This window comes from Rosa chinensis, chromosome 7, assembly GCF_002994745.2.
Source record: "Rosa chinensis cultivar Old Blush chromosome 7, RchiOBHm-V2, whole genome shotgun sequence".
In the NCBI taxonomy this organism is placed as follows: Eukaryota; Viridiplantae; Streptophyta; class Magnoliopsida; order Rosales; family Rosaceae; genus Rosa; species Rosa chinensis.
Window position 1 is genome coordinate 42,738,821 of NC_037094.1, and position 71,442 is coordinate 42,810,262.

At 38.4% G+C, this 71,442-nt stretch overlaps 4 protein-coding genes and 3 long non-coding RNA genes across 8 annotated transcripts; 2 read left to right on the forward strand and 5 right to left on the reverse strand.

Moving 5' to 3' along the window:
• Positions 1 to 4,503: 4,503 nt before the first annotated feature.
• LOC112180250 lies at positions 4,504 to 5,632 on the reverse strand. Its single transcript, XR_002928171.2, has 3 exons — positions 5,526 to 5,632; positions 5,023 to 5,099; positions 4,504 to 4,560 (listed from the first exon to the last, which is right to left on the reverse strand). It is a non-coding gene; the product is annotated as an uncharacterized LOC112180250 (long non-coding RNA).
• A 41-nt stretch (positions 5,633 to 5,673) lies between these two features.
• LOC112180249 lies at positions 5,674 to 6,318 on the reverse strand. Its single transcript, XR_002928170.2, has 3 exons — positions 6,250 to 6,318; positions 5,895 to 5,940; positions 5,674 to 5,810 (listed from the first exon to the last, which is right to left on the reverse strand). It is a non-coding gene; the product is annotated as an uncharacterized LOC112180249 (long non-coding RNA).
• Positions 6,319 to 20,467: 14,149 nt separating this feature from the next.
• LOC112180248 lies at positions 20,468 to 25,229 on the forward strand. Its single transcript, XM_024318766.2, has 7 exons — positions 20,468 to 20,837; positions 20,937 to 21,229; positions 21,403 to 21,555; positions 22,128 to 22,220; positions 23,700 to 23,758; positions 24,479 to 24,572; positions 24,875 to 25,229. The coding sequence occupies exons 1-7, from the start codon at positions 20,570 to 20,572 to the stop codon at positions 25,085 to 25,087; spliced, it is 1,173 nt and encodes a 390-aa protein (XP_024174534.1). The 5' UTR covers positions 20,468 to 20,569; the 3' UTR covers positions 25,088 to 25,229.
• A 2,674-nt stretch (positions 25,230 to 27,903) lies between these two features.
• Positions 27,904 to 31,058, reverse strand: LOC112180247 (ABC transporter G family member STR2). The gene is made up of 3 exons (XM_024318765.2): positions 30,567 to 31,058; positions 29,301 to 30,028; positions 27,904 to 29,083 (listed from the first exon to the last, which is right to left on the reverse strand). Exons 1-3 carry the CDS (start codon positions 31,056 to 31,058, stop codon positions 28,084 to 28,086), a joined length of 2,220 nt encoding a protein of 739 aa, XP_024174533.1. The 3' UTR covers positions 27,904 to 28,083.
• Positions 31,059 to 40,456: 9,398 nt separating this feature from the next.
• On the forward strand, positions 40,457 to 43,681 carry LOC112177941 (endoglucanase 5). The gene is made up of 9 exons (XM_024316177.2): positions 40,457 to 40,695; positions 40,819 to 41,031; positions 41,281 to 41,481; positions 41,605 to 41,691; positions 41,793 to 41,957; positions 42,047 to 42,170; positions 42,348 to 42,839; positions 42,940 to 43,023; positions 43,138 to 43,681. The coding sequence occupies exons 1-9, from the start codon at positions 40,477 to 40,479 to the stop codon at positions 43,428 to 43,430; spliced, it is 1,878 nt and encodes a 625-aa protein (XP_024171945.1). The 5' UTR covers positions 40,457 to 40,476; the 3' UTR covers positions 43,431 to 43,681.
• A 10,554-nt stretch (positions 43,682 to 54,235) lies between these two features.
• LOC112176550 (probable receptor-like protein kinase At1g11050) lies at positions 54,236 to 57,710 on the reverse strand. 2 transcript variants are annotated; one of them, XM_040510855.1, is made up of 2 exons: positions 55,512 to 57,710; positions 54,236 to 54,854 (listed from the first exon to the last, which is right to left on the reverse strand). In XM_040510855.1, the coding sequence occupies exons 1-2, from the start codon at positions 57,476 to 57,478 to the stop codon at positions 54,839 to 54,841; spliced, it is 1,983 nt and encodes a 660-aa protein (XP_040366789.1). In that variant the 5' UTR covers positions 57,479 to 57,710; the 3' UTR covers positions 54,236 to 54,838. The 2 variants fall into 2 exon arrangements, with proteins under 2 accessions (XP_040366789.1, XP_024170302.2); XM_024314534.2 differs by lacking the exon at positions 54,236 to 54,854 and having other exon boundaries at positions 55,225 to 57,709.
• Positions 57,711 to 66,819: 9,109 nt separating this feature from the next.
• On the reverse strand, positions 66,820 to 67,428 carry LOC112179501. Its single transcript, XR_002927780.2, has 2 exons — positions 67,219 to 67,428; positions 66,820 to 67,103 (listed from the first exon to the last, which is right to left on the reverse strand). It is a non-coding gene; the product is annotated as an uncharacterized LOC112179501 (long non-coding RNA).
• Positions 67,429 to 71,442: the final 4,014 nt, after the last annotated feature.

Genomic DNA, 71,442 nt, shown 5'->3' on the forward strand with positions numbered 1-71,442 from the left:
AGGAATCGGGGGAGAAGAGAGAGGGAGAGTTACCGGGTTTCCGAAAATGGAAACCCACAGTGGTAACTTTCCATATTTATATTTTTGTTACCATGAACAGTAACTTTCACATACAAACTCCGATTTTTACGTACCACATATGCACGCGCTCGGTTTAACGTTCTCTACAACTTTCATGAAGGAAGTTTTCTCAAATTAATAACTCATAAAAAGTCAATTTTTAACCACCCCCTAAACGTTAAATTATAACTGCGAACGGTAACCATAACGAATTTCACGTAACTCAGTAAAAAGGTATATCAAATGTGGGGTGTAACAGTAAAAGACTTTATTCACTGCCTACGACGAACGCCGTAAAAGACTGTTTTTATGACACACTTTTGCATGCCGTAAAAGAAGTAGTTGCCCAATTTTTTAAGGCCCAATTTGCACGCTGTAAAAAGCTTTTCTGTCAATTTTTATATGTCATTCACGACGCACATAACCTGCCATAAAAGTCTTTGTGGCAAAGAGGTTTCCTGGCTGCTCATAATCCAAAAATGATCAACTAATAAAATGACTTGAGCAAAAATAATATTAACCTCAAAGTACAGGTGAAACAGCATATATATCATAGATAATAGAAAGGGTTTTAACAAACTTTTTATATCCAATCTGCTACAGACCAAGTACAATTTCTAGCAAACTTGAGTTTAAACTTATGTTAAAAATATAGCATATTACAAAATATACTATATCATCTTTTGAACATTTAACCATCCAAATGCAGATTCTCTCAATTGACCATCACTTTGAGCACTTTATCATCAGTAGGGCAATGTTAATAGAAACCTCAAAAACTGGAAGTCCCTGTTATGAATGTTGACAGGACCCGCCCCGGATTTCACCTTGAAATCCAAAGTGGCCCTGCGGGGCCCACCTTAGAAGAAATTCTACCAAAAATTTGGCGGAACTCCCTCTAAAAGTGGACTACCCAAAAACCTGTAGAAAGACATTTACACTTCTAAAATAATCCACCCTTATTCTTCTGGAGCCACCCTGCTCCCCGTATCACAACGTCTCCCATTTCACAAACAATTCTAAACTTAAGAATATCAATATCCTGGGTTATCAGAGCAATCTAATGTACAGGCGTACAAGAGAATAGAATACAAGATAAAGGACTGATACTTTTATAATGCGGAAGCTATGACAGCTATGTCTCAACCCCATGTACGCTCGACCTCAAGCTAAACTGGCCTGCAAACTGGGCATTTAAAACAGAAGGGCCCAGGGGAAAACATTTAAAAACCGTTAGAGTGAGTGGACGAAAAATAAGTAATTTCGAATGAATAAGTAAAACTTAATGTCTTCCCAAGTTATTCTCTAAAACCTCGCATGCAGTAACAATATTAGAAATACTTTTAATCATCATCTTTGCTGAAATCTCTTAAAATCTCATCCTCAATCCTTTTTAAAACATCCTTTTCAAGAGGTTCGTTTGATGACTAGAAAGGACTACTGTCTAGTCATCTCATGCCATCTGGGAGGGACTGCCACCCAGATGACGCATCGGAAGGGACTGCCAACCGGAACAGGAGGCGGTGGATAGAAGGGACTGCCAACTAACCACAGGTAGTAAGAAGGGACTGCCAACTACTACCTCATGTCACCTGGGAGGGACTGCCAACCCGGTGACGCATCAAAAGGGACTGCCAACCGGACTGTAGTCTGGAAGGGACTGCCAACCAGACTATTACCTAGAAGGGACTGCCAACTAGGTAATGCATGCATGCGCTGACTGATAGTCTCCTCAATAAACTGGAAACAACCTCTTTCAATTACTTGCTTTCGGAAAGAAACTCGCTGTTACTTCAATAAAACATTAAAAATTCACCGAAAGCATAACTCAGGATTATCTCGCTAAATCAAACCTCAATATCTCAATAAATCCTCGAAAGCATAAATCAAATACTCTGTAAATCAATAAATGCTTTCGGAAAGAAAACTCAATCTAACTTCAAGGCTGATAAGTGCGGAGCTCAAAGCTCAATAAATCTCGATAATTCAATCATGCTCAAATATTCGATGAAACATTCGTACTCGTGAATCCTCATAAAAACTGATATTCGAAATCCATAATTCTCATAATATTTTCTGAATCAGTCACTTCCCGAAAATAATTTCTCAACTCAATAACTCCTGAATAACTATCTCATAAATCTACTAAAATCCCTCGGGAAAGAATTTCAATACTAATCTCGTAATTCATAAATAAATCTCGATAAATCAACGCTCAATAAACCATAAAACTCAATAATTAAAAACATAATTTAAATCTCAATTGGAAGGAAATAATAATACTGCATGCATAATTAATTTAAAAACAAATGTCCACTCACAGTACTGTTTAGGCGACCATGCATACGAGTTCCTTCGTCGAGCAATAGCTCGGTACGTCGCCTTGTACACAATTATTTTCCGTGAATAACTATTCAACAATCACATACGATTCTCAAAATCAAATCCTCATAAATCATCTTTCCACTTCTTCTCTGATTGAACCCAAATTTTACATCTAATACCAATTCGTTATCTTAAAGGTTCCAACTCAGAACCAAGAGATATCCGATGGTCGGAATCTCGTAAATCGATAATCGAAATCCTAAATTCCCAGAAATTCATAATCGATTAAAAACTTCTCCAATTCCAACCAAATTCACATATTCAACCTCTACAAAAATTATAGGATTTAACTAGCTAAAAAAAAAAAAGAATTTAAATTACTGTTTAAAGGCCACTACTGTTCACGCACCACACTATTCACGTATGATACTGTTCATGCGGCGGCCAACTCCTCCTCCGACCACCAAATTTCAACCACAGAATCATCTCAACATTCTAAGCAACTTTCATGACTGTGACCAAGTGAGAAAATACCTTGAACTGCTCCAATTTTGCCGATGAACACAAATCCAGAAATTTCCAAACCCACCAATTTGGGAATCTTTTAAATTCTCCTACCAAACGTGGAAATTTCAGCTAGAAGCCTTCATAGAAAACGATCAGTGGCTCGAGGTGCTCCTAATAGGGCCAATTTCACCTCCAGAAATGGCTGGAAAAAGGAAAATTTTGCCGGAGAAGTAAACTGCTACAGTAACAATGATTGCCGAGATTCGAGGTTTTCCGACCAAATCGCCGATACCCACTGGCACTACCGTGTAGAGGAGGAAGAGATGGTCCACGACCAATTGGAATCACGTCGATCGGACGCCGGACGGTGAAGAAATAGGAAAAAGAAGAAGGGAGGGCGACGCAGGGGAAGAGGGAGAGGAGAGAGAGTCGGGGGGTAGGTTTCTGAAACCTACCACAGTAACTTCTGATATATATATATATATATATATATATATATATATATATATATATAGAAGTTACCATGAACAGTAATTTCACATTTTAAGCCATAACTTTCTCATACGAACTCCGATTTTTACGTACCACATATGCACGCGTTCGGTTTAACGTCCTCTACAACTTTCATGAAGAACATTTTCTCAAATTTTGATCCGAACAAAAAGTCAATTTTTAGGGTCCCCTAAAATGTCAAAACGGAGCCAAAAATTAAATGTAATTGTCGTTTACCCAAAGAAAGACTCGTAAACTGGTAAATTTAAGTTCAGGACGTTACAAATGTAAAGCATAGTTAATAATAAACGAAAGCAAGTACTTAGCAAACTATCTAATAGCAGATGACCATCTGAGTTAAACATACATATGAAGATGTCAATTTTCCTGTAACAGTAGCAAGTTCAATTATCCAATACTTCACAACAACTTTTCTGAAAACAATCAATGACATAAAAACATAAAATAAACAACAAACACTAAAAGAACTCTCTGTGCTTTTCCATTCCTCCAATCACACCAAAAGTAAAACCCCCGCTCTCAACTCAGGCAAGGAAATATGAACTCTGTAAAACAGAACCTGTATATAAACCCAAAATCTAGCAAAAAAAAGTGCAGCTATTTCAGACTTTCCAACAATGCAATGAAATCTGATGCTAAATGAAAACTCAGATAATTTAATATGAAACTAAGAAGTAAGAACCAGAAAATCTCTAGATCTATTCAATTCTCTATTTCTTAATCATTCTTTATTCCGTTAATTATGTTTCAAGTAATAACACATTTCTAAATTGGTCATCAAACAGAGGAAGCAGTATTTGGCCGGCCATTTCTGCCCATATATAGTTGAGTTCTGATCATCGAACATGCAAGTCCGTAAAGATAAGGATGCTGAAATTTGGTGTACTTGGTGCTATATATCCCAATGAAAATAATCATTGCAATGCCTATATAACTATATGACAACCCAGCTGCTAAAATGGAATGCCTCCTTTACAAATCAGACTGTTGGGAACAGATATGTAGTTGTTAAATCAAATATTTACCTAATCAAAGCAAAAAAGCTACGTCTTTGAAAAATCAAACATTGTTGATGAAAAAAAAAATTACTAGCAGAGGAATTCATGCTCGCTCTATCAAATAGTAATCCACTAGATCCAGTCAAATGGTAGCTAACTGCAACAAACCATACCAAACAGAAATTAGACAAATTGAAAGTCTTCAGACCCTATAACAACCAAAGAAAAACAGAACCGAGCTTTAACATGAAAGGGGCTTATCTATCTTATATTGCAAATCTTGATTTTAAGCTACCAAATATTTTAGATTGCAGAACTGCAACTGAGCCCTAAATTACAAAACTTAAACTATATTTCTTAAACTGAGCAATCATATAGGCATTTCTAACAAATCTTTCTGCAATTCCCATGAAACAATAATTAAATACAAACCCAAATTTCATAGTCGATGAAAATGTATACTTGGCTCGAATTTTGCAAAGCTACTATGTCATTGAAATACTTTGTGCAAGCGAGTTGGAACAAATCAGTGAAGTCACTGGGATATTAGATATGTCAATGTATTTCACATGTAGCAGTACCATCAGTAAACTTAATAACCAAAGAAATAAGCACTTACTATGATTGGGTTCCTTCTACCCTGCTAAAATTCTGTTCTTTTCTTCAAAGTCCCCAAAGAAGACTAAGTTAGCCTCACTTTAAAAATGCAAAGAAAAACGATCAGCAACGAATCTAGGTCATGGAAAAGAAGTAGGGTAATCAGTTACAGAAAACTTATGGTAAAAAGGATTAAAAGCTATTATAATCTATAACATAGTCATCCAACTTGTTTTCAAAACCTAAGACTGGAACAGAGAAACCCAAAGATGAAAAAGCTTTGCTAATCAACATCAAAATTACAACAAAGCAATCAAAACTTGACCATTCAGGAAGTATCATTAACATTAAAAAGAAATAACCCTGGGAAATCTTTAGTCCCTAGTCTATACCAAAGCAGTCATCATAACCTAAAAAAAGGTTTACAAAGCTTGAACATTCAATCTTAAACATCTCTGACAATGTAAGAAAAAAGTGGTTGACAATGTAAGAAAAAAGTGGTCACCAATTGGGAAAAATAATTACCTTGCTCTGGAGGATAAGCCATCAAACAGATGTGAGCAGGTGTCAAAGATTCTAGATTGGTAGTGGTTTCTCACTCTAAACATATAGGAGTACAAATAAGAAAGGTGCTGAAAATACATATATTTAATCAGAAATATGAAAAAAGGATATGCTCAATTCATGGGAAACTTTGCAGCATGGCTAGTTTCAACATTGAATGTTTTGGAACAACTTGGAGGCCGTAGCGTTTTCCGATCACTTTCATTAGGACTCCCATCATCATCGGCATTACAATTTCCAGTATTTCTAAATAAATAAATAAAAGAGTATATCAGAATTTAAGGAAAGCAAGAGATGCAGGTAATAAATACATTACACCCTTCCTCATACCTGTTTGATGGCGTATCCTCCAGAAGCCCAAATCTTAAAACATCAACTATACAAAAAACCCAATTCTACCTATCAACAACTCATCTGAATACATTTTTGTTTTAATTATCATGATTATTTTATATTGTCCATCTTTTTTATATGGTTCAAGGCACAACAGTCAGAATTACTCAACTATTTATACAACAGTAAGAATTCTCAACTATTTCTCAAATAAGGAGCTACTTCTTGCTTTGCTTCTCATTACATTTTTCATTTTCCTCTTACCCCTACCACCCCAAATCAAAACTTTACTCAGTGGAACTTTCTCCAATCTTTCAGACTTGTTAGATGAAAGGCTGCTGCTAGCACATACCAGTTTCGCAGATAAAAAGCCGCTGCTAGTACATTCTTGTATCTTTACATTGTGCTCCAGAGCTGGTACATGCGAATAATCAATTAAAAAATTTAAACAGCTTGACCCTATTTGCAAAAGTGCAGAAAAATTTAATTTGGGGCAAAATTCAAGAAACTACTTTCAAGAAACTCAAAGTAGTTTCTTTAAGCAATTGTATTTCGATGGGTTCAATCATAGTAACCGAAAGTATTTTCTTTGTATTTTTAGCACTTGCCTATTTCCATGTATTCTTTAGCTGAAAATATATAAAATTATATTTCTTGATAGCATTAAAGTAACCGATCAAACCTACATTTTAAATTTCTAGACAGCTTCTCTTCTATTTTAGCAGGTATTTATGATAAGAATCTATGACTCTATTGATCCAAGCCCTCTATGATTAAAAGTGTTTAATATTTTTCTTATAGTCATATGGATGAAATGGTTATCTAAACAAACAACAGAGTAGAGAACGGTTCAGAAGATTTTGACAATAGAGATGGACAAAGCAACTCAATGGAGCTCAAGCTCAAGTTTGTTACCAATCTCTATGGCATTAACTAAAAATCCAAGGGATGCGAAATTACAATGAAAATGCTCAGACAAAATCTGTCATGTAAAATTTTGAAATAGCAAGACAGTAGCAAGAGCAATCTTAGTCAATGACCATTAATTCTAGAATTGTCCAATTACACATGAAAACAAACAACAAAACTTAAACACAGATTATGAAATATAATCAGAAAACAAAAACTGGAAATCAAATAATAACCTTATAGAGAATGGTCGCCTATCGGGTTGAGAATGGACTATGATTTAAAGCCGGATCATAGTCCGTATCCCAAAAGAGGCACCAAGAAGACAAAATTTGCTCCTCAAACTTTTGGCTATCTGAACAATGATATTGCTGCTCTTCATCCTCTTCTTCATCCCCTGATTATTAGGAATAGGCAAGGCCCTGGTGTATTGTCTCTAAGTCCACCACAATCTTGAACCCCTCCTCTTCTCTTTCCCACCCCAGCAACCTACGATGACATCAAATCAAAATTGAAAATCTCAAATCCGGCAAATAAGCTTAGGAAACCAAACCTGTCCTACTCGTTTTCAGTCCAACCTCTCTATCTCAGAGCCTGATCGATGCTATTAACTGCCATCAAAACCTAAATATCAAGGTTTCTGGGAGAGTTATGTCTACCTGATTTCAATTACAAACATGATTAGTAAACACAGGAAATCTTCCTGTTACAGTAAAATCATCTGAAACTCTGTGGTACCCTTTTTACTCAACGTATGATCCTGACATGCAACAGTCCAGAAGATCCAAGAACACTCACCTTCAATGATAGATAAATGGAGCATATAAAAATCCAAGTCTCAAATGTCTTCCTGAATAATAACATCAGGGTATAAAACCAAATAAGAAAACCTAGAAAAAATCAAAGTCACACCCAATAAAACAAACAAAAAATATGGATTCTTGAAATTGCTTAGCAACGAATTCGCGCTTTTTCAAAAAAATTACCAGCTGAGGAATGCTTTCACATAAAGATCAAAACTTTACCACAACCCAGATAAAAAAACTTACCTTCTTGGCTGGTCGAAGCTTCTTGATCCAAGCAAACTGGCTTTCGATTGAGGAAAGAGTTGAAAGCAAAGATCTTTGGAAGAGTAATGGGTGGCTTTCTGTAACTGAAGCTTGGTGGCCTTTTCTGTTACCCAAGATAGCAAATGAGCAAGACAAGGCCAAAGTTCTCAACTTTCTCCAAATGGGTTTCAGAAACTTCAAGACCCGGATTCCGATGGCCCGAATCTCCGAGAGCGGTGATCACTTCAATGTTCTTTAATTTGGAGCTCAATTGATCCACGGAATCTCGATGATAGGAGCAGAAAACGTGGTGGTGGTGGGAGGTGGCCGGTGACTCGGCAGTGGAGCAAATCCACTGAACGACGACTCGGCGGTGGGAAGAGACGTGGAGGGAAGGGATAGGGAAAACTGAGGTCTGTCGGGGGGAGAGAAAAGTTTTGTTTTATGAAATGAAAAAAAATAAAATTAGAAAGCGTAGAGGAAAAAGATGGAGGGAAATAAAAATTTTGGTGAAAACTTCCCGCCTTTTACTTTTATGGCACACATTAATGCATGCTGTAAAAAATCATATTAAAAACCACATTAACGGCACACATACTTGCAGGCTGTAAAAGATAATACTCTTATGGCGTGTATCTAATGCATGTCATAAAAGACCAAACAAAAATAGACATTAATGGCATGCACTAATGCATGCCATAAAAGACCAAACGAAAACAAACATTAACGGCGTGCATTAATGCATGCCATAAACGACTAAACTAAAGTAGACATTAGACATTAACGGCGTGCATTAATGCATGCCGTAAAATACCAAACTAAAATAGACATTAACGGCGTGTATTAATGCATGCCGTAAAAGACCAAACTAAAATAGATATTTAGATGCACGCCGTAAAAGACCATATCAAAAAGTGTATTAACGGCATACCGTAAAAGTGCGCCGTAAATGTATGTCTATTACGGCACGCATTGATGCACGCCATAAAATGTGCACTGTAAAAGAGTCATTTTCTTGTTTCAGTAACTTTCTAGTTTCTACTAATGTTTGATGGTTGAGGACTTGAGTCCTACTGTTGGTTTCAAGTTATTGGTTGATTTGGCTTTTTTTTTTTCCTTCATTCAAATCTAGGAGTTGTGTTATTGGTTGGTTTCAAGTTTGGAAAGTGACATTCTGGTTTCAAGTTATTGGTTGATTTTTTTTTTCATTCAAATCTGGGAGTTATGAGTTTGATAAGAAATTCAAAAGTTTGAATTTTGAATTCGTGGTTCTTATTCATGGTTAGGTGATTCTCTCTGTCTAGAATCTCTCGGAAGTAACATGCTTTGGGAAACACCATGTAGAAGCTGTGCTTGTATTCTCTTAGAAATTTTATTTAAGATGGAGGACCTGCTACTGTGTTTACCTGCTATTGTATTTGTGGGTGTTTATTTTTGGGATTGGGTTACGATTTTCTTGGAAGTTTATTTGTTATAAGGAAGATTTGGAATTTGAGATAGTTTTGTCGATTCTTGGTTGCTAGAAATTCATATTTTTACTTTCAGGGGTTATAGAAAATGCTAAGGGTTCTATGATTTCTTCCTTTTTTTGGTTGAGATGTTGTGTATTTGATAGTGGTGGTGGAATTTCCTACTTTCTTGCAATCAGTTTTGGCCTTTTTCTTATGGACTTGCAAATCCCCAAAGCAAAAATGAGTAATTGGATGTTTCTTATTTCCTTACTCTGTAACAGGTTATTAGATTCTCTTTCTGACTTGGTCTTGGTTTTATTAATGGGGCTGTGACCACTTACCCAATTTTAGCCTAAAAATTGCTCACTTACTCTACTAAGAGTTTTTTTAACCCCATTTACCCAATCCAATAGTTTTTGACAGTATTGCCCTCATACTCTTTCTCTCTCTCTCTCTCTCTCCCCTCCGCTTCCCGAGCCCGTCGCCGGAGCCCTGCATACTCGCCACCGGTGCAGGTCCTCCTCACCATCCCAGTCAGCGACGACTCTCCTCCTCTGCCGCAGTCCACGGCTCGCCCTGGATCTCAACCTCGACCACCTCCTCTCTCCCAGCGCTCCGACCTAGACAAGCACCTCTCCAATCTCCAGAAATCCTCCCAAGTCCTCGACATCATCAAGTCCGACGTAGACCACGTCCTCTCCAACGTCTCCTCCACCTGCGACCTCGCCGACCACGTCAGCGCCAAGATCCGCGACCTCTCCAATCTCCAGAAATCCTCCCAGGTCCTCGACATCATCAATTCCGACGCCGATCACGTCCTCTCCAACGTCTCCTCTACCTGCGACCTCGCCGACCATGTCAGCGCCAAGATCCGCAACCTCGCCGACCACGTCAGCACCAAGGTCTGCGAGCTCGACCTCGTCCAGTCCCGCATCAACTCCACGCTCCTCCGTTTGGATGTGATTATGGAGCACGACCTCGCCCAGTCTCGTGGTTCTGATTTTATATATATATATATATATATATTTTTTTTTTTTGTAAATTTGGTAGAAGGCTTATAAGGAAAGAAGAAAAAAGAATGAAAAAAAAAGTTTTATTGAGTAGTTATACATGTTTATTGCGGGGCAATAATATGATTATTGAGAGACAATAATATGAGTATTGGGGGCAATAATATGCATATAAATTGATCATTTGTGCCTGTAGTGTATTTATTTTGGTTTCGGAAGTTTATACAATTCACTGGAGGGCAATAATATGATTACTGGTGGGCAATAATATGGTTACTGGGTATTATTAGGGGGCAATAAATTCAGACGCCTGAATACGGCCACCAGTCCGGTAGCCGGATTTCGGATTCCGGTGACCGGTCCCCGGATTCCGGTCATAGGTCGCTGGAGTCCGGTCACCGGTCGCCGGAGATCTCGGCCGGCCACTGATCACCAGAGCACAGCAAGGTGGAGGATGACTTCTCTCTCTAAGTGAGAAAGAAGGAGAGGGCAAAAAAGTCTCAAAAATAAATAAAAAGAATAAAAAAATAATTAATTGGGTATTAGGGAAATAATCGCTTAGAGTGTTTTGGGTAAATGGGGTTAAAAAACTGTTAGTGGAGCAAGTTGACAATTTTTAAGCTGAAATTGGGTAAATGATCATTTTCTCTTTATTAAACATGCTTGATTGTATATTTATAAACTATGCATAATTAAGTTTGTATGTTTCTTCTTTTTTTTAGATGAGTATAAATGATGAGTCCCAATTTATGGAGGAAACCAGAGAAGATACAACATAAAATGTACGAGGAGATGATAAATAAGTCTTAACCGGTTCTAGTTGCTTAAAAAAATAAAAAATAAAAAATAAAAAAATAAAAAATAAAAAAATAAAATAAATAAAAAAATTTGTTAATGGGTTCCAATGGATAACCCGCAAACCCGCCGGGTTTAGCCCGCAAAACCCTTTAAGTTAACGGGTTTTTAACGGGTCAGCCCTATGATGACCTGGATTTTCGTTATGTAATTTTGGTAATTAATAATGGACCAGTTGTACGGATATTTGGTATTGTGCTTTATTTTTAAGTTGTATGTGAAATGGAATGATTTTCGTACGTATAATTATTCGAATTTCACAGTTTAGGGGGTCGTGTGAAGTTTGACTTTTTATACGTTGGGATTCTAGGAAAACTTCCTTCACGAAAGTTGTAGAGCGCATCGATACGAGTTCGTGGACATGCGGAACGCGTCAATCGGAGTTCGTATGAGAAAGTTATGGCTAGCGGAAGAAGTTTCCGTTTTAGTATAAATAGAGAAAAATCAGAAATTCTTTCATAATTCCATATTTCCATTTCCGGAAATATCTCTTTTCTCCCTCTTCTCTCTCGGCTGTACCTTCAGAATCGAAAATATCCGGCTGACCCGACCTGAACCCGGCAATCCGACCCGGCCGAAACTCTCAACTGCGGCGACCTTCGGCCGTGAAATTTGGACAACTGGTTTGCCTCCTCCATCTGGTCGTCCTTGTGGTGTCCTCTAGCGGCGATATCCACCATGTGCGGCGCAGCAAGGTAGTGCAGATTGAGGTTTTTCGACCCGACCGGAAAACGCAGCTCCGATGACGGTACAGCTTCAAGTTTCCTTCCTTGGCTTCGTGGGGGTCGTCTGAGTCGATCTATGGTGTTTGTTTGGATCGATTTACGTGGAAATCAGTTCAACTCGGATTGAGCAAAAATCCAAAGCTTGTGAGGTAGTTTTCGACCCTATATGCTTGTTTGTTGACTTCGAGCTAGTTATGAGAATTCACAAGCATGCTTAGATGAAGCTTTTTGATGTTGGGAGTTTTGTGAAATATTGAGTTTTGCCCAGCGGCGGTGCACCACCGTCTGTGGCGGCTTTCTGGCCATGTGGAGAACTGTTTTTGGTATTATATATGTTCTAGTCGTTGATACGAGCGTTTCGATATATAATATGCAAATTTTAGAGTTCGTATGAAATTGTTATGATTTTTACAGTTTCATACCGATCGATTTATTCGATCCGTAAGGATTCGAGCGTCCGATCGACTTGTGGTTTGGTCACATCGATCGTGGACGTATTCCAGAGACTTTGGCAGGTCTCGGATGTGGTTTTGCCTCGATTGGCGCCACTTTGGGGATTTTAGTTCAAAACAGGGGTTTCGAACTTAAATCAAATGTGAATCGTCACTAAGTTGGAACCGTATGTGATTAGGTACTTGACGAAGTATTCTGAACGGTTATTTTGTGGATTGGCGGCTTTGTGCTTTATTGAAGATGCAGCGGGAGTTCGAGGTGAGTAATCTCACAAGGTTCAATATGAACGGAATTACCATTATCGTTTTGGCGTTAATTAATTAACTGCAAACTATAGTTGGTATTAGTAGGCATTCCTGAGCGAATGACTACGTATATATATATTTACGTGAAATATATATATCCTTGTGGATGATTGTGATGAATAATAATATGCATGATGGTGTTCATATTATTGTTGAATGTGACTTTTCATGAAACAATATTGTGGAAAAAGATGTTTTCTATTGTTTGAAAGGTATTGAGCTTGATGTTACATTTTTGAGTCAAGCGTGACTCATTTTAGATGTATTGGTCTTGTACCAAGGGTCACAGATGGTGAGCAGGGATTGGGAAAACCGAAACTAGATGTTTGTAACGTTTTAGGTCGGATGCGACTTACTTACGTTGACTTTAAGACCAGACAGGGTCTAAGAAGATCTTATGTCACTGATGGTGATAGGTCACAGATGGTGACAGGTTGCAGAAGGTGACCTTGATGTTTGATTTCATGACCAGACGGGGTCTGAAGATCATGTGTCACAGATGCTGACAGAGCACAGATGGTGACCTTAATGTTGATTTTGAGACCCGATGGGGTTTGAAACCACATGTCACAGATGGTGACAGGTCGCAGATGGTGACCAAGGCAGGAAATAGGTAATCACGTCCGTAACCGGATGAATGGTTACCATTTCAATAGAGCTATAGTCTGTCTTCTATTATAGATTATGGGGGTAACGGTCGAGGTTGCTAGAGACTCATAAGTATGTAGTTCAAGGAGAATTCCTTGAGTATTCTTCTTTTATTGTCTAGATGAGACTTGAATTGCTTCTTGATGGTTAAGTTAGCAAATAGAACATTATCACAGCGGTGATTTATGCTGTCCTTTCGGTGGGAAGGATATGGAATGTTAGAAGGAATCATGGCTGCATGTTTTCCTTATACTGATCTGTGTGAGTTGTTGATTGATGTTCATGAGTTACTCATATGAGCTTGCAAAAGCTTACCGGGTTTGTTGTGTGGCAACCCGGTGCACCATTCAAATGGTGTAGGGGTTAATCCTGCAGGTAAGGGTAATCATGGCTGAAGTTGAGGTAGCTTGTTGGCAGCAGAACGGGTAGGAAGCAAATTTTGTTGGCTTTGCCAATGTATGACTTCCGCTATGTAGTAAGCTCTGAGGAGCATTTACATTTTATTTTGTGATGAAAATTTAATTCGTATGTTTTGTAATATATGACTTTGTGGAGCGGGTCAATATTTGAAATTGTGGGTTCAGCGCATCAATATGTATTGCTGTAAAGGGAAGATGTCTCCATGTACCTTGTATTGATGGCTGAACAATCGCGCATGTATAATTATGAGATTATATATCGATTTTCTTGCGTGTAAAATCAGGGGCGCGACAGAATGGTATCAGAGCATAAGGTACATTTTTTGTGACAATCAATACTCCTCGAGTGATGGCCCATGTGCAGCGGATCCCCATCAGATGCTCTTCGGTATTGATATAGTCATTGGGTATGTAGTGAGCGGTAAGAGGTGAGTCGTTAGGGTAGTGTCGGCTCAGGGGATGAAGTGTAGGAGCTAGATGTAGCTTCTATGAGTTAAAGACTTTTAAGGAATGATGACCTTTAGTTTTAACTCAAGATTGACGTAGGGGATGGAATTGTATCCTCTGACGTAGTGTTGTGGTTGATCGAGTCATAGCGTTGACTTATACTTGTGTTTGAGAGTTATACATGTATTAACCACATGTTGTTATGCTTCTTAGGTGATGGATTCTCAAGGAGGCAGGGGTAGAGCCCGAGGCAGGGGCAGGATTCCTCCTCCTGTTGAGGAGATGTTCGAGAATGATGTGGAGGCATCAAATGTTGAGCTGCCTGTTCCACCTGTTGTGGAGGTTGCAAATGTTGTAGATCCCACTCGTTTGTCAAAGTTGGCAAAGGAGATTTCGAGATTGGGAGGAGTCCCATTTCAGGGAGGTACAGATCACATGTTGGTAGATCAGTGGATCGAGAACATGAAGACCTACTTCAAAACGGTAGTTTGAGACAACATTGAGAAGAGGAAGATTGCCACATTTATGCTCCAAGGCAATGCACGGGTGTGGTGGAATGGCACACAAAGAGTGATGGATGTGTCCACCATGACCTGGGACGGTTTTGTGGAACTGTTCAGGAAGAAGTACTTTCCGCCTTCTGTGAGGGAGCAATTGGAAAGGGAATTTGTCTCGTTAGTCCAAGGGACTAAGAGTGTGAGAGAGTATGAGGCTGAGTTCTCAAGGTTGTATAGCTTTGTGAGGCAGATGGATGCTGAGAGCTTAGCTATGAAGTTTCAGTGGGGACTGGATGCTTCGATCCGGCGCGATGTCGTTGTTCTGGGACTGAAGACGGTGGAGCTCATTTTCATTAAGGCTATGGCCATTGAGCAGGAGAACTTGACTTTCCAGGAACATGAATCGGCTGAGAGGGATTTCCAAAAAAAAGGAAAGGCAACTGCGGGGAGCAGTAAAACATTGGGGAATCGAGGTGGATTCTGGAAGATACAGAGGACTAATCAGCAGGCTCCAGCTAGGGCTGTAGTTGTAGCTGCTAGGGTTGCACCTAATAGGTAGGTGGCAAACCCGAAGTGTTTCAATTGCAATGAGATGGGCCATGTTGCTCCAGCTTGCACGAAACCGAAGAACTTGGCATGCTTCACATGTGGCCAGACGGGGCACTTCTTAGGAGCATTTACATTTTATTTTGTGATGATAATTTAATCCGTAATTTTTGTAATATATGACTCTGTGGAGCGGGTCAATATTTGAAATTGGGGGTTCAGGGCATCAATATGTACTTGCTGTAAAGGGAAGATGTCTCCATGTACCTTGTATTGATGGCTGAACAATCGCGCATGTATAATTATGGGATTATATATCGATTTTCTTGTATGTAAAATCAGGGGCGCGACAGGCCCGTTAAGATCCTGACTTGTTGCCAGGCCTACTCTGATATCGTAGCAGTCCAAGACACAACATTCTTGCACCTCATTTTTCCAAACAATTCCTCATCAAAACAAATCTCTCCCTCTCTCATGTACCCCGCAATCAAAAACTTTTTTTCGCTTTGACCTAGCTCTGCTAGGGTTTGGGAATGAGACCTAATTCTTTAGGTTTTTGATCCCTTCATCTATTCTTCTTTGATGGAGATTTTGTCTTGGAATTGCAGTGGTATCGGCAATCCTTCCACGGTTCATGCCTTGAAAAATCTCATTGCTTAGAACCGGCCTTCTATTCTTTTCTTGTGTGTAACAAAAATTCAGTTTGATCGAGAGTTTGAAAAACTGCACCGCACGCTAGGGTTTGCACATGAAGAACATGTCTTGAGTACTGACAATTAGGCGGACTTGGATTATTCTGGACGGAGGGTCTGAACGTCCGGGTTAGTGATTCTTCTCATCGTTTTATCAATGTAGAAATTGGTGGTGGTCCAGGTGACCCAAAATGGAGATTGACGGGTTTTTATGGGCACCCTAGAAGAAGAGATCGACATCTTTCATGGCAACTTTTGAAGGATTTGGCTGATCAAGACTCTCCGCCGTGGGTCACTATTGGAGATTTTAATGAGATCCTTCATTCAGGTGAGAAGGCAGGTGGCCGGGTTCGTCCTGAAGCTCAGATGCAAGGTTTTCGTGAAGCCTTGGGATATGCAGATTTGGTTGATTTAGGGTTTACTGGTAATATACATACATGGAGCGACTCAGTGACTAAGGTCCGGCTTGACCGTGCAGTTGGCACAGCCTCTTGGTCAGATATGTTTGGGTGCTCTAAGCTTCTTCACTTGCTGCCAAGTCGTTCTGATCATATTCCTATTCTTCTAAGGGTCAGTGCAGTGCCTTTGGTTGAAAAACAGAAATTCAGGAGGTTCCGATTTGAAAGTTTTTGGTTGCAGGAGCGAGGATGTGATGCTATTGTCCAACATGAATGGGAGAATGAGTTATCTGGACAGTCTATGTTCTAGGTGGTATAGAAAATTGAGAAGACCAGTAAGGCTTTGACTGCCTGGCATAGGAATACTTTTAGTGATCATAAGTTGTGCATTCATAGACTCCGGGAGAGGTTGGAACAAATAATGGGGCTTCCAATTTCGGATGAATTGAATGAGGAGAAAGGTGTCCTTAATAAACAACTTGAGCAGCTCTTGACTCAGGAGGAATCGTATTGGGCTCAACGAGCTAAAGTTACTTGGTTGAAGGATGGAGATCGGAACACTAGCTATTTCCATCGTAAAGCTTCCAATCAAAGACGGAAGAATGAGATTCATGGGCTATTTGACTCCCATGGTGTTTGGCAGGAGGATGAGGCCGGTTTGGAATCAGTAGTGACTGAGTATTTTACTGACATGTTCACTGCAGGTGCATGTGAGGTTGATGCTTTGAATACTACTCTTAATGTTATCCAACCCCGAGTTACTAAAGCAATGAATCAGCAACTATGTGCTCCCTATTCTGTAGATGAAGTACGGATTGCGTTATTTCAAATATATCCAACAAAATCACTGGGTCAGGATGGTATGCCCTTTCTTTTTTATCAGCATTATTGGGATTCTGTTGGTTCTGCAATTACTGCAGCTGTTCAGAATTTTCTTCACTCTGGTCAGTTACTGAAACAGATTAATTTTACCCATATTTGTTTATCCCAAAGTTCAGAATCCTGTCTGCATGTCTGATCTTAGACCAATAGCTCTTTGTAATGTAATTTACAAGCTCTGTTCTAAAGTGATTGCAAATAGGTTGAAGCTATTATTATTAGAGATTATTTCTCCAAGTCAGAGTGCTTTTATTCCTGGATGGTTAATTACTGATAATGTTCTTGCTACTAATGAGGTAGCTCACTATATTCACAATAAGAGGGGTGGTCAGGATGGGGTGATGGCACTGAAACTTGATCTTAGTAAGGCGTATGATAGAATGGAGTGGATGTTTTTGCGGAAGGTGATGGAGCGTCTTGGGTTTTCACAACAGTGGATTGATATTATTATGCAGTGTATCTCTACAGTACACTACTCTTTTCTTTTTGGCGGTAAACCACGAGGCTATATGGTACCTTCTAGAGGGTTGAGACAGGGGATCCTCTCTCCCCCTACTTATTTTTATTGGGTGCTGAGGGCTTTTCTACATTGTTGCACCAGACGGCAGCGATGGAAACATTACCGGGTATAGCTATTTGTCCTAAAGCTTCTCAGATTAATCACCTGCTTTTTGCGGATGACAGTATTCTTTATGCTCAAGCCTCTGTTGCAGCTTGTAATCAGATTAAAGATGTGCTTCGAATTTATGAGATGGCGTCTGGTCAGAAGGTAAATTTTTCTAAGAGTTCTGTTACTTTTAGTAAAAATTTTACAGCAGCTTTACAGGGTGAGATTGCAGAGTTATTGAATGTGGTGGTGGTAGAGTCCCACGAAAAATATTTAGGGCTACCTACATATGTTGGGAGAGCAAAAACTGCAACCTTCCAGTATATTAAAGAACGACTTGGGAAGAAGCTGGATGGTTGGCAAGGGAAATGCTTGATTGGGGCTGGAAAGGATATTCTCATTAGGGTGGTTGCTCAATCACTCCCTAGGTATGCTATGAGTTGCTTTGAATTCACAAAGAATTTTTGTGATGATTTGCAGCAGATGTGTGCTAAATTTTGGTGGGGGAGTACAAAGGATAAAAGAAAAATTCACTGGTGCTCTTGGGATACTCTTTCTTCACCTAAGGAGGAAGGGGGCCTTGGTTTCCGCGATCTTCATGCTTTCAATAAAGCAATGTTAGCAAAGCAGGGATGGCAGGTTTTACAGACTCCAGATTCTCTTATTGCCAAAATTTACAAAGCTAGGTATTTTTCGGATTGTGATTTTTTTGAGGCACCCGATCATAGTTCTCCTTCTTTTTCTTGGCAGAGCATTGTGGGTACTAGGGATCTGCTAAAGCAAGGTATGAGGTGTCAGATTGGTAATGGTGTTGGGGTTCGAGTTTGGATGGATCCGTGGCTTCCCAAGGCCTATCCTTTTGTTCCGGGGCCTCGGGCAATTGGTGTGGATGTCACTTTGCTTGTGGAGGATCTTCTTTTAGCTCCAGGGAGGTGGGATATGACTAAGGTGCAGAAGCTCTTTGTTCCTCAAGATGTGGCACTTGTGAAGTCTTTAGTACTCTCAGAACGCAATTTGAATGATCGAAGAGTGTGGCATCTTGACCCAAAAGGCCAATTTACTGTAAAAAGTGCTTGTAAACTCTTCTTAAGACTACGACATGCAGCTAATGGTGGGGGTGCAGCAGTTATTTCAAAGGTTTGGAAAGGTGTATGGCAAGCTTGTATTCCTGGAACTGCTCGAATTTGCATATGGAAGGTGCTTCAAAACATATTGCCTACGGTTGACAGATTGGTGTCAAAGGGAGTACAAATTGAGTCCTATTTGTGTGTGCTGTGTCAGATGGGGAATGAGTCCTCGGATCATTTGTGTCATTTATGTCCTTTTATGAAGACTTTATTGGAGTCAGAGGAGGAGCTCAAGCGAGTTTGTTATGAGGTAACTGCAATTGATCTTACTTTATTTGATTGGTTGAACTTTTGTTTCAAGAAGCTTTCAAAAGAAGGGTGGTGTAAGTTATTATTTTTCATCTTGGGAGCTTGGAAGGAGAGGAATCACAGAGTTTGGGAACAGGTAGAGGCCGGGGAAGGTGATGTGCTTTTCAGCTTAAATGCTAGGCTTTCTGACTTCTAGTTCTATAGGAGGTCATTGCCTAGGATTGAGAGGGGGAGTTGTAGGTGGAAACCTCCTGCTCAAGGTTGGTTAAAGGTGAATATGGATGGGGCTTTTTCAAGCTCTAGTTCTAGTGGAGGTATAGGTATTGTTGTTAGAGATGCTGTTGGTACTTGTGTTGGGGGTTTCTGTTAGGCTCTGGAGGATGTTTATTCTGCAGAACATGTGGAGGCTCTTGCTGGTAGGGCAGCTGTGAAGTTTGTACGAGATAAAGGGTTCTCTCCAGTAGTGTTTGAGACGGATTCTTTAACTCTTGCTAATGCTACTAAGCAGGCTGTCATTCCCCATACTTCCCAATTGGGTCGTGTGTATGATGACATCATAGAAGGGTTGAATTTCATTCCAGGTTCTATGTTCAAGCATGCTTATCGTCAAGCCAATTGTGTGGCTCACTATTTAGCTTCTTTTGCTTCTCTGTCTAGATCTTCTTTAGTTTGGGAAAACATTCCTCCAAATTTTATTCTTAATGTACTTTCTTCTGATTGTAATTTCGTTTAAGTATTGAATAAAGAGTTTGACAATTTCCCGTAAAAAAAAAAAATGGTACTTCGCAATCAACGCATTCCAAGACGAAACGTCCCTCACAGACATTTCTTTGAACAGCTCAAGTGCATTGCTCAATTCATAACATTTCACCCAAATGCATGTCAATCAAAGAAGTCCCAACATAGATATCAGACTCCAACCCAGTTCTCAACACATTTCCGCAAAAGGGTAGGTACAACGATCACCCTTAAGGATGTTTAGGGCCATCTGACCATAAATTTTGCATAGTTTTGGCAGGGTAACCATAAAGCCCGAATAATATGGAATTATACAAAAGTGGAGATGGGTAATTTACTGTACGGAAGACATTTACAGCTGAGTGAAGACGAGCAGAGCTGGCGCCGGCGTACATTACAACCACGTTGGCGCCAAGATAGGCATTGGGTTCGAGGCCAGGCAGGACCATATGGGTATTGAGCTAGCTTCAACAAGTTTTGGCTAGTAAAAGACTGGAAACTTGGTGCATAGTTTAAGATGCAACATGACATAGAGCAGTTACTCCCCGCCAAAGGGAGCTAGCGCTGGCGATGAAACAAAAGAAAGAGAGATATTTGGCACGTGAGGGGCACCTGTTAATTGATATCGCAAGGGAGTGAGTGACGCTGTTTTGACAACAAACCCAAGTATGGCACTGGCAATGGCTTGCCTTCAACCTTCCTCATGGCTCTCTTCCCGACCCACTCTCTTTCCCTCCTCCTCAAAGCCCCACCCTTCAAAGCTCTTCTTTTCTCTCAACCCACCCAATCCCAATCCCAATGCCGAATCCGAAACCACGACGTCCCCAGTCGACCCGCCAAGTCCTGGGAATGCCGAATTGCCTGCTGCTGTTAAGACTGCAATGGAGAGAGCTAGAGAGTATAAGCAGAAGAAGAAAGGGACTAACAAATCTTCAGGTAATTTTTATCAATGCTACTTCATGTTCGTTTCTGAAGAATGAAATATGTAAGTGTGAAAATGTAAGGGCCAAAATTAGGACTTGAATTGTTTCGTAGGTGTTGAAGCAAATGAGAAAAGCAAGGCAAAATTGTCAGTGTCGAGCATGGATTTTGTGGGACTTGGGTTTGCCGATAAGAAGGAGGGTAGAGCACTGCCAGCTGGGTTGGTTCCAATCGCAGACGATTTTGCTCAGGGCAACTTGCCTGAGGTTGAGATTATTGTTGGGGACTCCAGTAATTTCGGTGCAGCCACACCCAAGCCTCAAGGAGATGACCCCCCGGATGATCTTTACAAGCCAAAGGTTTCTTCATGGGGAGTCTTTCCCAGACCCAATGACATTTCAAAAAGGGTAATGATATATATAGTTCAATGTTTACACCACATGAGTTTATATGACATATTAATGACATGTATTTATGGAGTGAAGATGTTGAAACTGTGATACAGCTAATTTTGATGCTGTGTTTAGGGAAATGGCTTTGAAATCTACTTGATTTTACAGAGGTTTCTTTCTTTGATCAGTTTGGTGGTGGGCGAGTTATACGCCCCGGGGAAGTGCTTGAAACACAGGAAGAAAAAGCTGCTAAAGAGGAACGAACAAGACAATTAGTTGCTGCTTACAACACTAAAATGGGCTTGAACATTGATCCCAAGCTCAGATTGGACTGTGAGAAGGTTTGCTTCGCTTCTTTTTTCTATTTGAATTTAAAAGCTTTTCTTCCCTGGCCTCCCTTTATTTTTATTGTCTTCTTATTGATTTGGAATCGTCATCTGTTTCGTTGAAGCTCAACTTCAAATAATTTTATTGCGTTATATGTTTCCAGCTCTATTCTGCAGGGTTCTGATTTATCTTCATATTTGTCAGGAATATCAGATGCATTTTATGGTTGCTATGTACAATTTTTTGTTGAGGTTGACAACTTGACATACAATCTGTTATTTAGTCATGCTGGAATGTTTGGTTGAGATATTTTAGGTTCTTACAAGAGTTACCACATTCTTCACGTATCTCAACTGTTTAAAATTGTTGATCACAAATATGTAAAGATATAAACCTGAGTCTTTGAAAAATTCTCCCTAAAGTAACCATATTAGACATTTTTGGAACCCAAATTTCTTGTATACTTTTATGTCTTATAAACAATATCTTGATGTTATATTTGTGTTGACATTTTTCTCATTATCATCTCCTTCTAAAGAATTCAATAGAACAATATCGTTTCCTAAAATTGATTACTTCTATGCAGACATTAAAGGATGGTGACTCATTGATGAACGTCGGAAAGCTGAAGGAAGCATTATCCTACTATGAGAAAGTTATGGATAAGTTACCATTCAAGGTAATGCTTCTTGCACATGTTTAAAAGAATATTACAAATGATATTTTGACAATGGTATAAGACTATCATACTCTCCAGTTCAATGCAAATAGAATAATGTACATGCCAAATAGATTTCTTTGCATAACTATTAGGAAAGCCTGTGGCACATTAAAATATCAGTACATGAATGGTAGACCAGCTCCATGCAACAGGCCAACCTAGTCTACACTGCATGAAGTCAGTACATTAACATATCGGTACCACTGTATGGAGTCAGTCTAGCACAGTATCGAGCTGGTGTACTTCATTTACCAATGCATTGTACTGTAGGCAAACCCAACTGTTGGTGTAAAAATGTGAAGACTTGATAAGATTTTAAGTGGCATGATATCTTTTGTGTTATCAGTGTATACAATGGGAGAAATAAATCCGAATGGGTGCTTACTAAATCTGAATTAAATGGTCTACCATGTCTTTATATTATAGAGCAGGTACAATTTTGGGTTGAAAAATTCTGAATCCAAAATCTGCTACTCGCTGATATTAAACACTAGTGACAGTGAAATAGCAATTACTGTACAGCATACACATTCGGAATTTTTTTCCAGAAAGATTCTTCAACAGGATCATATTGAGCTTTTTCCAATGCAAGTGATGAACATTAGAAATTTTCTGCAAATTGAGCCTTTTGCAGTTCAGTCACTTTCATTTGCAATTCATCACTGGCCTACTAAGTAGCTACTTTGGTTCTAATTTTCCATGGACGGTACAGATATCTATCTTGAACATCAATTTTAATGTCATAAATTATATAGTTTGGTTCAAAACAATTCAGCTGTGTTTTGAGGCCTGATAAGTAAATCTACTATATTTCATCATTACTGATAAGCTTGGTCCTGTGATAATTGAGCATCATGCTAGTTTCAACGTAGTTTTGGAAACTTGAAATGGTGAAATTGCAAATATTTAATATTCATGTTTATGAACAATGACTGTTTTACTGTGCATAATCCTAGTACTAGGCCGATAAATGAGTTTGTCAAAGATTTCAATATTGTTTTGTTTTTTTTTTTTTTTTTGAAGGTAAAGAATATGACTGATTAAAAAGAAAATCTACAAAGTGGAAAAGACATCCATGGAGAAGAACTCCTAGATAGACCGGCAACAACACCAAACAAAGAAGAAAGAAATACTTAGCAGTAGCAGCACAACAATATTGCAATCTAAGACAAATGAGCTATTTTAGTATTCCTAAACTCCGAAGACGTTGAAACCCATACAAATGTTGACAAGGGGACTCCGTCCTTAGTCCTATAATTACCTGTCTTTGAATTTAGCTAGTACTGCGGTTAATAACCAAGAGATGTATTAAGAGAGCCATGGCTTTGCATTACGTCTTAGTCTTTCTCTTCAGGCATGCCATTATTCGAACCTCCAGCCGTCCTTTGTCTTTTGTTGATTATTCTTATATTTCTACATGCAAAATTGTTTTCACAGAGTGAGCTTCATGGGGTGGCTGCTTTACAGTGGTCTATTTGTCAAGATTCCCTGACTAGGTACATATGTTATCTTTGAGTATTTAATTGCCTGTTGTATAATGACTCTAATCATCACAGAAATTTGTTGCTTGTATTTTACACAATGTTTGACCTATTGATATTTTGATTCCTGAAAGCACAGTTAGATGTGTTTCTTTTGATTTATACAGTTTATATATAATTAAGGCACTTGTTACCAAAATGCCAAGTCTGCATCCAAATATGGAATGATGTTTGTGTCTTTGACTCTTGCTACTATTTTGCATGCTTAAATTAATGCTCTATGAATAGGATCATGTATTAGGTCCACAGAGGTTGATACCTTAATGTTAATTGTTTTCCTATATGGGTTATGCTTATTGAACATCTCGTTTAGGTTGCATCAATATGTACCAACCAAAAGTGTCATGTCAGTATTAAATCTTGAAACCTCGGTAAACATTTCTGATGCACTAAGTTGTGTTTAAGCAGGAAATTTCATTTGCCCTGATTAGGAATTATAACATCTTTGATCTAGTAAGCAAGAATGTAACTGCAGCCAAGGTTGTCAAACATGCATCCAAATTCCATTGCTTAATCACGTGGTTTTACTAGATGTAACATAGACCATGTTTTATGATTATACCTTTGCAGGTTTTAACGTGGATCTTGAATAGGGATGAGAATTTCTTAAAGTCTTGCTTTCTGTTCTGCTTTACCTAAGGATTCTAAATAGTAGTGATGGTTGACACTTGACAGGACAAAAGAAGCTCAAAATATGTATGAGAGGCTTCAATCCCACCCAACTGCTAGAGTAAGCAAGAAAGCGAGGCAATTTATGTTCAGCTTTCAGGTAACTAAGTGACGAAGTGCAGTACATTCTTCAATTCCTATTTAGCTTGGAAACCATTAAGAAAATGAACCATGACTTCAATTATCACTGGATGCATATCACACACATGCATTTGGCTTGTTGGACAAGTTAGTATTTCTGATCCTAAGATCCAAATACAAGTTGGAATATTAGCATATTTCTTATGAGGCTTCTTGCAAATGGTGTTTCACATTTCAAAATGTAATATTTTCAGCATGCATGTTTTCATACTGTTGCTTTCATTTTCATCTTGAAGTATATTGAACTTTTGCATCTGGCAGGCCATGGAAATGATGAAGCTTACAAGGAGTTCACCTTGGAGGAACACTGGCTACCAGAATTTTTTTGAAGCTTTCATTGACAACAAATCTGACTACGTGCTGGAAGATGGTGAAGTCGAAGTAGGTACTCTGAGTCAGATTCTCCCTTATATTTTTTTCCTTGTTTCTCCGATTTTTATAGTGTTACTCATTGCCATACAAAAGAGAACATAAAGGTGTACATAGAAATTAACCAGTAATGGGACCAAGATACCAATTATACCATTTTAATTGTATATATCCGAGACATCACTTCAAAATTAGACTAATGAAGCAATGTGTATATTCAATACAGTGCAACTTCTATTGTATTTAACGTAGATGTGTATAATTACATGATGAATTGCCCTTTGTTTTCATTTGTTGAACAGGAGTTTTAGGTTACACACAGTCAAATTTTCATATTTCAAAATAAGACAATATAGAGTCAAATCACTAGTAAGTTGTGTAAAATTCCATAGTATGTGTAATATTCAAATCACTAGTAAGAGTAACAGTTTGGTTTGAGTCCCAATGTGTAATTAGGATTTGGACCAAAATTCACTAGTAACAAGTTCCTTATATTTTGGACCAAAAACAACACTTTCCCAAATTATTGGTGTACGTAGGCCACCATATCAAAAGAAATTCTTGTTAAGGACTTTTAAAATCAACCATTAGATAAACATTTTGACTATTTAGTTGATAACTTTAGGACTAAATTGACTACTCCAATTTTAGGTCGAAAATCATGTTTGTCCCTAATTATTTATTTGTTTAATCAGTCGTAAAGGAATTAGCTGCTAATTCGACAATATATAAGATATTTAGGATATATCCTGATAATATAAAGAAATATCTATAAAATCTGAAAAAACAAAAAGTAGAAAGAAAAAACACTTAGTTATTCACAGAAAAACATACATTATGAAATATGGAGATTGTGAGGTTGTAAAATTTTGACAACGGTTTCTAGCCAGGATACGACCTAATAAAGAGGCACATTAACCTGTTTGGCAAAAATACCTCGAAGTGAAACCTCTGAAGGCAAATTTGGGTGAAGCGAAATCCCTTTAAGGCGAATCTGGGTGAGGAGAAATTCTCTCAAGACAAATCTAGGTGAGAAGTAATTTCCTAAATGCAAATATGTGTGGTGAGAGATCTCCTCAATGCGAATATGGGTGAGGAAAAATCTCCTCAAAGAGAATCTGGGTGAGGAGTATTCCTTTCGAGGGAAATTTGAGTGAGGAGTGGAATCTAAGTGAGGAGAAATCCCTTGAAAACGAGTCTGAGTGATGAGAATTCATGATGGGAAACTTAATGGAGTAATATTTTAAAAAGTAACTCACTTACTTTATCTTTCTCAATTATATGAGATTGGTCTCAATTATATGAAGGTTTCAGACAAGGAGAACATACTATTGGTGGAGGATTGAACCAATTTACATGTGAAGGTAATTTTGATCATGCCACCCAAGACGAAGACCACGGAACTAGAACAGCTGGTCATGGTGCTCAAGAGAAGATTGTTTATGGGAGGAGGATAAGAAGTGCAACTGTTGATCAAAGTACCTCATCTGATACTTCTTCAATTGCCTTAAGTTTTGACTTTATCAATGTAGGCAGAGTGATGCAGAGCGAATGGCAGCATATTAGCTATATTAGAACCACCTTCCTGTTGGTACCTATAACAAGCTGAAGCCCAGAAAATATGGTCCTTTTAACATGCTGCGGAAGATCAACGACAATGCTTATGTTGTTGCTCTTCCTGATTCCATGGGTATCTCTAACACCTTTAATGTGGCTAACCTGCATGAGTTTCGTGAAGATGAGCTTCTTTATCCAGATGAGAACTCAGGGTCGAGTTCTTCGGAGGTGGAGAAGACTGATGCAGAGCGAATGACAGCCCAATTTGAGGAACAGTTAGATCGTGCTAAAGGAGGAAAACGAAAAGTGACTAGTAGACAGGAAACAGCAGCTCGGTGTTTGATTGGGACGTACCTTACCTTTCCGGAAAGGGAATCGTGCTAGAAACAAGACTCATGGCTTTGCCATGAGCTGTAGCATTTTTCGGGCTTTCGGGGTCATTTAGGACCTCAAAACTGCATTTTTCTATTTTACCCATTTTCGTTTTTATCCATGGGCTTTAGGGTTTCATTGTTAGTCGCCCTAGGGTACTTTTCTCTTATTCAAGCGGCTGCAGAACGCATCTTTCATCTTTTAATCAATAAAATAGAGATTTTCTCTTTTATCTCTGGTGGACTCCGGAATCCTTTTGTTAGGTTTATTGCTGGTAAACCTAGTTATCAATCCGACTGCGGCACATAGTATAGTGGGACCTCAAATGAATCTCCAATATATTTTCGAGATATGTAAAAACTGATATTTTTAATCCTTCCACTAATCTGAAGATTCTAATATTCTAGACCGTAGAATTCCCCAAAGTTTGAATCCTCACCAGATTGCATGGATTGATGAGTGGCGCTTGTCACTCGAAAGGGAAGAAGACCCTTGGGCCTATTCCCTTCTTCATCTCCATCGGAGAGTGCAGGAGCCTCTCTTTTTTAATGACTTCTACCTGAGCATTGACTAGATTTCGAAAGCCTGAAGTTTACAACAGACGTAGCTTATGGTGATTCAGATTTTGTGATTCAGATCTCTACATATAGGTTGTTATTTAAGCTTCACTTGACACCGTTCCAACACAAGCCGAAAGAAGTAGACAATTGAACTCTACGATGGTCAAGATGATTACGTTTTCAATTGCGCATCCCTTTTCCCTATGCTGATGCTTTATAAAAGCACATGTTCTTCATTAAATTTCGTCCCTTCACTCTAGGTATTCTAAATATTATTCATTTATTTTATAGTAAGATTTCGCATTTTGTTTGTGATAAGCGGAAGAAATGCCGGCAAACTTCAATTATAGCTGTGAAATTTTGGAGACATTGTAAACCAACAACTTGTTTGAGAGTTTCATATTGAACTAGTACATGTATCGTGTATGAATTCCTATCCCTCATCAATTATGTTCCCAAGCAATAATATGAACATAATTGAAATTGTAAAGTAAATTGAAGCAGTACAAATTAATACTTCAATGATAGTTTTGGAAAAAAAAAAAAAAAAAAGGAAAAATAAAGAAGCAAATCCATTAACATCACGCCTTGCATTCTCCGGCCTGTAATTTTCTATGTCCTCTGGTTCTTGGAGAAGAATCGAATGACCAAGTAAAACAAGATCCTATACAGGACAGTCCAACCCAACATTATGTAAATCTTCTCCCACTTCTTCGCCGAAGACAGGGTCTCGCCTCCTCCATAGTTTATATGAAGACTGTCCAAAATTTGAAAACCAGTAATGTTGCTACCATTTGGATTTTGTCCGAAAGGAAGATGGGTCTGATATTGATTCATTATCAAACCTTCATATGGGTATGTCATGGTGGAGACGTAGTTCATCCACTTCCAATATTTAGGAATGTCATTACTGTTCAAGAAGTATCCACAGAACAAGAAGAAGAGAGCAGTGAAAGCAATGACTGCGGCGTAACCCAAGATGTAGTTGGGCACAACTGAGCTCACAAACACCACAAAAGAGTTTGTAGAGAGGAGAGAGACATAGAGAACGACCAAGAAGTAGAGGAAAGGTCCACGGAGCTTTAAGGCAAACCAGACAATACCTGCGTAAACTGCAGCTTGGAGCAGAAGAAAAGGTAGGTAAGTGATTAGGCTAGCTATGGTGTAAGAGGAGGCTCGGTAGGCATTGTGAGCGGTCTCGCGAACAAAGATGAAGCGCTCTTGGATGAAGGCGGGGACAGCATCGTTGGATGAGAAGAAGAAGAGGCAGACGGTGAAGATGAAGAAACTGAGGCGGTTGGTGATGCCTTGAGCGTTCTCGGGCGGGTTCTTGAACATGGTGGCCATTAAGAAGCCCATGAATGTAAGGACTACGAGCCTTGAGAGGAAGAGCTCGGGTGTTCTGCGAATGTTTATGAAGTTGCGGCGCATAAGGATCCATGTCTCGGGGAAGAAGGAGTTGGCAAATTTGGGTGCCAGGTTGTGGTGGGAAGAGGCATTTGGATCATAATCAGGGGTCAGATAGTCGTTTTCATTTACTGTGTAGTCACTGCTGTGTGGTGTTGGTGTGTTCTGAATGATCTCACTTGAATAATTGTAGCCAGGGGATGCACTGCAAAGATACACCACAAGATTCATCAATATATATATATATATATATATATATATATATATATATATTACTTCCTTACTGACGTACTGAAATTTGAAAAGCGTTTTTTTTTATATATAGAATACATTTCGTCGGCAATTACGTCCAATCAAGAACATAAACATGATTCACACACGACGTTGGAACTTGAGCAAGTACTAGTTTAGAGATGACTTACCTCATGGGGCTTTGCATCTTGAGATCTTTAGGTTTCCTTAAAGGAGTAAACCTGTGAAGTGTGTCCATGACTCCACTATTCCCAGCAGTCCATGACCTCGAAGTATAAGGGCTCCTCAAACTATGATCAAAATCATTGATCACATGTGTACTAGTCTGCAAAGGAAGCCGCTTTCCATTCTTCTCGAGGCCTAAATCGTTCCCACGGCCACCGCGTCGTGGCGGAGTTGGAGTGGGGAGAATGGTTGAAATCGACACGTCTCCCTCAATCAACCTAGGGGGTTTCACACCTGTACGTGCAAACTCAGCGAGTGCCTCGACTCCATGTTCGGATTGGTCATATTCCTGAATAACATCAATGAGGTACTCAATTGGACTCTCTTCTTTGTGGACTTTCAGTCCCATTCGGCCGAGATGAAGTGACACGTCTTTCGGTGACCCTTGATACATGAGCTGGCCACGAGCTAGGATAAGCATATGGTCGAGAAGCAATTGGATTCTTGACGAGGGCTGGTGAATGGTGAGGATCACAGTGCTTCCAGAGCGTGCAATGTGGTGGACCTTTTCGATAACACTGTGAGCACTAGTGGAGTCCAGGCCTGATGTTGGCTCGTCGAGGAAGAGGAGGGCAGGTCCGTGAATGATGTCAACACCAATAGAGACTCGGCGGCGCTCTCCTCCAGACACTCCTCGACTGCCCTCATCACCTATGTAAGTGTTCCGAGCTGACTGCAAAATATAACAATGAAAAGTAATCTTCCAAAGTTAATTTGCTAGTTTAAATTAGGGACCTTGCGTAATAATTATTGAATGATCCCGTTGTATTCTCACAACATATAAGTGATAATGGTTCTCAAAAATAGAAAAGAGATCACATATGATAAGCTCAATCAATAATCTTTCTACTTTTCCTACACCAACCCTGATTGATGTATTCATTTGTACCCTTAATTAATCTACCAATTCATATGACAACAACAACAACAAAATGTACGTACGTAAATATTTTTGTTTTTGTTATCAACAGTTTATATGATCCAATTATCAATTTTACTTACTAATGACACAGTATGTATACTATACATATATACATGTACATAAGACTTTTGCTTTCCAAGTTACATATCAAAAAGTTTAAATAATTAGGCCGTCAATTTAAAACTTGTAATCAAACATATTCTTGTTTCATATAATCTTAATGAATTCTTATATCTAACTAGCTACTAGCTAGCTTACAATAAAGCATTTGCCGGAATAGATCACTTACCAATAAGCCGAGCTGTTGAATCAACTTTTCAACACGCTGTTTCTTCTCAGTAGTTGTGACCGGCCCCAACCTAAAATCAGCAGCGAACATCAAAGTCTCATAGACTGTAAGGGTTGGGAAAAGCCTATCATCCTGCATAATATAAGCTGAAGTCCTCTTAATTATGCTAGGACTCATTTCCTTCCCGTCCAAGGACACTCTCCCTTTAAGACTTCCACTCGCTATTCTCCCGGCAACTCCATCCAAGAACGTCGACTTTCCGGCCCCACTGGGACCCATCACAGCCGTGATGCAACCCTTGGGTGCAAAACCTGTGATCTTGTGGAGCAAGTCTACATCTTGCTTCAGCCATTTCCCGTCAAGCTTGATCTTCTTTGTCACCGTGTATGTGAGGCTCGAAAACTCGAGCCCGCCAGTGAAGTTTGCGGGCTTTCGGTGCCCTATATCGATCACTGTCTCGCGCCGAGGATGGTCATTGGGACGATAAGCCATATGTTGATCACAAGACTATTCCCTCTCACTTATTTTTCTTGTTCGGGGTTTCCCACTTTTTTGGGGTGAAGAAATGAAAGGGGAATTAAAAAGGATCTGCATAGCTGTTTGTCAAATATTGAGGAGGTAGTTCCAAAGTTACAAGAAGAGTGTCGTCTTTGAAAAATCCATTTTTTGTCGTATGATACTTGCAATGAAAAGATCGATGAAAATGCTTTCTTGTTTTCCATCGTTTGGTTTTGACACTAGTGCCTGCAATTTAGTGCTGGAATTGCCTGGCTAATTCAACCTCATTCCTATGGATAATCTACACCTCATTCCTATGGATAATCTACACTTGTTTGCTAAGCACGCAAAAGCTAGTATATTGTTGCATGTGTTGACATTGATATGAGCAGCTACTGACTCTTTCGTGTTCATATGCATGCTTAGCTAGCTTGATCAATTCTTGTTATGTTAATTAAGATATAGACATGTTTTGTTAAGGGTAACTATGAGGTGATCGATTAACACATATATATTAGTATATATATTTGTTGTTGTTCGTGAGAAAATATAGAAGACGTCCTTCTCATCATACGTAAATACGTTCAAGATAGATTAATCCTTCGAATGTACCTAAAGTACATTTTAAATGCCGGCCTTGTGCTCTTGACCTTTCTTTAAACAAGTATTTAGGAGTAGGTGATGCATTTGTCAGTTTTAGTTTACTATGGATAATCATGCTGAAAGGGCTTCAGTTTGGAACTAGGGTCGTGGTATTCCAAGTCCATTTAGGTTTTTAAATGATACCTACGATTTTCGTATCTAGGGTTTACTTTATGACTATACTTGATACAGGAATTGGAGAAATTTTTCCATCCTAAATGGACTTGGAATACCACGACCACGTGTCAGAAGGTAGTACAGAAAAATTTCTCAGTATAGAGAATATACTTGGCTTCTTTATTGGCTACCTGTGGCTCTAGCTTGAGGTGACTTGTTCAACTTGGTGCCTTCTTTATTTTTTCTTCTTTCCCGAACAATATTGAAGTGAGTGCGACTACTGTATCCTATCAGTTTTTTTGTTTACTCTACTTATTCATTACACCCTACATTTTAATTTCAATTATTAAATTTACTTATCTAACCAATTTCTCTTTCTAGAAATATTATTATTTGACATACACAATTAAAAAAGAATTATTATTTTTTTGTCGAAAATCACTCATTTAATTCATACCAATAAAAAAGCTTAAAATATATTAAACTTTTATAATAAAATCATAATATGATTTACTTCTAGTTTCAATGTCCATCTATTTCAAACTATGACTTTGAGCAATGAAGAAGAGATTGATTTTTTTTTTTTCCGGGTTTTAAATTTTTATTTTCGGTGGTCACAAATAGTATTGCAAACATTTTGATGAAGTAAACCTTAATGGTTTTATGAATTGAAAAACGAATTAACGACGAGGGGGCAACAAAAAGACAGAAAAAATAGTAATAAAATTTGGGTGGAGAAGATGAATATTTTTTTTTTTTTAGAGAATTGTCAACTCATTGCATTGATCAGCGAAATTACACATAATGACCCATCCCGGTGGGACTGTCAAAAAGTCACTACCTAAGTAATTCATCCTTTTTAAAGATCATGAAGCTCAGCCAAAATCTACCCTAAAATGTCCTAGAAATTCAAAGGGCCAAGACATTCTGAGTACTTTTGGCGACAAATCTCAGAGAGAAGTTACGAGTTCATGCATTCCCCATAGGAGAATGAATTCTTACACAAATAATTAAAAGTAAACTAAACTACCCCAGCAGCTCAACTACCCCATGTGCCAGGCATAGGCCCAAAAGAAAGGGAAACCCTAGCACTAGGCCCAGAAGGGCTCAAAGCCCAACTGAACATGCTAAGGCCACCCAACCCCAGGGACACCCAAACCCAGCACGACGGAGTACCAGTCCACCTCCGTTTGACGACGCCGGCTGAGGCAGTCTTCCACCATCGCCCACCGCCATCTTCGTCGCTCCCAATTGCAGCCAGCTCCACTCTGGCACAGATCGGTGGCGCCATTGCTAGCCCGACACCGCCATCATCGTCAATGTCCCCATCCGCCAACAGCCCCCAGCCACCCGGCAAAGCATGAACACCCGAAGAAGATCGCCGCCCGGCGCTCCACTGCACAGCCCATCGAACAGCACCGGTCATTGGTTCTGTACCTGTCCAACCATCCACAATCTTCGCTGCACCAAGCCGCAGCCAACCCCAACCCAAGAACACTAGACCGTCCCTTAAGCAAGAGATTAGCGTCGCCGCAAGCCAGGTTGAAGTCGCAATCCATGGCCGCCATCAACAGAAGTCGAGGTCCAACCCCAAACCACCACTCGGAACTCCAGTCCGCAACCCGACCACCAAATCGTCCTGCTCAGTCAGGGGCAAGCAACGAGACCCCAGAACCTTTATCGATCCAGGTTGCCCAGGAACACAGCCCAACGTCGCAGCCTTGTACGACCCAAGATCGCCATCGCTGCTGCCAAGGCACCAGACCCCAAACAAAAGAACAAGAAACAAGATTTTGAGACTCCGACAACAAAAACTCTTGTCGCCTTCAATCTCCCGGCGACCAGATGAGAGGGAAAACCCATCTCCTCCTGCCCATTTTGCATAACCGCCGCCAGGAGGCCACGGCCTCCACCTACCTCTCAGAGAGAGTAACCTAAACATTTTTGTGTTGTTGGAGAAGATGAACATTAATGTTACCCAATGAGAAATTAAATAGTCTTTGTATTTAATTAGTTAGTTATTTATTTATAATTCCTTACATATTTGGATTTTAGAAAATTAGTGTACGTTAATCATTTTGCATTTGGATAATATAGTATTTCAATAATTCAGATGTTTGTAGGGTGAACTAAGAAAATAGTTGCATCCTATTGAAGTTCTATATATGCTACATGATTTTCATCTTTTCAATAATTACAATTTCTATGTTTCAATGAGATAATCAATTGTATTAAATTATTAATACGAATTCTCTCTTCTACAACCCCAACTCCTTGTGAACAGTGATTTCTTATGAATAGTGCTCTGATGATTTTGCCCCTCCCTTCCAATCAAATCACACTCATTTGCCCCTACCACCTGTTGCTTTCTCCTACGTGCTACGACTTCCTCAAGCCACCTATTCATCTGCTAAAACCTGCAATCCACCGCTTCTCGTTCTGAGACTTCTTCATTAGTCTTCCGGAGCGACCTCTCTAAATACAAAACTCTCCATCACGTGCTCAAGATTCGGCAAACATCAAAGTGAGAAGGAAGCTACCACCTTTTACTATGGCTATCTTTTTTTTTTTTTTGGGAGCCATAGCCTGTGCTCTAGTTTGTTAAATATATTGATTCTAGGTTGCTCAGTTCATCCTTTTCAAATGAATTTTGTTTATGCAATATGATTAATTTGAGGGATACACTTATTTCTTTATCCGAATGCATGTAATTTTGTAACATTTTTTCTGAGCTCTTGGGGGTACGTGTTCTTCACATTTCTGTTTCTGGGTTAGCTTACCATATACCTCTACTTTCATGATAAGCTCCTTGCAATATATGCTGATAAGGCATATGAGGAAGGCTAAATGGTATTCCATGGTCTCTCATGGCTGGTTTGGATCAGATTTTTGTTTGACGTTATTTTCTTGACATCTAGGAGCCAGAGTATGGAGACAATACAAAGCACATTTTTTTCTTCAAGGAGGTTTGTTGTAACCTGAAAATTAAGTTTATTAGGAATTGAATGCAGTCATTTTAACTGATTTAGATGCTCTACTGCAACTTTTTGTTATGTTCTAGGGTTTAGGGCTACAGTTAATGATACTTATGCCTGGCTTTATCAGAGGAAAAACCATAATATTGTAGCAGTGACTGTGGCCTTCTATGGAACTCGATGAATAGGTGTTAAGTTGAATCACTGAACTTGAAAAATGAACCACCTTCATAAGATTTGAAAACCGGATATTGAAATTGTACATTGTCCTTGAGTCTTATTTGTTTTGTTTGATTCAGATATCAACTTTTCATGTGACAATATTGAAAAGCTTCTGCCTTGACCTCCATAACTTAACTATTTACTTTTCTCCAGGGATGCCTACCAGTCCTTATATTTATGCAAATAGCCTGATAGAAGTCCTAAAGAAGAAGCATGTTGCTGGGACATGCAAAAGCTCTCCACAGTGAGAAAGAGAGAGATTTTCTAGAATGTTCAAGTTCAAACTAAGAGAGAAGAAACAAAGAAATAGAAAAAAGAAAAGAGGTTTGTTTTCTATATGGTTCTGTTCTTGCTTTTTCTTCATCAGATTTTTGTTTTCTAGATTTCAGTGGTGTTGGTTTGATTTTTTTTGTTATCTCTTCAGTTTATCAGACAATGTAAATAGAACCCTATTGAAGCCATGAAGATATTTTTATGGAAAGTATAGCCTATAGATGATTTCTTGGTTGTACTCCAGTGACATCGAAATGATTAATGTTTATGAAAAGTATGTTAGATGATCAATATAAAAAAATGATTTGTGTTACTATTACTTTTTGTTCAATTTGGACCCAACTTTGCTTAGGGTTTAGTCATTTGGGTTACCTCTGTAGAAGTCACACAGGTTGTTCATTTCTTTCTTTGTCTGTTAACTTTGACTTCAATGATTGTTTAATTTTGTTGGGTGAAATTTGATTTTTATGTTTCATAAGTGTAGTGTGCTGTGATATGAAAGCTTTAATCCACCCACTCTCTGTGATGTTCTGGTGTTCAGTTTAGCGTAGGCATATATGGTTTAGGTGAATTGGAAGTTCTTTAGGGGAAGTAGCCAGATAGGATTTAGAGTAATTGGAATTTAAAGAACTGTGTAGTGTGTGGTATGTACATGGAGGAGTTTCAGATGAGGATTCAATTTTAAGAAGCGCAACTATGTTCTTTTAGCTTTCCCTTTGGAAAAGGATTGCAATATTACTTTATATTCTTATGTTGATAATAAAGAAACAAAATGTACCTCATCCCTGTGCACTATTAGGAAAATTGCAACAAAATGTACCTCATCCCTATGGAGAGGCCTTCTTAGAGCAGGGAAAAGTCTTTACAAACTCCGACACTCAAATAAATGATCTTAGGATAAACCTTGCGCATAAGGGATCTCAATAGAAAGAGCTTCAGGAAAATCTTGAGAAGAGTATAGCTCAAAAGGAAGAGCTTTGAAAAAAGATTCTGCATAGCGAGGCTCAGAACAAAGAGCTTAAGAAAGCTGAACCTCAAAGGAAAGCACTTAATGAAGTGCTTTAGAAGATTGAAGCTCAAAACAAAACTTTGGAATTGTAATTGTTCTCACTCAAAATTCAGTTAAAGTATCTTTTGTTTTCAGTGCAGAATTGCGCCTTACTTTGGATTTTACTAGGTGTTTTTTACTATTGCTATTAGTCTATTTATTTGGTGTTCATACTGTTAGAATGAGAATTTTACACTTTTACTGTTAGAATTGAAATTGTTAGAAAAATGTTTCCTTTCTCAGAAGATAGAGAAATCAATTGCAGAGGGAGTCTATATTGTTCTTCTCTGTGTTCCAAGTATATTTTTGTTCATGGGAATCCTATCGGTTGGCTAAAGTTATACTGCGAGCATTAGCTTTGAATCATAAATTTAATTTCAATTTTGTTTACTGCTCTTTACATTTAGAAAAGGGTGTATGGTAGTAAGGCTAGGTTTAGAAATGTGGTAGTTGTTCACTCTTCAGGATTCATTTAAGCTTGCCAATATGTTTGAAATTTTTTTTTTTTTTTTTGCTGCTTCCTTTTGGTATCTCTGAAGTCATTGCCTTTGTTTTGTGCTTGCTCAGTTCTTCTGAGCTCAAATTTTTCCTTTAAATATCGTTTTAATTGCACTTTTTGTTGTCCATTAAGCTTCCGGATGATTCATTAAGTCTTCAATCTAATCTTCTATTTTTAGCTGCATCAAATTATTGCTCTCTCTCTCTGAAAACAATTTCATAATTTGATGTTTGTCTGGTGACTCTTTTTGTGTAATATCCATACAACTCCTTCCACCAATAGAGAAATTTCATTAACGAAAGGAACTGTAGCACATCGGTCAACTTAAATTTCCTTTTATCTTGCTTTATGTATATTTGATAATGGCACTTTATGTCATGTTTTTGCACCCTATGTGAAATGTGTTGCATCTCAAGAGCTGGCCATAATGGTTTGACATAATGGTTTAACATAATTTGCATTGTTTAATGTTAATATGTTTTCTGCAGGTAAGATTTGTTTTAATTGAGGTAAGAAAGGGAATCTAGAAGACAATTACTTTAGTTCTTGATTGTGCTCATGGCCTCTGTAAGTGTGACTCCTTTATCTGGGTTAAGATACGGCAGTGGAATTACAGTTGCTGTCAATAGTTTTCCTAGTGAGACATTTACATTGATTGTTTTTCAAGGACCATTAGCATTACAACAGCAGACATTTTGTACATCAGTTGATCAATGTACATAAAAGCTTTTTGGCTATTCTTCTTTGTTTTCTCATTCCGTTTTTTTTGGAAACAATACACCAATTATTACTGGGACTACAAGACCTGCAACATCGCGCGTGCCTTTTTAGCTAGTCTATAACTAAGCCTGAGTATAGGGGCATGTTAGGGAATGTTTTCGAAATAATTTTCTAAAATCCAATTTTAAAAGTAAAAAAAAGAAAAGAAAATGAGATTGTATTTTCTAAATTACAAAATAGGTTTGGTAGTTTATGTAACTTTATTGCATTTTTTTTTTTTTTGATACTATATGTCAATTCTTTGATAATTCAGCAGAATTAAGTAACGACCTGTCCACGTGAGGCTGACAAAAACAGTCATTACATAAGCAATTCAATCTTTCAAAATCCTATGAAGCACATCCAAAATTTAGTTATCACTACCCATGGGAAACCAAATAGGCACCAAAAGCGTGATCAGCCTTGGCGACATCTCGTCTAAGCAAGCAAAGAGGTCACAGATTTTCGATTTTCATTTCCTTATTTTTTCTGTTTTGATTTCTATCACAAACATTAGAAATCCAAATTAGATTACTTTGGACTTCTGGGTGTGTTTGATTTATTATTTGTGGGTTACTTTAGATTTGGTGAAGAGACAAAAGAGAGAATTCCTAATTTTGTTTGCCGGTCTTTGATTGATGAAGATCTGAGACTGGGTTGAAGAGAAGAAAAGATTGGAATGATTATGGAATGGTAACAAGTTCATACGATGACTAAAGCTCCCAGATGACCAAATTTATTAGCTCACAGATTTGGCAGATTCTCTCTCTTTGAAACCCATTCTCCTCTAAGAAGAATAAGAAAGAACCTTTAACAACCCTACTGCACTTCCTTCAATCTTTTATCTCTTGAATTAACAAAAAGAAGAAGAACCTTGAACAATCCTATTGCACTCCCTTCAAGCTTTTTATCTCTTGAATTAACAAATGCACTTAGCTGTGAGATTTTGTTAGACATGTTAGAATGCACTGTTGTTATATTGACCATAATCATTTTCCATCCAAGTCTTCACCGTATCTTTGTATATCTTGTTTCAGATGCATAATGAATCTATATATGTTAGATTTTGTCTTCCCGTTGAGAATATTTCGAGTTGAGGTTCTTGTACCTTTTTTTTTTTTTTTTTTGAGAAGAAAAACGGACTTTATTCCAAACTTTAAAAGATTACATAATATGGGAATGACCGGTGGTGGACATAGGTTCCCCACTCTCCTCCCTAAAACCAACCTTAGCTACGGGTCCGTCATCAATTATGACATCCATGAGCCAAACGGGCCTAACCCCTAACCAACTTAATCGCCCCAATTTTCGGGCTACAAAACAAGACCAATCCCGAGAGTCACGATAAATTCCTATTGCCAACACAGAAAACAAACATGTCACCCTCTTCAACACCGTATCTCCAAACAGGTAGACCACGTGCAAGGATAAACCGCCATCATATTGACAATAAGGAGCCACCGATAATATCAAATGTAGTCCTCGGAAATAACGCCAAAACAATGGCTCAACAATCAACCTAATCCAAGAGTCACCGTACCTCTTCGCAACCATTCTCAAGAAGAAAATCGCCCCCTTCAACACCATGATCCAAAACCGCCAAACCATGTGCAGGAACTCTTCCCCATTACCTTGGCCACAAAAAAAATACAGATATTCCATAGATTTGATACCCTAACCATAGCACCATTATAGTCCTAGGACCCCTAAACCCTAACTCCACAGAGAAGGGACATAATAAACCTAACGAAAAAACTAACCAAACAAACAAAATCCTAATAAAATATAGAAGGAATCCACTGTGATCAATTACCATCTGCAGAAGAGCCGCTGTTGGACTACTAAGAGCCACCAGCACCGAATTGATACTTGGACCATCATACTCTCCTTCACTAAATCTGATCTCCACAGAAAGCCCCAAGACGAAACCACCTCGAGATATCCACCACCATCCCAAAGCTCCCAGCCACCACCACTGCCAATCTTCATATGGCAGAATCCCAAATCACACCCAGGGCTCCACCACCAACAACCCAGCCTCTCACTATATAAACTCCACCAGAAACCCTTTGGCACATGCATGTTTCGCCCTCTATAACAAACACAGACCAGAACCAGCGCAGGAGATCAACAAATTAATCTTCCCATCTAGCGCAGCAAACTCTAAGCCGTCCTGTCGATGCCCCTCAAAACAGATAGCCATCGTTCATAATTATTTCTTCTCCACAATGACGAAACAACCACCCACCCACCCGGCAGCAACCACCACTCACCGGTGAGGCCAGAGGCCTGTGCCGGCACTGGGGGGACCCACCGGTTGGGAACAACGGAACAAAACTGAGAAAACCCAAAGTTCAAGAAAACCCTAAGCGATCCAAAAAAGACGGAGCAAATTATCTAGTAATTAGGTTATGCTGAGGTTCTTGTACCTTGATCGTGCAAGAATGTTTGATTACTGGATACAGGAATTAAGTCTCCGTTTGTCTCCTTCCAACAGAGCATTAGTTTTATTAATTAATCAAATAGCACTTTGTCAAACATGCCCAATTCCATCAACGTGGGGAGCTCTACTTCAGTTCTGAAAGGAAAGGACGTGTAATCGTTTTGTACTATAAAATAATAGAATAAACAGCAGAACGTGAGGACTACACCTATATGTTATAGGAGAATTTGATTGGTATCAATTTCTTCTCTGCCTTGGTTGTTGGTGAGCCTCAACAAGAAAAATAAGCTCTTTCCCTCTTAGTTCTTTTACATAAGCTAGGAAGGTACTGCAAGACTTGAGAAACTATATATATCATATGCATATATAGACTATACAGTAGTGATTATAAATTGTTCTGCATTCTCTAAGCCACCTAGCTACCTAGCTAAGTCATGATGTTCATGAGGAGCTGCACCAAAATTCCACTAGTCTCCCTAGCTTTGCTAATGCTACTTGGTGTGGAAGCAGCCACTGGTTCAGAGTTTAACTACGGCGAGGCTTTAGACAAGAGTTTGCTCTTTTTTGAGGCACAAAGATCTGGTAAACTGCCCCCAATCCAGCGAGTCAAGTGGCGCAGTGACTCAGGACTTAAGGATGGCCTAGCTCAAGGGGTACTAATCGACTTAATTCTAAACGCTGACATCTTTCTAATGATCAAGTCTTTTTTATCCATCTTATGTTTTACATGTATAGTTCATGATTGTCCTGACTAGTTACTAAATTTTCGTAATCAGGTGGACCTGGTTGGAGGGTATTATGATGCAGGGGATCATGTGAAATTTGGACTACCAATGGCATTCACAGTGACAATGCTTTCATGGGGAGCTATTGAGTTCAGGAAGGAGATCACAGATTTAGACCAATTAGGTCCGACGTTATGGGCCATTAGATGGGCCACTGACTATTTCATCAAAGCACATCCACAGCCTAATGTTCTTTGGGGACAGGTATACATCTATATCTATCCCCATATTTTCTTCAGAGATAGATGGAGTTTGGTGACCTAGCCAGCAAGTTATGTGTTCATATGTACAAGTATCCATGAAATCATCATTGAGTTGTTGACCATTATGCGTAATAGTTCGATATACATAATTGATTCATTCTCTAACACTCAAGCTTTAAAGGTCTGTCGTTATCTAGCTACCAATGCAATAGTGTTATTGATGAAAAAATTTACTTGATCGAACTTTCAGGTAGGAGATGGGAACTCTGATCACTATTGTTGGGAGCGTGCAGAGGACATGACAACTCCAAGAAATGCTTACAAAATTGATGAAAATCATCCCGGTTCAGACATTGCTGGTGAAACTGCAGCTGCCTTGGCCTCAGCTGCCATAGCTTTCAAGCCTTACAACTCTTCCTACTCCAATCTTCTCCTAGTTCATGCAAAACAGGTTTTCTTTCTTTCTTTCTTTCTTTCTTTCTTTCTTTCTTTCCTTCCTTAATTGCCTTAAAAATTATAACACTAATAAATAGTACGCGACATAAGTTTTAAAATGAATTGGAATCTGTTGCAGCTTTTCTCATTTGCAGATAGATTCCGAGGATTATATGATGAATCCATTGAAGATGCTAAGGACTTCTACACCTCATCGGGTTACTCCGTAAGACTTTTATTTTTCTTTCTTCCCATTGTTTTTAACAAATATACCTAGCTAGCTAATGAGCTACCTACTTATCTATGGTTATTATTTTGATACTTAAGGACGAGCTACTATGGGCTGCGGCATGGCTCTACAAAGCAACCAATGATGACTACTACCTCAAGTATGTGGTGGACAACGCCGTGTATATGGGTGGAACTGGATGGTCAGTCAAAGAGTTTTCTTGGGATAACAAATATGCTGGTGTCCAAATCCTTCTCACAAAGGTATCTATCAGATATTCAAATTACAAAGCTTGATCCCCTAATTCTTCAAAGAAACATAGATTTTGAGCCACTATATATCATCAATGCAGGTTTTGTTAGAGGGAAGAGGTGGTGCATATACTTCCACACTGAAACAATATCAGGCCAAAGCAGATTACTTTGCCTGTGCTTGTCTGCAGAAAAATGATGGCTACAATGTCCATACAACTCCTGGTTAGTTTCACTTATTCAAGGACTAGATCTAATGACGAAAAATCAAAAGAAATCTTTGTCCTTTGATCAAAATTAGCATAAACGGAAGTTTGAAAGAATAAAAATCTATGTCATCAGTTTCAGCCCCTTCCTGCTTTGATACTAATTTCGTATCTAAAAACCAACTTCAATTTCCAGGGGGCTTATTATACGTGCGTGAATGGAACAACTTGCAGTATGTTACTTCTGCTTCATTTCTTCTAGCTGTTTACTCCGATTATCTCTCTGCTGCAAATGCCAAGCTCAATTGTCCGGAAGGACAAATTCAACCTCAAGAGGTCCTCAACTTTGCAAAGTCACAGGTTGACTACATTCTTGGTAAAAACCCCAAGTCAATGAGCTACATAGTTGGGTATGGAGCCAAGTATCCAGTTCATGTACACCACAGAGATGCTTCCATTCCTTCTATATCAGTTCTTCATGCTGTGGTTGGATGTGTGCAAGGATTTGAGATATGGTATCATCGCACTGAGGGAAATCCTAATGTCGTCTATGGGGCACTTGTGGGAGGTCCTGACCAGAATGACAACTTCTCTGATGACCGCTCCAACTATGAAGGGACAGAGCCTACAATTTCTGGCACTGGTCCCCTAGTAGGCCTCTTCTCTAAGCTACAGAGTTTAAATGGTGGTATGATTCTTATCACTCATGATTAGTGCAAAGTTCCATTTTAATTAATCCAAGGTTTAACATTTCTAATGTCGTGCTACTTAACTCTATGACATTACAGGTTTCAATAGAGGATCACCAAAATCCCATACACCCACACCAAGTGCCTATCACCCTGAAACAACAGCACCCCCAAAAAAATCAGGTAACTGTTCATCCATTTCTTTTGCCATTACAATACTATATAGAATATCAAGTACAAAACCTGTTAGGCTATGCTCAATCATAGGTTGTTGACTTGAGACTTCATCTTCTGCAGATACTCCTCCTATCAAATTCCTTCACTCTATAACTAGCACATGGACTGTTGCAAAAACAAGTTATTATCGACACAAGGTGATACTAAAGAACACATCCCAGAAACCGATAACAAATGTGAAGCTGGTGCTTGGAAACCTCGAAGGGCCGTTATGGGGTCTCTCTCCAACTCCACAGAAGAACACATATGAGCTTCCTCAATGGCAGAAAGTCCTGCAGCCTGGCGCTAAGTGCACTTTTGTTTACGTTCAAGGTGGCCCTCAGGCAAAGATATTTATTCAAAGCTACAATTGATCGACTATTCAAACAAGATGCCAACACATTTTTCCTCGTCAAAATGTAATTTGCTACTGTAAATTTTTTTAAAGTTAAGTTGAAATTTTTTTATCCAATCCACCCTGAATCCCTGATGTTATTCAGCGTACCGGAATTGATCTTTAGCTCTCTGACTTGTGTATCTGGGGTTTGACATCTAATGGCTGGTTTTCAGCCTATGACTTTCTCCACATGCCAGAGTCCCACTGACACTTTAAATGGAGATGAAGATCGACCTTCATTTGGTGCATTAGGCAAATAGTAGGAACTACATAGTGTAATCAGTAATCACCGTCTTATCAGATTGTAAGCTATTCCGGCCTAGTATATGGCACAAAAAAGAATAGACTGACAAAGAAGCGAAAAAGCCAAACTCTGATCTAATTACTTTGTATAATGAAGACAAATACCCTAAACCTAACAATGTCACAATGAAGCATGATGTGGTGATCTAGACAACAAAAAGGAGAACAGATAAAGAAAACCACCACTACGACAATCAATTTTGGAGGACTCAGGTGCCAACTAAGATTGGTCGGTCACAATTTCAAATATTGACCAAATTACTAATGAATTTTATTTTCATTAAATCTTATGTCTACAGTATCTACCAATGGTATTTTTTGTGTAAAAATGCCTATTGCTCTTTTCTTTTTTACTTCACTAAAAAAAGCAATGTTTTTTAGTTAATTAGCTAAAATTGTTGTAAAACAGAAAAATTTCTGAGAGAGAGAGAGAGTTTGGACACAGAGAATCAGATTGTGTCTTATTCATCTCACCATGAGGAGCCTTATATAGGACTATATGGTGTACACAAAAGGGTAATGCTTAATTACAATCCAATCACTCATACAATTACAACCTATCAATCACCAATCTATAGGGATAGGCACCTATTACTCATCATCTATTTACATGATTATCCACAAATATTTACAACACTCCCCTTGGATATTCCATGTCAATAGTGTTGCATAGGCTGAGCGCTTCTAAGTTGCCTCGTCAAAAACCTTGCCAAGTAATAAAAACCCTGTGAGAAAAAAAAAAACAATCTTGGTCGAAGGAGAAAAAGAGCACAACGCGCTTGAGTGTGGAGTAGCAGTATCACAGCTTTAGAGATAGGTGAAGTCTTCTTATCAGCACCATAAGTAGGTAGTATGTCTACGAGAGGGATGCATTAGAGTTGCTACAACAAAACCTTGCCCGGTAAACCCAGTGGGAGAAACCCGTGGTCGAAGGGAAAAGATGAGCAAATGCATGTATATGTCGAATCAAAGCATCTTCAGGATGTAGTATAAGTGGGGTGACCATGCTAAAGATGTGCCTCGTTAAAACCTTGTCAGGTAACAAAACCCAGTGGGACAAAATAACCTTGGCCGAAGGACAAAAAGAGTACACGATGGTCAAGTGGGTATGCTTCAAGATACTCCCCCTGATTTCGACTCTCCCTGAAAATTACATGTTAGGTAATTCAGATAGTTTACGTAGACCAATACCTTGAACATGCTTCTGGAAATGTAGACTTTGGTAGTGACTTGGTAAAGAGGTCTGCACGATTGTCTTCAAATCAAATATGCTTAACTTCAATCTTCTAATGCTCCTCTTGTTGCTAATTAAAGGAGAACTTCGTTACAATATGTTTGGTGTTGTCTCATTTGATGAAACTCATCTTTATCTGCTCTATGTAAGCAGCATTATCCTCGTAGATAATGGTTGGTTCATCAGTGGTGGAATGCAGTCCACATGTGCTTCGAACATGCTTTGTAATGGCTTTTAGCCATGTACATTCACATACTGCTTCATGAAGAGCTAGTATCTCAGCATGATTCGAAGAGGTAGCAACAAGAGTCTATTTCATAGACCTCCAAGAAATTGCAGTATTCCCAATGGTAAAGACATAACCAGTCTGGGAACATGCCTTGTGCGGGTTTGATAGATATTCTATATCAGCATATCCAACAAGGCGAGCATCATTCTGAGGATCAAGGGGGTTTGATCCATTCCTTGATGCATAGGGATAGAATAAGCCCATATCCATCGTACCTCTAAGGTAGCGAAAAATGTCTTTTATGCCATTCCGGTGGCGGCGTGTTGGCGCAGAGCTATATCTAGCTAACAAGTTCACATCGAATGAGATGTCCTGTCTAGGGCATTAAGCCAAGTACAATAATGCGCCTATTGCACTTAGATATGGGACTTCTGGCACCAATATCTCTTCGTTATCATCTGCAGGACGATACAGTTCTCTCTAGACTTTAGACGACCATGGGTGTGCTTGCTTTTATCCTCAATAAAGCATCTTAACATCTTCTGGATGTAATTTGGTTGATGGACCAAAATTTCATCTGCACTGTGCTTGGGCTCCAAGTTGAGACAATAACTTGTTCTCCCAAGGCCTTTCTTCTCAAATTCCAACTTCAGGTGCTTTGCGGTTTCCTTGATCTCTTCAGGAGTATCGATCAAATTCATGTCATTGACATAGACCGCCACAATTCCAAACTAGGAACTTGTTTCCTTAATAAACACGCATGGGCATAGTTTATTATTCACATATCCCATCCCGATTAAATATTCACTTAGACGGTTATACCACCTCCGTCTGGATGGTTTCAATCCATAAAGTGAACGCCTCAAAACTAATGAAGAGCGTGTTCCATGGTCTAGAACTATTTGCATCGGGTATATTAAGTCATTCTGGAACTTTTATGTATATCTCTGTATCGTGATCCCCATAGAGATAAGCTGTGACCACATTCATAAGCTGCATATTCAGTTTTTCGAAAACTACCAAACTGAAAAGGTAGTAAAACGTTATGACGTCCATTACGGGAGAATACGTCTCCTCGTAATCAACCACAGGGCGTTGAGAAAATTATTGCGCCACTAGACGAGTCTTGTGTATCACAATCTCGTTTTTCTCATTACGCTTCCTTACAAATACCCATTTAAATTCTACGGGTTTAACATGGGGAGGTGTAGGAACAACAGGTCCAAACACCTTTCTCTTTATTGAGGAATCTAATTCGACCTGGATTGCTTATTTCCTTTTTGGCCAGTCGTCTCTTCATTGAATTTGATCAACAAAACAAGGTTCGAGGTCATCGCATATTATAGTTTCGGTGGCCACCGCAAATACTAATATATCATCGATGATGATCTCATTCCAATTCCAAATCTCACTAAATTTACCGAGATTTCTTTATTCTCGGGAGTGGGTTCAAATGTTGGAGCGTCCCCCAACATCGTCTCTTCTAGGATAGACCCATAATCCGGATTTATCTCATGAGATGGATCGGTTTGAGATTGCGATGTTAAGAGGATTCATTTGTGCCAAGTTTACCCTCTTCTGGGGATAAGAATCCTTCGAACCTAATGGTCTGATAGGACCAAAAAGTGTGACGATATTATTGAATATGTGCCCCATTTTAGCCTTGTTTCTCCCTTAAGTTTCGTGTTTTGAGTCATTGAGTCGTTTTTAGAGTCTTGTTGAGTGTTTGGAGTGAAATAAGCGGAAAAAGTAAAATTCATGAAAAATCCTAGCTGGACCAGGATTCCTCACTGTCGACTGTTTTTGCGGTCTTTACATTTTATTTTCTCTAGAAAATTCTGATATTCTCCTGCTTGTTGTAGGAAACCTTGCCTGGTGGAACTCTTGGAAACAGCAATGATGGAGTCATAAAATAAAGTATTTAAGACATTTGACCAAGCAATGAAGAAGGGAAATAAAGGAGAAAGACGTTTTCAGCTGAAGAATAAAGGAGAAAAGACGTTTTTAATTGAGGAATAAAAGAAAAAGATGTTTCAGCTGGAAAAATAAATAAGAGAAAGACGTTTCAGCTTGGAAATTAAAGGAATTGCCCCATTATGAGAGGAGTTAAGGCCATAAAGGAGACGTTTTAGTGGGGAAAGCCAACCAATGCTCCCCTATAAATAGGCAATGTCCAGAATAGAATTAGCATCACTTCCGAGCCAAGATCATTTCCTGGCCTATCACTTCCTGGCCAAAAACTTTTCCAAGACTCTGCCCAATTCACTCCTTAAACTTCCATCACCTACAAAACCGTGACACCATCCATCCATCATTCTACAAAGCTCTAAGGCGCTGAGTTAAGGACGCTCCATCACCATAGCAGAGACGAGTTCATCACCGTGTTGCTAAGCCGCTGAGGAAAGCTTCAAAGTGTAACTATGACTCTACTTACAATTTTTATTTCGGTTTTGTGTGTTTCAATTTGCGAGTTGTGTAATTGGAGACAAGGAATTTTCAGAATATTTTTATTAATAGTTTTGAGATTTTCAGTTTATTATTGAGTTAATTTCGAGAATTCTTTTACGATGCATCTTACAATCTTGTGCCCTTTTACGTGTTTAGGTAATTTTCAGAGTTAGGTTCATAAGTTTGCATGCTAGAATAACGGTGAGCGTTCTTGTGTGTTTGCTTAATTTTCCAAGAGTAATTGTTATTTGTTAAGGCGCTGAGTTAAACAAGTAGCAATTAGTTCTAAAAAGTGGTAAAAACTATGTTCAATGGTTAAACGATTCTGGAAATTACGTGTTAAATTCTATGTCTAATGGTTAATTTGCACGTGTGAGTTGATTCGAGGGTTAGATAATACTACTAGTTAAGAGAATTACGCTGAGTGTTTTCGAAAATTAGTAGTATTAGGCTTGGTAAAGACTTTTCCGATCCAAGCCTACATTAGAACGAATCAGATAAATGGATTGATCCGCTGAGGCTTTTCATTTGGGCTCTTATCTAGGCATTTAAGATGGACACATTTTTGTAGCATGTTGAAATGGATTTTCTGTTTTTACACTTAGTAATTTCCGAGTAGTATTGGTCAAGGTTAGGGAAGTCGATCATTGTATATAGGTTTATTTGTTTTGTTTTTATTTTAAGTAGATTAGGAACCAAAATTCAAAACCCCCATTTAATTCTTTTATTTGTTAATTGACCTTTTTGTATAGGTGTACCCTACAATCCCCGGACTGAATGATCCCTGCTTATCCTATACTGATAACTACATTTTGTAGGGTTAAATTGTGAGGCTATTTCAGCCGCATCATGGTCTACCTCACTTCAGGGCAGGGACATATGACTGGTTAGCCGCCATGGTCGTACCTCGTCCATCTGGGATGACACATCCTACAGGGACGTCTATCCTTGCAGGCACATTTGCAGCAGGTATATATGAACTCGTCACTTTAGCTAGATCAGAGAAAGCGTCTGGCATATTTTGGGCTACACTTGGTAGATCTAGAATTCTCCGCACTTCATTATCACATTGTGCGGTTCGGGGATCAAGATGAGACATAGTGGAGACATTCCACGTCAATTCACGTCGTTCATCAGAAACGGTAACGTTCTTATCTCCCCCTAACGGCGGGAAGACTGTCTCATCAAAGTGATAATCCGCAAATCTAGCGGTAAAGAGATTGCCTGTCAAGGGCTCGAAAGAGCACATAATGGATGGGATTCATAATCGACATGTATGCCCATCCTTTGTTGAGGACCCAATTTTGTACGTTGTGACGGCACAATTGGCACGAGGACTGCATACCCAAATGCACGTAAGTGCGAAACATCAAGTTCGTACCCAGTCACCAACTGTAACGCGGAGTAAGGTTGGGTAGCAGTGGGCCTCAACGGGACCAACATAGCTGCATGCAAGATTGCATAGCCCCACACAAAAACTAGGAGCTTGGTGCGCATTACCAAGATTCTATTTGCGAGACCATCTTGGGTGTGAACATAGGGAACTATATGTTCAGCATCAATCCCAAGGGATATGCAATAATCATTGAAAGACTTCGATGTAAACTCTCCGGTATTATCAAGTCTTATAGACTTTATGAGATAATCCGAGTGGTGAACCCTCAATTTCATGATCTGGGTGAGAGTTTAGCAAAAGCAGCGTTTTCTTGTGGACAATAGTGTAACATGTGATCACTTTGTCTATACATCAACCAAAACCATTAATATTTAACTAGTACACATGGTGGTTGGATATGTCCACAAATTTCCCTTGCATTCTGTGCAGAAAAATGGTGGTGTATGTACTAGTCTTTGCATATGATGGTCTAGTATGGCATAGCGTGTCATTATATACAAGACCCTTATTCAAAAGGGGGTGCACCTGCGATGAATTGAGGATACGGTGCATCATACTTTGACCTAGGTGTCCCAAAAGGTCATGCCATAGCAAGTAGTTGCTTGAATTAGTTAGCTTCTAGCTAACAGATTTCAATTCTCCAATGTACACTTCTGGTCGCACACTCGGAGGTTATACAAAGATATTCCACGCATTTTTCTCAGTGGTTTCAGCGTGATAACCGTTGGTTCGAATATCCTTAATACTCAATAACGTTCTTCTGGAACGTGGAGAATATAAGGCCTCATTAATAGTAAGTTCAATACCATTGGACAACATAAAGTAGGCTTTGCAATAGCCCTCTATCAGATTGGATTGCCCTGAAACGGTTGTCACAGAGGTATGAATAGACAATAAGTTTGAACAACATCTCCGATCTGGGAGTATAGTGTGTGTAATAGCACTTTTAACCAGACAACAAACTTCCCCACAAAATATGTCTATTCATTTATTCAATTCAATGGATCACATGTATAAATAAGTTTATTGAATTAAATACATTAGAACATAACCACATTTTCATAATCCAAAATGATAAATCACCAAAAATAATCTGAAGATGTTTCATTCATTAAGATGAAATAGATATGACACAAGGGACCAATTATACCCATGTCTTCGAGTTCTAATTCTCGGTATGTTCAGTAACTGCCTGAAAATCCATGATCTCTAGTGTGGAATCGATAGAAAATTACCCTTCAATGTATTTCGAGTTACGCGACCAACGTAATACTCATCTACTGCTTCGGCTATCACACAACAGGTGCGGGACCAGCAGTCAATTCCTCCACATCGATAACAAAGATCATGCTGATTCTGGTGGCAGCGGGCCGGACCAGTGTTTCTTTCAACTCGGGCTTGCTGAGTTATGGCATCATGGTTCCTACCATGTGGAGCCTAATTACGTGGCCTCCCAAGTGGCAGACGGTCATATGGGTTAATTTCGTTCTGCCAATCATATCTTGCTTCAAGCAAGAAATGGTCATTTGATGGTGAAAGTGCTCTTCCAGAGCGACCCAAAGAGTCTGTTTATCCTCTTTATCGGATATTCAACTTGGAGTGTTTACTCCATATGTTTCCTTTTTGAAAATTATGGCACTCATATTAAAAGCCTCAATGATGACATTGTTAGCATTGATTGTTGATCTTATCTTCTTTGCAGTCAGATGAATTTTCACATCTTGAGTTCACTTTAGATAGTTTCTTCTGGAGACCTCCAAAGCAACAAAGTCAAACATGTTGAGATTTGACATTTCTTACAGGAAAGGAACAAATAATATTAGTGCTTTGGGTAATATCATCCATAAGCAAGTAATGAGAACTTCAGGTTCTATAACATGGTATGAAAAATCAGATTAGACATGTAAAATCTACTGGTTTTATCATGTGTGGTGAATTTATGAAGGAAACTTCAAGTTTCTTAAATGACATTATCGAAACTACAAGTTCGATTTATGTATGAACTATTGGTTCATCAGATACCTGCATTTTCTACACATATATTCTAATGCGAAAATTTGGCAAGTAACAAAATGATATTGAATAGAGCAAATTGGAATAATATCTCACAAATTGGCTAAATGAAAATCACAAATCAATTGAGATATTAATTGTATGCTAGTAATATAACAGATTAATTATCACACAATTATGTGAATAAATGCTTCTGGCAATTAATTACACATATTAAATATGGTAAATCTATTTACAATATGAAATCATTTTTCCTTTTATTTTGATTCTGCTGGACCAAAGAAGGAGTGGGCTTGATAGTGAAGGCTATCGAGCTTAGTCTGCGGGCTCGTGACCTTGGCTTTCATGCGCTAGTCAAAGAGTATGTGAGGCCTGCTGGGCTGCTAGGTCCTGCAGAGGGAGAGTGGGCCTGCTGGGCTCAGGCTAGTCTGCCATGTAATGAAAAGTTATTACTCAACCCTTTCGGTAACTCCAATTGAATACGACCAGGTAAGGAAAGATGAGGTTTAGGTGGAGCGAGGCTCGCTTAAGTACACGGCCTCATCTGAACCTTTCCTAGACATCGCATCTAACTGGATGAGCCTAGTTTGAGAAGATTCATAACTTTTGTCATGGTAACATGTAGTGAGCTTCTATTCTGGCCTTGCAACTTGGGCCTGAGCTTCTGGCTCGAATTTGTTGCTATGACTTTGGGCTTGATTTGAGCTTCTAACTCAGCTTCTATTAATATTCACAATTATAACATAACCAAATTCAATATATGTTATTAAATCGTAACATAAATATATTAATGCAGCGGTTATATACCTAAGGAAATGGGTTCAAATCCCATTAATGCTTCTGGCATTACGTACAGGTAATAAATTTGGCAAATGCTTCTGGCATAATGTTTATGTAATAATCACGTAATAATTTAGCCCATAATGCTTCTAGCATAAAGAATTATAATGGCATAATTCAAATTAGTGTAACCAAAATTTAAGCCCATAATTCTTCTATCATAATTCACGCAATAATTCAGAATTGTCTCAATGTGATAATGAAGTGATTGTGGTAATGAGCATAAATTACAATGGTAATCTGCTTTGGATAAAATCAATCAAAATCAAATCACGGGTTAATCAATCACCAATTAATTGGCCTCAAATCTGCTTCTGGCATAATTAATACTAAATAGTGTTAACACATACTAACTTGCCATAGTGGTACAGCGGACAACATGTTGAGTTGGTACCTATTTTAGCTGGGTTTGAATCCTAGCAACTATATAAACCGGTTTTTTTTTTTTTCTTATTGAATTGATGTTACTGATATTGATTTGGTACTACTGGACCAAGTACTACAGATATATACTTGCAGTCCATAAATTTTTCTCTTTTCTTTTCCAATCAAACAATCCCAAACACATGAACAAATATATACAAATACATATACCAAGTAAATAAATCATGTAGGATTTGCTAGGGTTCATGCATTATGGTGATTTTTCATATTCAATCAATAGGCTCAATAAGCAAGAAGCATGAATATAAAATTAGATTTTGGAAAACATTACTTGATGAAGAGCGGATGAATCTTCAGTTTATATGTGCAGAACTGAGAAGGTTGTCTTCTCAGCCAATCCAAGAGCTATTCGCCTCTTCTAGACAGCTCCCACTTCGAATGGTGTACAGGTCTCAAAACGACTCCAATAGGGCTGAAATTTGGAAGGCAAATAGAAGAGGCAGAGACGAACAACTTTGATGAAGGAAAGTTTTTGATCTGAGGTCCCGATCAAGAGGTTTCGGGGCGTGCAAACAGGCTGCAGCAGGGGGAGTTTTTTTCTTGGCTAGAGCTTTGGTTAGAGCTTTGTGCTGATAACGTGTTGTAAAGCAGAAAAATTTCTGAGAGAGAGAGAGAGAGTTTGGACACAGAGAATCAGATTGTGTGTCTTATTCATCTCACCATGAGGAGCCTTATATAGGACTACATGATGTACACAAAAGGGTAATGCTTAATTACAATCCAATCACTCCTACAATTACAACCTATCAATCACCAATCTATAGGGATAGACACCTATTACTCATCATCTATCTACATGATTATCCACAAATATTTACAACAAAAATGTCATTTTAGCTAGCCACTTTAGAAATACGTCTGTATCAGTGCTCTCTATTATAGTTAATTTTGAATTTATATTATTTTTTAAATGAAGATTAAATAGTTTAAATATATTTATAAATTACTTAAAATAACTCAAAATGAATGTTTTAAATTATAGACAGACTCATCCCGCTCTCATATTTAGGAGCGAGATAGCTAAAAGTTATAATAGAAAACCATTTAGGAGTTTAGTGCAACAACTAAAATATACAAAAAGCTAAACATAGATAAAATAGCTAAGGAGTAAGAATATAGAGTCTGCTAAAGATGCTCCTAGAAGTTTCTTTGGAAGCTTAATAAGTCAATATTCCTTCCCAATACAGGACCTTCATTTGGGTCACTGCTCACAGGAAACTACTTACTAATGTTTTTCAGAGTCGGAAGAAGATTTACTAATTGTGAGACTTCCTCTGTAATAATGCTCCTGAAACTCTCATGCACCTTTTCAGAGACTGTCCTCATTCCTTTGCTGTTTGGAGATCCGTCAATAAATCAGGTAGCATTGTTCGTTCTTTTAAGCTTTCCTAGGGTAATTGGTTTACGGCTGAATTGCGTGGCCCTTCCTTGCTTGGAAATGGTGTTAGATGTGCAATTTCTTTATCTTTGATCTGCAGTTTATTAGGAAATGGAGAAATTGCCATATTCTTTAATCAAATTTCCAAAAATCTTGGAATCTTGTGAAAATTACCTCTGATGCTGCTGGAGAATGGAGCGTTGCTCAAACAAAGTCTACTGTGAGTAAAAACTATATTTTCAATATGCTTATGTGGAAGAAGCTGCCTCTCATGGGATATATCAAGCTAAATGTTGATGGTACTCAATACTAGTATATCTGGGAAAATTGGAGCCGGAGGAGAGATCAAGAATGCTTCTAGTGAGTGGATTAGTGGCTTCCAAATCTTAGATGTTGAAACGTGGGGTTTGCATCATGACCAAAACCTTTATTCCTAATACCACAAAATAACAGACGCACTTTACAATGAATCAATAAACCCAATTAGAACCCAGAAATCCAGAATCATAATACTCATTCAGTTCCATTTAACTCGATATAAAAACATATTCACAACAAAATAAAAAAAAAATAAAAAACAAATAAAAAAATAGAACCTTCAGAAGAAAAGTAAAGATCGAAGCAGAAGAACAAACTTGGATGGAATTCTACCACCAAGCACAAGGGCTTTGCACTCCGGAAAATCTCACTTGGATGGAATTGAACGATAATGCGTATTTCCGAGGGATTGAAGTCGCGAATCTCCATCTCCAATTCCCCCGTTTTTTTTCCTGGTGCATGATTTACAAATTTCACGGAAAGTGCTACCAAACAGAGCCACCTTTGGGTGGTGGAATCGTGAAATGCTGAGTTTTCTTTAAATTCCAGCATTTTTTTTTCCTTCATCCAAACACAACCTGAAGAAGTTGAATCGCAGGCTCCTTATTACCCTTCAATTGGTTGCAGGCCCGGATCTCAAAGTTGCACCTCTTGCCAAACCCTACAATCTTTGAGAGACAGTAAACACTAGCAAATAGCCCGGTAGGTATCATGAAGGGGTTCAAGCTCGGACTGATGGGAGAGAACCATGGGCTAATCATTTCAACTAACCCCTCTATTGGTCACTCTCCGATAAACCTGTTGTGTATCATAAATATCAATCATGCTACTTAAACCAGATGATAAACAGTTCTCTAGTATCGCACAACAATGAACGACTTATCCATGACGATGAAACTTACTTCAAATATTGCAACACATGGAAATTGGAAATACAGCTACAATCAAGAGTGAATTTCTCATCATTCATTTCCACTGAACATTACTAGTACTATGGATGAAACAGGAAATGTTTTCACTGATATCAGATGATTGTCAAATCCAAATTATCATCCCTTTCCGACGCTTTCTCCCGACCACTTAGAGTCAACTTTGCTTCCCAAGTTTAGCTGGCTCAATCAATATACATAGTACTTTGCTTACACCCTTTTCTAGTGGTCATTTGCACTATTTATCATAACAAGCCTCGATTGCATTTTGTTAACATAACAACATCACAATAACTTACAACTTTATAGAACATACTGTAACCCATCCTACAATGGCTGGCTTAACTCCTGTCCTCACATTTTGAGATCATAGTATAGCCTATTGTTGGTTTATGAGTTTCTATATCATACGTATTTACATTCTCAATTACTACATGCCTAGTTAATACATAAAATGGTACAGGGCTTCTAAATTTCTATATCGTTCAAGTATAGGAATAATACAATCACACACTTTTCTGATTACCTGAGCATGTCTCCACTATGTAATCTTGGCCCGCTCAAAGCTGGTGATATGCTGAAAGTATTGCCGTCGCCATAACATGAAGGGTGACCAAGAGGCATTGGCCTATCTGGAATCGGTGGAACCTCAATATCCCCTTCCAACATTTTCAGTGCATCCAAAATGCTAGGCCGTAAAGCAACCATCACATGAGCACACAAAATCCCAACAAGCAAAAATCTTTCCATTATGCTCTTTGGATTTGAATTGACACTGTCCCCCTCTTTCAACAGTGATTTGTCTAAGGCCTCTTCAACTTTCCCAGATTTTACTAAAGACCAAGCCCAATCTGTGATCAAGAATGCTCGCGGGGATCCCAAGGAAGATAGATCAAGAGCTTTTCTCCCACACATGATCTCCAAAACAACAACTCCAAAGCTATAAACATCGCTCTTCTCGGTCAGCTGTCCGTAAAGAGCATATTCAGGGGCCAAGTACCCGTGAGTCCCTGCCACTCTAGTTGTCAGATGAGACTGGCCTTCCATACTTTGCTTTGCAAGCCCAAAATCTGCCACTCTTGCTCTCATATCTACATCTAGTAGTATGTTTGTTGCCTTAATATCTCTGTGATATATTGCAGGCTTCACTCCATAATGCAAATAAGCTAGTCCCTTGGCCACATCCAAGATTATGCCCTTCCTTTGAGGCCAAGTCAGGGGCCTCCTTTCAATTCCACGCTGACTACTAGACAGAGAAAGAGACAGATGGTCATCTAGATTTCCATTCGGCATGTAATCATATACAAGGTACCTATTACTTCCCCTCTCTTCATAATTGTCCTCCCCCTCAACCACACAACACCCTCTAAGCGGAACGAGATTCCGATGCTTCAAATTGCTAATAATCTCAACCTCATTGCAGAATTCAGCATCCCCTTGAAAATCAGACTCTATAACTTTCTTAACAGCAACAGTAGTTCCATCAGATAGAACACCCTTGTAAACAAGACCAAATCCACCTCGGCCTATGAAATTCTTCTGCGAAAAGTTATTAGTAGCCTTCTCAAGGTCCTGAATTTTAAACCAAATGGAACCCGTGTTGGGTCTAACTCTAATCCTAGCCTCTCTTTCATCCAAATCAAAACCAGAATCCATTCTCGACCCAACAACCCTTTTGTTCCTCCACCTCCTGTCATACCAAAAATACAACCCCAACAAACTAGACATAACAAACACGGCAACCCCAGCACCGGTGAGGCCGAAAACAAGACCTGTGTTGCTCTTTTTGGGCGAGCCCACATTAGAATCCATTGACAAACCAAAAATACAAGAGGCAGCACCATTGCTCTCAGGTCCAAACTCATTGATGATACCAGCAGCATAAAGAATTGTAAAGTACCAACAATCTCTAGAGTGAGAAGTGTTACCATCTACGGCGATCAACAGTTGCTGAACCTTGAGGCCGGCGTCGACGCAAGCGTCGCAGGAGGAGAGATCAGTGAGGTCTGGTCTGCAGGAAGAATCCAGTACAGTGGTGCCATTGAGCTTAGAGACCCAGTCTTGGGAAGACTCAATATGGGCACAGATGTTGGGGGCGATGACAAACTGTGCAGGGTCAAAGCAGTAGGAGACCAAAGTGGAAGGGAGGGAGAGGGAGGTGAGCCTGGACTGGAAATTCTGGAGGCAGGAGTTTGAGGTGGATAGGTCGGGGAGTTGAAACAGAGTGGTTTCTTTGAGGTGTTGGGCAAAGGCTATTCCATAGAGAGACAAGAGGGTTTGGCAGCATGGGATCTGGGTGGTGTCCATTTGTGGGGTTTTGGGAGGGCCTTGGAAGTTTCGGCATGAGGAGGAGTTGAAGGGGATTCTAAGCACGTAGCTCAGATCCATGGGGCATGATGTGGTTGTGTTGGTTGAGTTTGTGGATTGGGTAGAGATGGGAGGGAGTTGTAGGGAGAGAGACACAAACAACAGAAACCCACCTAGCTTCATCATACCTGAGTCTGACTGTGCTGGATGAACTAGGCTTGGGTTGATGATGGATTACAGAGAGAGAGGGAGGGGAAGTATCAAAGTAAAAATGGAAAGGAAGAAAGAAGAAAGTGGGTTTCTGTTGTGGGCAAAGTTGAATGAAGGGACGATGAAGATTCCATTGATGAATGAGTTTGGTCAAACTTGCTGTTCCTATTCCTCATTTCTGGCGGCTATTGATTCTACTCTACTGTACTCTGCAGGCCAAGGAAAGGCCAAAATATTCTGGCTGCTGCGTTGGTGTCAGTCACAATAAACTACAAGACAAACTAGCGTGACCAAAACGCGCTATTTTGCATCAGAAACTTTTTAAACAATTTCTCGTGCCGGATAATCAAATTGTTTCAATTCAGGTATTTGTTTGTAATTTACCCAAAAAGAATCATCAATATTGTCAAACACATATATAGTACGTGTGTCCGTGTGGGTAAGGCTAGTCATTTTATGAAAAAAAAAAAAAAAAAGTAATATAATATCATTTTTGATAACCAAATGATTATATATTTGATTGATTTTTTGTACACACAATTTTTATACATGAATCTGAAAAATCAATTGTTGAAATTACATGATTAGGTTGCATAATGGTGGAACATAGTAAATATACTCATATTTTGAATTTGAGGATGTTATCAATTTTGGAGAGGTAATGTGCCTGGTAGAATTTATTAGGAATTCTTTGTAATTTTCCTATTTTAGGAACGTAGTAGGAAGTATGGTTGGAGCAACTTTTTACTTTTTTAGATTCTCTCTAAATTTTGTCTAATGAACTCCCTATTGGAGCTCATTGGAGATGCTTTACGATGATGGCCCAGAGCTTTTTCTTTTCTTTTTTGTTTGTAATGAAACTTTCCATTAAGAACACCCAAAGGCAAAGACTAAGCTTGGACCCCAAGGGCACAACTAAGGGGGTGTATTGTATTTGTATTTGGATTTATGCAGATTTTTTTTAAATAACAGACTTTTTAAAAAGTTCACAGACTCTTTAAAAAGTTAATAGATTGTTATGAATTTCTTAAAAGTTAAAACCATTGATTTTAGCAACAAACTTTTATTGATTCATGAAAATCTATGTACTTTATTATGAATGACTTTTACAGATTTCCTAGCATGTACAAAATATAAAAATAAAAAACAAAACAAATGCAGCCTAAACACAAAACAAGATAATAACTCGTTGCCTCTTCAATGTTCAAGTATCTTCTAATAAAAATTGACTCAAATGAATGATTATTAGTCTGTCTAGAGCATTCCTAATCTCGTGACAACATAAATATACTATATAGATCACTTGATGTTTATGGTTAATTATTCTCATCAATTTTGTTTTCACCGATTGACATTTATTATAGCAATATTGGTCAATGTCTTGATCTATAATCAATCAATTGAAATTCAATTGTTCAACCTTTCTTTGAACCATAATATAAATTCAAATTAATGAGAATAATTAATCAATAAGATAAAATTTAGTATGTCATAGCAACACTGTTCAAGGTCTTAGGGGTAGGCCATAATATTTGGGTTTTAGGGTGTCATAAATCATTTTTATTGCTATTAGGCTTCGAAGTATCACAATTGAAAAACAAAAAACTACAATGAAAATGTTGGGTATAAAAACGTTGATATCATAAAAGATTAGAGAAAAGACAAAAAATTAAGAAAGAGAGATGATGAAGAACCAACTTCTTCCTGCGTAGAGAGAATAACTTTATAGACCTTTTTCTTTTTTAAGAGGAAACTTTGATAGACTTTTTCAAATCTTTGGTCTGAAGGCTGGAAAATTATTGGAGTTTGGTAAGTATAATTAACACTATAAAGTCCATGATTATCCATGATTTTCTAATTTCATAAGTATAAATGATATTTTGAATACCTTTGTACTTTTATTCATTTTTAATAGTCCTAATTAAATACCTCTAGATTTTGGTGGAATTCATGAAGTCTTTAAAAATCCTAATTGAATACGTCAAGACTTTCATAGACTGTTAAAAGTCTATATTGAATACACCCAAACTTTTGAATTCCATAGATTTCTTTAAATGTTCCAGTAATTCCATATACAATACACCCCCCTAAGAGTCTCAAGAAACAAACAGAGGCCATCAAGCCAAACTCGCATAGCAACCTATTACACCAAATTAAATAAACACTACACATCTACACTTTCCGAAAAAAAAAACAAGCAAACTAGCTAGAGAATGAAACTGGTAAAACTAGAGAGTTATGTCGTTGTCGATCCTTCTACATCAGTATTGGGAAGGCAAGGAAAGTCATCCTTTGAGAGAATGAAGACAATTTAGGGAAGTTGGGAATCTGTTAACCCACAAATCAATGCACAAATTCTGCCTGGTAAGTGAGGCCAAGCAATCATCTGCTTGATTCACTTCACGAGAACCCAGCACCATCTAATCTAGGAGAAAATAGCTTGCTTATACTTAATCTGTTGGAGAATAGGGTAAATCTCACAGTAAGAATGCTTCTTTCCTTTAATTTCATCCGTTGCAACTCGGGAATCTAATTCAATTACAATTTTTTCCTATCCACTTGCAGATGCCAACGATAGAGCTTCTAAGATTATCATCAATTCTAGGGCTGGGCACGGGCCGGGTCCAACTAAAATTTTGCTGGGCCCGGCCCTTTTTTTACGGTTCGGGCCCAAAACCCATTTTGCAACCATTAGGGACTTCCGGGTTTTCAGGCCCAAATACCAATTTTCATTATATTTCCAGATTTCATCTATTCAAAGTCCAAAACTCCAAATACAAATCCATTAAGCTTTTAATGTATTTCCAGATTTCAACATATTCAAAATTCAAAAACAAATCCATGAAGCTTTTAATGTATTTCCAGATCTCGACATATTCAATCCAAATACAAAGTAATTAAGCTTTTAATGCCTCCATTAAGCTTTGGCTGAATAGAGATACTTTTTATTTCCTTTTTCTGGGCATTAAGGCTTATAATGCGCTACCATTAACAGAGAAAAAATAATAATAATAATAAGAAGAAGATCAGTTGCGTTCTAAATCCAAAACAACCGAACAACATAACAAAGATATGAGTACCATGTTCATATAGTTATCAACGAACAACATAACTAACAAATCTGATTTCTACAAAAAAAAAAAAAAATTGAATCAATTAACTGATCCTTCCATGGCGGGCAGGAGAGAAAGAGCAGACTGTGGGATCCATGGAAGGGGAGGATCCAATTGGAGAGAGAAAGAGGTTCTGGAAATCTGTGAGACGATGAGATCGGGGCGATGAGATCGGTGAGTGAAGATGAGGCGATGAGATCAGTGAGTGAAGACGATGGCCATGGGGAAGGTTCTGGATTTCAAAGATGAGAAGCTTCAAAGAATCAAAGGAAGAAAAGAGAGAATGGAGTTCTTGTAACCAAAGAAGAAGAAGAGAGAAATGGGGAGGTCTATACTAGAGAGAATGCGGCAGAGTGAAATGAGAAGAGAGGAGAGAGAGTAGGGTTAGGAATTAATATTAGAGAGAATGATTTGGTGTGGGGACGTCTATACTAGTAATGAAGACTAACAACATAAAAATAATAGCTAGCCAATTGTATAGAGACACATGTCTTTTTTAATGTCAAACGGGCCTGACGGGCTTTTTCATTTCTGAAAATCTAGGCTCGGACCCGAACCGTATTTCGAAAGTTAAAGCCCGGCCCGGACCGTTTTGATGAAGAAAAAAAATAGGGCCCGGCCAGTACGGGTCTGGCTTTCACAGGTCGGTCCGGGTTTGCGAGTTTTCAGGCTTAAACGCCCAGCCCTAATCAATTCTACTTACAGAGTAGAGTTTGCATGGGTTTGGTTTGTGAATCCTCCCACCACTTGGCATGAGTCATTTCTAGCAATAACACCCACAAATGCTGCTCCAGTTTTCTCACACTAGGATCCATCAGTGTTCAATTTGATGAAATCTGATTGAGGAGGTACCCATTTACGATCATGAACTTTTCCTTCCAAACAATTATGATTAGAGACTTGACTTCAGTTCTTTTGACTGGTTTGCAGGAATTCTGAGACAACACCAACAGCCTTAGAAACAACAATCCTTGGATCAAGCAACTGCTCTCCCTTATGCTCATACAATATTGAGCATATCGCTTTCCAAATGTGCCAATAGGTGAACGCCATATCAGTAAGAATCCAATTCATATTTTCTTTAGTAAAGACTTTACTACACACTAGACCAGTAATCCACCTATCAAAGTTGGTGATAGACTGTTGGTTTACCTTGTAACTGATGGGGCTAGCAAACCAAACCTTATGTACCTACTTTTATAAGAAGAACAAATATTATGTTGATTCTGGGCTGGATGGCATAGAGAGCAGAGGGGAGGTATTTGTAATCTTTCTTTTATACAGAGCTAGCATGGTAGGAATAAAGCTTGAAACTGCTTTCCACAAAAAGATTTTGATTTTTGGCAGTGTGTTGGTATTTCATAGAAATTTCCAAACTAGAGATTCTGAGCTATGTGATGAATGGGCATTGAGCTTTGTCAGTTTGAGAATTCTTTCTTGACACCAATGGTACCTATATTTGATAGTGTATCTCCCTAATTAAGAATCTCCAACAAATATTTTTCTAATCTCCTGAATTCATCCTGATTAAGCATATAGGCAATGGAGTTAATGGAATTTGTGTCCCATCCATGTAGGTTCTCATCGATTAGATACACAATATAAATTGGAACATTAACTGGGATAGGTAGGTTTGTAGTAGGATGGCCCCAAGCGTTACTCCTTAGTCAAGAATTTTCACAGATCTTTATTGATTTTCCATTTACCACTTGCCATCTTGCACCATTTGCAATAACATTCCCCCCTTCCAATAGGCTAGACCAAGCCCAAGAGGCCTTTCCCCATTTTAAAGCTGTCATGAAGTTCTGTCTGGGGAGTAGATTCCTTTGATTACTTGAGCCCAGAAAGGATTGGGATTCTGAATTAGCCTTCAACATTGTTTTGCCAAGAGAGCTCCATTAAAAGACTCCACATCTCTAAATCTCATTCCTCTTGAAAGCTTAAAACTGCACATCTCTTTCAAATTCTTCCAGTGTACTTTGTTTGACTCTTCAGAGCCTACTGGAAATTTGCAATGGAGGAGTTAAATTCCATTGCATAGGTTTGCAGAAAATTTAAAGCATGGCATTGGGTAGGTTGGCATAGCAAATGCAACGGCTTTTAGTAACACTTCTTTCTCTGCTTAATTGAGATTACAATTTTTCCAACCTTTTATCTTCTCTGATGTTCTTTCCTTGACATATCCTAATACCTCCTTTTTGGAACAACCCCCAAATGGTGAGCAATCCAAGGTATTTTCCTTGGATTATCAGTCCTCTTGATCCCCAAAGTGTCACAAAGCTGCACTCTCAAATCTACTAGGGTATTAGGGCTAAAGAAAATGTTAGACTTGTCAAAATTTATAACTTGACCTGAAGCAACACATGTGGAGAATTTCCATAATGTTGTTGCAATTTTGTTGGGTAGCATCTAGGAAGAGAAGGGAATAGTCAACGAAAGATAGGTCATAAATCACAGCCCATACCTAATCTGTATACCTTAAACAATATGTGTCCTATTGAAAGCTTTAACCAGGTTACCATACGAAAAGAAATCAAGTGCTACAGTTTGAACCACCTCTCCAGTAATTTCCAAAATTTGGTATAGAACAACCCTAAGAAGCCATCACCACTTGGAGATTTAAGGGCTCTAATTGATGCAATGCAAGTTTAATTTCTTCAAGATCAATGGGTTTCACCAAATTATCATTCATTTCTTGAGTTATTATTGGGGACATCATTGAGTATGAAAATGTATGCAATTTACGAATGATGTGCCCTACAAGTTTTTGGCGCCGTTGCCGGGGATTGAGGTAAAACGCAATCCCTATTAGGTTGTCGTGGGACTAGAGAACCCATTTCTTTTAGTTTATCTTTACTTTCTTTGGTAGCTTTTGTGTTGTAGTTTTATTTTTGAAATTGCTATAAGTACTTTGGATAAGTAAATATGTAAATTGTGGTAAGAAAAGACTAAATTGAGCATCTTAAAATTGGTAAGACAGTTTTGCCTATTTGCTATTTGATTGTTACTTATGCAATTTCACCTTTTAGTTAATTTTTAAATTTGTTTAAACATAAAGTGCTTTGACTTATTTCTTTAAATTAGAATTTGATTAGAGCTTGAAGTTTTTAAGTAAATAGGATTTGGATTCCATCTTTGTAACGTCGAGTTTATTCATTCTTCACAAGTAGGCTCATCCGATTGGATACAATGTCTAGGTAAGATTTGAATGAGAGAAGTGTATACAAGTGAGCTTCAACTCCACCAAAATCTCTTCTTACTCTTACCTGGTCGTATTTCATGAGGAGTTACCGAACAGTTGAGTGTTAAACAACACCCAAATTTGGATTCCTTTTCCCTTTGCTTTTCTACTTGCAAATTCTAATTTGAGTTCTAATTTTCTAGAAATTATTAAAGTTTAAATTTTATTAGTTTGTTTTGTTTGCTTTTATTGGTTACTAATCCTTTGGGAAGCCATAGTTACATATTTGAATCATGGATGGATGGAATCAAGAATGGAATCAAGAGTGGAACCAAGTATGGAATGATCCAAGGAGATTTGAGCAACAAGGTTATCAACAATGGGAGCCTTTTCATGAGCAACAAAGTTTTTATGGTGGAGGTTATCAAGAGTGGAATACCCAGGCCGAGGGATCGTTTTCTTACAATGAAGCTTGTGCCTTGTGTAACTCTCCGTGACATTCACCTTTTGAGTGCACCTTGAGGCTTGAGTCCTCGGATTTTACGCAAGGCTATGAGTACAAGATGGGTATACATCAAGTCACTATGGCACCTCCCCCTCCACCTCAAGTAGAATCTCCTAAGTCTAGTATGGAGGTAATGCTTGCGAAGGTGTTAGCAAATCAAGAAGAAATAATCAAGAATCTCAAGAGTGAAGTGAATGTGGCTACTCAAGGCTGCATAAGCTTGAAGCTCACGTGGAGCAACTAGCAAGTGAACTTAGAGATCAATTTGCGGAGGAAGATGCAACATTTGAAGCCATGTACTATGATCCCTCCACTAAAGAGGCCGAAACTCCCGAAGAGGAATAAAGTCGTTCCATGCCTTGCCAAGATGAAGAAAGTTCTTCCATGCCTTGCCAAGAGGAAGAAAGTCCTTCCATGCCTTGTCATGAAGAGGAAGTTAAAGAATCAAGGATTTCCCTTCCTCCACCATCTAAGGAGCACCATCAAGAACTTCCCAAGGTGCAAGATAGAACATTGAGCACATGTTCACAATGAGAGTATCGAGTTCAAGGTACTTTTACCTCTCAATCCACCATTTAGTGATCAATGCTTCTATGATGAAGTGAAGGATTGGAAAGGAAGCGGTACTGTTCACAACCCTCCGCCTCACTTTCACATACCTCTACCGCTTACTACTTCTCCGAGCATCAAATCCACATCTACTTTGAAGAAAGAGTCAAGAAGGATACTTGGAAGATCAATTGAAAAGAAGAGGAAGAATATAAGAAAGCCACCCATTTGGTCAAGCATCAGAGAATACATGGATTACTTTTGTTCTTGCCTCTACGACACTTCAAGAAGTCCTTTGGCTCCAAATAGTAAGGTGGTTTTGCTCAAGAAGTATCCTTCCTAGCAAGTCAATTGAGGCATTATGGACCGTGTTAATGTCCTTAAACTTAAACCCGGATTGGCGGACTCCAACATGAAGAAAAAAATAAACCAAGATGAAGCTTGAGAGTTGGACGTGTGAAGCCGCTGAGAGCATGGTTAGTGTGTTCAAGTCCAAGTGTGATGTCCCTATCGTTCTATGTGTACGGAGCTTAATGGATGGCAACTACCTAACTTGGCATTGTGAGGTTATCACCTATTTTGCACTATGAAGCTAAATGGAGGATCTTCAAAGAGTTTGCAATTCTCTAACTCTATATTTTTCCTAGCATGAATTGATTGAATTTCTATGTGTTTTTGTGTTGTTGTGCTTGCGGCAAGTTGAGTAATTAATAGTCTTTTCACCCTTGGTCATTGGACAAGACATAAAAGATTTAGCTTTTATTGAAAGGATTATCCAAAGTTCAAGTGTAAGGTGGCTACCCTTTCTCTCTTGCCTTGTAGTTAGTTTAATTGTTTTGATGCTAGTCTTGGCCTTTAATGATGCATGCTCCCCAAAACATTGATAGGATCTTAATAGTTTTATTATACATTAAGGACTATATGATGTTTTAAGTGTGAGGTGCTTATTTGGCCATTGTTAATAGTTAATAAATTGTGTTTACTAGCATTAGGAAGTTTTTATTTGGTCCTAAGCTTTGCACATGTTTTACAATTGTTCATAATAGAACATTGAGGACAATGTGTGATTCAAGTGTGAGGTGGTAAGGCTAAGTAATTACATTCCTTATCTTTTTATTTATTTTCTTTTTCTTATTGAAAAATCCATAAAAATTGAATTTTTTTTGAAAAATAGAAAAAGATTTTGGCTTGCTTGTGTGGTTCCTAAAACGAAATAACCCCTGAGGATGAGACAGAACTTATGTCTAATTACTTTGATTGATTTTGAGCATGTTTAGCGATTGAAGATCAATGCTTATTTAATAAATGAATTTGGCATTTTGTGCTCATATGCATTTAAACTCATATTGCCTATGTCATTTTAGATGCATTAATGTGGGAAAGATGAAGACTAAATCTGTTGAAACTATTTATACCTAATTATGTGAGCTTTTGAGCCTAAAAGAGTGCGTACAAGTTTCAAATGCACTAATTTTTTCATCGTGAGATCAATTCATTGTGCATGTAATCTAGAACTTGCTCCAAATCTTTCGAGACTTTATATCAAGCATGAGTTGTTATTGGGGAAGACCAAGGCATTAGGAATCCACCATGGCCAAATCACTTTTGTCCTTAATGTTGAAAATCCATTAGTAAGCCAATCTGAGCCAATAAAAATATGTCTTAGCCTTTTCATTTCTTTACCACCACAAATGTTTACTAGGGCTGGGCACGGGCCGGGTTCAACTATAATTTTGCTGGGCCCGGGACCGACCCGTTTTTTACGGTTCGGGCCCAAAACCCGTTTTACAACTAACAAGGACCGGCCCGGGATCGGCCCGTTTCATTTCAGGCCGGGCTTGCGGGCTTTCGGGCCCAAAATTCATGTTTTTTGTTTATTGCCATATTGCAGCCCATTTTACAGATTTCTGAAAATTGGTAAAAAGAAACGAACTAAAAACATAAAATCAATGAGCTGTGCTCTTTAATATAGAGGAATGGAGTTGTTTCTCTTTGATACAACAAAGCTGAGAAATCCTCATTAAACTTAATTGGAAAATTTTCTCTTTCTAGGTTAGGACCTCTCGTTTATTTTTCCATAAAAAGAAAAATTTAATACAATTATACAGTCAATACATCTTAATAATTAATAAACAATAATTCCAAATATGAACATTTAATTAAAATCTAGAAATTCCCCAATATGTTTCGACAATTTCGTGATCATCATTTGTAGTTCTCCTCTCTCAACTTACGCTTCTCCATCATTTGGATCTGCAAAAAACAAATGATACAATATTTTGATAGATGCAAGATTCGGATCCAGTAAAATGAATTTACATCCAAATCATAAATTAAAAAAAGAAATCAAAACATGGGAAAAAGATACAAACTAATTAATAAGAACATGGAGGAGAAGACAGCGGCTGTGAGGAGAAGATTGATCTTGGTCAGACTTGTGCAGCGTAGTGAAGAGAGGAAAGAGAGCTGGGCAAAGAGAGGAGAGAGAAGAGAGATTTGTGCGGCAGAGCAAAGAGAGAATTGAGGGGAGAGAGGAGAGAGAAGAGAGAAGAGAGATTTGTGCGGCAGAACAAAGAGAGAATTGAGGGGAGAGAGTAGGGTTAGGATTTATATATTAGAGAATAGAGATAGTGATATGGTGTGGTGAGGTGCACCGATGCTTATCTTACGTTTCATGTGTTTTTTATTAATAATCCGGGCCTAACAGGCCTTTTGCTTTAGAAATGTCTGGGCCCGGGCCCGGACAGTTTTTGCAATACATAGGCCCGAACCCGGACCATTTCATCAAAAAAAAAAAATTGGGCCCGCACCGTTCGGGCCGGTTCGGGTTTACGGGCTTTCGGGCTAAAATGCGCAGCCCTAATGTTTACCCTTTTAAACTTAAACAATTTTCCTACCCTTTCTAAGCTAATTGGTAAGCAATGTGAGTCCTAATATTTTGGTGCTTGTAAATGGGTTAGAGGAAGTGTTGAAAGAATAAGTGTGAGGTGGGTAGAGAGTATTGTGTGTGTGAGCTACGGGTTGTAGCCAAGAAAAGAAAAGGGTGACTCTAGAAACATGTTCAAAATATCAAAAGAATTATTCCAAGTCAATATGGAATAGGGTCACCAAAAAAAATAATAGAAAAGTGTTGTGCAAAAAAGAAAAAGTGTGAGAAAGAAAAGAAAAATACAAAAAGAGTGTGGGTTATGAAAAAGGGGAATAATAGTTTAGTAATCCTTTGGTTTTTGGGTTTGTGAAAAGAAAAAAAAGTTTTACAAAGCACCTAGAGTCTTAGTGAAAGAGGAACTCAACGAGAGAATTGCTTACTAGGAGGCTTAGAATTTGTATTTCCTTTCTCTTCATTTCCTAAACCCCCGCCTTAAGCCCCATTACAACCTAAATAAAAGACCTTGTGATCTAAGAGAAGTCATGCAATGATCATGTGGAGAAACAATGGAAGAGCAAGCCTATGGAAACCATGTCAATTGAATTGTTTTGAGTGCAAACACTAACCATTAAACACTTAAGAGAAAATGAGTGATATCCATGTGAGTTTGATGGTTAGACAAATGCGGTTCAAGTTAATCCCATGTGAATCATTTACGATGTCACACATGGCATATGCATTCAATATATTATGTTGAGCATGACTTTCCAAATCCAATTATTAGCTTTGCATTTTGAAAATTTGGTTTCTAAACTTGCTCAATTGAAAGTCATTCCACTAAGTCATGGTTCTCTAAGGAAAATGATCAAATCACCAACGATGCAAGTGAGCCTTTTAATTTGTTTTTGCTAGCTTAGTTTATGTTTTTGCTTGAGAATAAGCAAATTGTAAGTGTGAGGCGCCAAAAACTTGTTGGAGACATCATTGAGTATGAAAGTGTGCAAATTTGTGTATGATGTTCCTTACTTCCAAGTGTAGAAGGTCAAGTTTTAGTAAGGGAAAGTGTAGAGTATCGTACCCAAAGGATTGGGGGAAACTGCACCCTAGCTAGAATACCTCAAGAAAGCCTAGAAAAAATATGTAATCTACCTTTTTACAAAGTCACAACCTTAGCCCTTCGGAAGCTAAAGATCATGAGGATGGTATTAACAATTATGGTAGTGAACGGCTTGATTGATTTTAATTTTTACGCGAACAAATTAAAAGTACACAAAAATAAAGTATCCAAATAAAAATAGAGATTTTGATATAAGAGAAAAATAGAGGCTTAGTCATCACACCTAGCCTTACTCATGCAAACAATATAACCCAAATTTAATGTAACAACATGTTTTGATAAATTTCCCCTTAGTGCTTTGATGAAGCTACCAAGAAACCAACTAGTCATGCAATTTTAACAATCTCTTCTGAAACAAAGCTAAATTACACAACCTTTATACCATTCAAATCTTCCGGATTATGGTCTACGGTGCCATGAGCCTAAATTCTTCCGGAACCTAAACTCACAACATCATGCTTTAATTTCAAGGTAAGAAATTCAAGCAACTTAGTTCTTCCCGTAGGAATAAGCTAAGCCACCACCTATTTAGCTACACATGCTCACGGAATCAAGAGTTTATCAAGTTCATGTTTCCGATTCATTAACTTCCTAAAGCATGCTTCTAAGTGACAAATCTATGAACACACTTAGGATACATTAAAGTATAGTAGCCAAAAGATTCAAAACATGCATAAACATCAAAGAACATAAAGATTACATTATTTTGTGCAAAATTTTGGCTAGGGCCCAAATTCAACTACTCACAACTTACATTTACACAACTACAAGCCATAAACATCATAAATAATAAATAAAAGAGAGCAAATAGTGGAGAACAAGTGATATACCCACGGGTTTGACTCTTTTTGGAGCCAAACCAATAGAACAAGATGTCTCCCTTGTCTCCTAGATGCTATATGAGAAGAGAAATGTTTCAAAGTATAGGGATTTCGGTTTCTAGAACCCAAATCACTATACAAATCCACAAAATCTCAATAACAAAGTAAGAACAAGGCTTGAATGTGTGAGAAACAAGAGAAGTGATTGATCAAAGTGTGTATAGAAACTTCGGTTTTGGTGACACCCAAGTGGCTACACACCTCTCTCGTACACAAAATCAAAGAACTATGAACTAGCTATGAAAAACTAGAGAGAAACTATGCTAGAACTAGAGAAAAGAGAGATTTTGATGTTGCAAAGTGAGAGAGTAAAGGGGTTGCACGGTTTTGGGGAGAGAGAATGGGCTTTTTAAAGGCCAAGGCAATCCAAATCAAGGGTGAAGATCAAAAGGAATGAAGAGTTAGATGTGATTGACAAATGTGTAAGCACAAATTATGGATCTAGTCTTTGACTTCATATAGAAATGACCTAGGAAGCCCATAGATATTTTGATCGAGAAGAAAAAGTAAGGGTAGAAGGGTCATTGTGTAGAAGAACAAGGTAATAAATGGGAGACAAAGGTGTAAGGTGTAATAATTGGACCACTTGTCATCTTTCAACTTTTGAGTTTCAAAATAACCTAGACCTAAAGTCTTCTCACCTAAAGTCTCTAACCCTAGTCAGCTCTCCCTTGTCCTCCACACAAGTTCTCGGCCGGCCAACTTGGCCGGAAATGTCCGGAATCCAGCGTTGACCACCGTTGACCCATTTTTTGTCCATTTGCGCACTTTCTTCTCTTTTCTTCCTTCAATTGAATCTCCACCAAGAGTTCGGAATTGGCCTTTAACTTCTTCATACCAAATATTCCTCCATGAGTTTAGAACATCCTGCTAAAATTTCAGATCTTAGTTCACCATGGTTTGGCAGGAAATGCTTTCGGAATCCTTACAGATCCTGTTTTGCAGTTTTCATCTTTTAGTCAGAACTTGGGCCGATCTTTTGAAGGCCTTCCACTCCGAACTAGCACTTACACTCTTCATAAAAAAATTATCCTTAGGATATCTAGAATGGATCTAGAAATTTTCAACTTTTTGGAGTTTATTTGATCAGTCTGCCGCTCCTCCTTCCTTGCTTAGCTCGGTTTCTCCTAACCGGAGTAGGAAAATGTGCTAAAGTTGAGTTTTTAGTGCATTTCCATGCTTCTCCATCATTTCCTAGCATGATAAGGAAAAATAAATAAATATATATATATAAATAAACACACAGTTTAAGCAAAAGTACAAGATTAGGAGAATAATTACTAGATAAATATAGACCTAACAGTTACTGAGGAGGGCACAAACTCAAGAAACTTCACCAAATTGCGCATATTGACTCACTAGTGCATTAATTAAACTAATTGTCAATTTAAAATTACAATTGTTATGTTTTATGATGTGTTTTCAAATAGATTTACCATAATACGAAATTAAAATATTAGATTTAAAAGTGGTTAGAAAAAATAAGTTTTTAGGTGGTTAATTTATTCATCATCAAAATGGTTTTTCTCTCTTTGACTCTCGTAGGAGAGATTTGGCTGCCGGTGCTCACTTGGCTGGGTATGGAATCGAACCTACAAGTCTGCGACTAGGACGGTGGGGATCTGTTCTCTTGTCTCTACTGATTGGATTAAGGGTAGGAAAATTTCTTTGACGTGCTTCCCTATTCTTTGGCTCCTGTGAGTTCTGTATATTCATCATCTTCAC

Excerpts from the sequence above, each read along its gene's own strand:
- LOC112180248 (XM_024318766.2), top strand. The coding sequence starts at position 20,570 with ATGGCACTGGCAATGGCTTGCCTTCAACCTTCCTCATGGCTCTCTTCC. Across the intron at positions 22,221-23,699 it reads TGGATAAGTTACCATTCAAG|AGTGAGCTTCATGGGGTGGC; the intron begins GTAATGCTTCTT and ends TTGTTTTCACAG. Across the intron at positions 24,573-24,874 it reads AATTTATGTTCAGCTTTCAG|GCCATGGAAATGATGAAGCT; the intron begins GTAACTAAGTGA and ends TGCATCTGGCAG.
- LOC112176550 (XM_040510855.1), bottom strand. The coding sequence starts at position 57,478 with ATGATGAAGCTAGGTGGGTTTCTGTTGTTTGTGTCTCTCTCCCTACAA.
- LOC112180247 (XM_024318765.2), bottom strand. The coding sequence starts at position 31,058 with ATGGCTTATCGTCCCAATGACCATCCTCGGCGCGAGACAGTGATCGAT. Across the intron at positions 30,029-30,566 it reads TTCAACAGCTCGGCTTATTG|TCAGCTCGGAACACTTACAT; the intron begins GTAAGTGATCTA and ends TATATTTTGCAG. Across the intron at positions 29,084-29,300 it reads AAGATGCAAAGCCCCATGAG|TGCATCCCCTGGCTACAATT; the intron begins GTAAGTCATCTC and ends GTATCTTTGCAG.
- LOC112177941 (XM_024316177.2), top strand. The coding sequence starts at position 40,477 with ATGATGTTCATGAGGAGCTGCACCAAAATTCCACTAGTCTCCCTAGCT. Across the intron at positions 41,692-41,792 it reads ACACCTCATCGGGTTACTCC|GACGAGCTACTATGGGCTGC; the intron begins GTAAGACTTTTA and ends TTGATACTTAAG. Across the intron at positions 42,840-42,939 it reads GCTACAGAGTTTAAATGGTG|GTTTCAATAGAGGATCACCA; the intron begins GTATGATTCTTA and ends ATGACATTACAG.